The sequence below is a fragment of the Arachis hypogaea genome, chromosome 6, assembly GCF_003086295.3.
Source record: "Arachis hypogaea cultivar Tifrunner chromosome 6, arahy.Tifrunner.gnm2.J5K5, whole genome shotgun sequence".
Classification (NCBI taxonomy): Eukaryota; Viridiplantae; Streptophyta; class Magnoliopsida; order Fabales; family Fabaceae; genus Arachis; species Arachis hypogaea.
This window is the reverse complement of record NC_092041.1, coordinates 19,009,458-19,070,405: the sequence shown is the minus strand read 5'-3', so window position 1 is coordinate 19,070,405 and position 60,948 is coordinate 19,009,458. Positions and strand designations below refer to the sequence as shown.

Sequence of the window (60,948 nt, the reverse complement as noted above, 5' to 3'; positions counted from 1 at the left end):
GAACCAAAACGATGCATGTACGGCTAAGTACTAAGGCCTATATATCATGCTAATATCCAATATAAAATTTCCGGTAAAATAAACTCCTCTAGAGTCTAGAGTATATTCTTTGTTAATTTAATTTAAAAGTTAGTAGAGGTAGAAATGTAGAATAATTTTCGTATACCTGGTCCAAATTGATAAACATCAGACTCAATAAAAATAAAAAATTCAATTTAAACAGGAGACCTCTGACTTATACCTGATATTTTTGAAGAAGTCCGAGACTGCAAAAAAAAAAAAAAAAAAATCAGCTCTAAACAAGTAATTATTTTTGCAAATTTTTCCTATTATTTTTATCTTTTTTAAAAGATGGATTTCAACAAATTTTTAAAATAAAGGAAAAAATTATCTATCAATAAAGATGACAATACTCTAACAAAAGTAATTATCAACTCTGTTATAAATATATTGACACTCCTTAAATATAATTTATGTTCTAATCTACTAAAAATCTGTGTAAAGTTATTGCTAACTTAAGTATCAGAGTCTCTTACAGATACCACTCCACATTTTCTCACGAGAAATACAGACACGACACCTTAACACGACAACAAGTCAGATGTTATCTCATAAAAAATCTAAACCTCACATTTAACTCTAAATCAACACTTTAGATAATTCTTAGAACAATTATCTTTAAATTCAACTAGTTAAAAATGTAGATAAGATTAAACTGCATCATTATACATTAAATCTATATTTTTAATTAATTCAACTTAAAATTGCAGGTGAACAACTTTTAATTGTCTAATAATATATCTCTTCATTAATTTTTATTAAAACTACCCATCAAAAACTGCAAAATAGCAAGATTTAAAACCTCAACTAGTCAACGACAAAAAACAGATTTTTCTGTTTCTAACGGGCTTTCTATTTTACTAAGAGTCAATTTTAGGGTTACAGTAAGAAGTATGTTGTACATAAGATCGATTATCTTATGTGTATATTAAAATAAGTTATTAAAATTAGCTATTAGTATAAAATATATGTTAAAATTTAAATATATATTATAAATAAATTAAATTACATATATATATTTATACATAAATAAATTAATAATTAATTTTAATAATTGATTTTAGTATATAAATAATATTTTTGATATAAGGTGATCACCTTTAGTTGGTTGTCTAGCTCTCTTAAGAGTTTCGCTAGAGAGTCAACGGAGTCAAGTCTCAATATGAGTTAAAAATGAAAATTATCTACGAAATAAAAAATTTAAAAACTCTTATTCAATTATTTAAAAATTATTTCAAATTCTCTAATTTCAAATTTCAAATTTTTAAAAAATTCAGTTAGTTATTTAAAAAAAAAACCATATGAGATCCTCTAATATTCTCTTCTTTTTCAACCAGCGGCCACCCCACCTTCGTCAATAATCATTCCATTTCACCGTGACTACTTGATTTGCCACACGCCACTCACCCTTAATAAAAATAACCATCCGTATACCTAATGAATTGAACATCTAACATATTTTAATTATATATAACTAAACTCAATCCAATCAAAATAATCATCTACATAAAAATAAAATAACCATCCGCATACCTACTAAAATGACCATCATAAATTGACAATTAAAATAGAAGAAGAAGAATAAACAGAAGAAACTATTATTGTGGTGAAACATAATTTTGAAGGACTAGTCATGACAAAAGCGGCATTGTTGTGAAGCATAGGGCTCAAATCATGAAAGAAGCTAACCATACTTGGATCCGAAGAAGAAGAAGAAGAGCATGGTGGTATCATCGGTGAGAAGAGACTTGAAAGAATGGAAGAAAGCGAAGGCGCATCGGAGGAGGTGAGGACGGTGTCGGGGAAGAAGGCACACCCTGGCTGCGACGGAGGCGCTGAACGTCCGGGTTGCTGCGTTGCCGTTAGTTCAACCCACACAATATGCGCGTCTTCCTTTGGCGGTGGCCTGTGCGACAACGGCGTCAGTCGGAATAGTGTCGGCGCGATTTTCAATGGCGGCTGGTGACCGTGGCGTTAGTATACCGACAAGACTCTATGAGAAAGACATAGAACGTTGACAAACCGTATTGAGAGAGAGAAGTGAGAGAGGGAGGTAGTTTATTTGTTTCCAAAACCGACGGTAATCCTAATATTTGATTTAAATTTTAAATTGAAAACTATTTAAAATTAAGAGTAAAGTATTGATTTTATCTCCAATATTTGGGGTAAGTCCTATTTGTGTCCCTAACGTTTAAATCGTCCTATTTGTATCTCTAACGTTTATAAAAGTGATTTAATGTTATCCTACTATCAATTATACTAACAAATCAGATTATATTTTTCAACTATTCTCACTTGGATGTATTCATTCTCAATTAGGTCTTACTTAGATGTATTCGATTTTAATATTATACCCACTATTTGTGTTTAGATTCAATTATATCCATAAAAAAGTGAATTATGTAAATGATGTAGGAATTAGTTTCAACTTTTGATGAGCTATTTTTCGGAGTGGATCATCGATTCTATCCCAAACATTTGTATTCTAACTTCAAGAAGAGATTTTTAAAACTAAAACTAAAGCGTTCATGATGTGTAATTGACCGCAGGATAACATTGAATCGTGTTTACAAACGTTAGGGATACAAATAGAACGATTTAAACGTTAGGGACACAAATAATATTTACCCCAAATATTAGGAACAAAAACGATAGTTTATTCTAAAATTAATTAGTTGCCTATAATTTAATTTTAATTTTAAATTAATTCTATTATACACATAGTATAAAACATACATTGTCTCCTCTTACTTTTCCAATTCATTATTATTATTATTATTATTATTATTATTATTGGGCATAAACTAGTCGAAAGAAAAGAGGAAAGGATTGGGTGCTTTAAAATAAGTTATGGAAAGGGTAGAGTCGTACAGAGAGTGGTATCATTCTTCACTTTCATCTTTATTGCAAAAAGGGGACTCAGCTAGAAGAATAATGCTATGGCACACTACTTAAAGCAAAGCTACTTCTTCTTGTAATAACAACCGTACATTCTTAGAAACGCTAAAATATATATCATCACTTGCTACTTCATCCAGGGGAAGGGGGAAAAAATAAATAGAAAAAATTCATATAGTATTTAATTTCTTCAAGATATACCGCGTATTAAAATCCTGATAAAATTGAACCTTTTTTTCATTTGGAAAAAAATGCATATAATTTTAAAATAATTTATGAAATAATGTTCAAACTCTACAGTCGAAGCATGAAAATAATAAAAGAAAGAAAATTATTTTTAAGTTTTGTTAGGGAAACTCACATGTGAGAGAAAAACAAGGACGAAAGAATTAAAAGGGAAAGTACAGCTTGTGAAATAATGTTTTGAGAACCAAAGCGAATTATCCGGTTCGACCTAGTTAATTGAAAATTGGTTCTTATTGAAGGTAAAATCCTTTTGTAATAAATCGATCAACACATTTATAAGTTGGTTGAATCAATGTGATTTTTTAGTAGTTAACAGATTTAAAATAATAAAATAAAAAAATTATTTTTATTTTAAAAATTGTATATTTTATACATAAATATATTATTTTATTATATATCCAATTCAATTCCAATTATATTTTGGTTGAATTTTTAAACTTTTAATTTTATCGATTCAATTTTCAAAATTTTGATATAGACAAAAAAAAATAAAAAAGAAAATAAAATGTTTAGTATTCATTTTACTTTTTATTTTATTTTTTATTTTTGTTCAAACAACTAAATCTCAATATGAATTAGGCTCTTTATTTATCTTTTAATACTATACATATGGCTCTACTTAAGGTTTCAAGTATTTGAAGACATATCTAACTCTTACATTACTTTCTAAATTAAGAGTTAACTATTTTGTTATGTTTTGAGATCAAATGATATTACATATAATTTATTTAATTTTAATTTGTTAAAAAATAGAATACATCTTCTTCTAGAGTTGAGATGATCTAAAATTATATAAATATATATTGGCGGAATCTTCTACCACATTTTTGAGAATCTCTGGTGTTGGTTGCTGCTGCCATTCCGTCAATTCAAGGTGTTGCGAGCATTTGCTCCCCCTTCACGGAAGTGTCGTCTTCGGTGTCGTTACCTGTTGTCAAATCTGTCGCTACTTCGTCTTCGATTGAATTTGTTTTCCACCATGGACGACCACCGACATCCAAAAGTTGCGTTCCGGCATACAGGTAAGCTGGTCCCTGAATCAGGAATTATGATTGCAGAAATGAAATTTGGTTTGCTTGTGTGTTCAAATTGGTTGAACTTGTTCCTGGAAGAAGATATCTCTGATGCAATTTTATTTGGATGTGGAATTGAAAATCTGGATCTAAAATTGTTGATACATTCTGCAAATTTGTTGTGGAATTATTTGTTGATTTCTTCTTCTTATGCATCTATGATTTTTGAAGTTTGACATGAATTTTGTTGTTGTTGTTAAAATTGTGGCACCGCATATTTGTAACTATAACTTGACAATATAGATTGATGAATTGTTGTTTAAACTGCCATTTTTGTTGATTTTGCTTGTTACTGCTGTAGTTAGACTAGGAAACAGAAATCTAATTCTTCTTCTGCGTCTTTTTCATCTTTTTCTTCTTTTGTGTGAACTGTAATTTCTGTTTATATATATTGTATAATCTGAATTTGTTGTGAGATTTTAAGATGCAGGTGTAGGAGAAGGAAGGATTTGTTTTTATTTTTTAATATTATTTTTATTATTTATATTAGTTATTGTTGGGCCAACCGTGGGGAGCTCTCGACAATTGGGGAGATTTCGGGAAAGAATCAAGTGAGAGAACATAAGATGAGAAGACACCACATTCAACTCAAAACCTTAAGGTGTCAAGTTAATGGGTCTCTCATCTTTTAAACTCCTCACTCTTCCATGCTTTCTTAGATGTGGGACTAACTTCAACACTCCTCACACTTGCAACACTAACAGTTATTAAGGTTAATTTAGTAAAAAAGATAAAATTAAAATAGAAAATGACAATTTTATAACGATTTGTAACACTGAGAATAATTTTAATAACAAAAAAAGTCGAGAACAATTTTAATTTTAGTCCCAGATTTTAAGAACGAAAAAAAGTACTTAATCCAAAATTATACATAGATATATTTGCTTAAGAAATATAACACTATTCTCCCTATAGATAAAATATTTATCTCTCCTCCCAAAGAAGATCCATAAATATAAGTATGATAAACAAAAAGGTTGTATATATAATATGTTCTTACCTTAGAGGAGGTGAATAAAATGTACCGATAAAATAAAAGAAAGAAATAAATAGTAGTAAATTGGAGAAGAGGGACCTAGTTGTCGAAAGGAAGGGCAGCAAGGGCTATAAGAGCCAAACAGTTGAAGCTCCCTACATGGTCTTGAGAATTGCACTACCCCCCAAAACAACCCTATACATTTGTCCTTTGTCCCCACAACCCCACATGACTCTCCTTATCTCTCTCTCTCTTCTTAAATAACTCTATCTCACCACCCTTCACCACCAATAATAAATACCCCCCCTCTTCCATTTAACATTCTAAGTAACAATATATGCATACCCTCTTCATTTCACACTTTTTTGCCACTTTCTCTATTCAATTCTCCTTCACATCTCATATTAATAATAATAATGGCTTTGAGAAAATCTACTAGGCTTCATCAAGCACCACTTCTCAAGCAAATTCTCAAGAGATGCTCAAGTTTAGGGAAGAAGCAAGGCTTTGATAATGATGTTCCAAAGGGTCACTTTGTTGTGTATGTTGGAGGGAATAGAAGCAGGTACATTGTCCCAATTTCAATTCTAAGGTGCCCTAGCTTCCAAACCTTGCTCCATCAAGCTGAAGAAGAGTTTGGTTTTGATCATGAAGGAGGTCTCACTATCCCTTGTCATGAGGATGTTTTTGAGTCTCTTGTTACATCATCCATTTAGCTCATAGATTCTTGCTTTTCTTCTTATTTTGGAAAAAAAAAACAACAAAGCATGTTAGAGATCCATTCACTACTTATTTTATATTTTCTCGTCTACCATAAAAATATTTGTCATTTTAAAAATTTAATATTTTTATAACTCAACATATCTGGATATATTTTATATCGATATATTGAGTTGTTCGTATAATTAACATGACAGATATTTTGTAATATATAGAAGAGAAAAATAAAATTTTCTCTCCTTTTATTTCTTATATTTATATATGTATTAATATATATAGGAGAAGAGATCCTTATTTTAGAGTGACTCTAACCTCAAGATGGGAAAAGTTAGGCCCTCAAGGAGTTCTTGTGGGTTTAGATTGTATATGTACTTAGAAAGGCAACATTTTTTTCAGCAGGGGTGATGAAAAGTTTGTCAAAATGTACCCTGTTGGATAACTAATTTTAAAGAGTTATTGATTGTGGTCTTTCCCCTAATATATATAAATAATATATCTATTCTTGCAAATTGCAACTCTTCTTTCTCACTTTGCACTTTTGGGTCAATTTTTTTTTATTTTACATGGCAAAATACTTATTTTAAAAATTTAAATATAAATAATTATATTTCTAACACATTTTTCATTCAAGAGCTATTTTTAAATTTTTTGTGAATTTTTTATAGTATTTTTATTTGCTTTAATTTATTGAAATTCCTTTTTTTTGTTAATAATAATTGAAAAATATTTAGTTATAAAAATTTTGATATCATATCACAAAATAATTTGTGCCAAAAATTTAAATGATAAATAGAAACACATAAATAAATAAATATGGTCTAGATCATGCTTATAGTTAGAGATAACGACATGTTTATTATTGATCTCTCCTGTAGTTATGCAGTTATGTTCTAATTTTTTGTTCAAAGTCTAAATTAAATGTTATTATACTCAATAATTTTATGCCACTATTATTAGATATATGGTTATTTATGTTATTTTATTTAATAATTAGAGAAACAAAAATATACTTATGCATTATTTATATTTTTAATTCAAAAAACTAACTTTCGGGAAAAAAAAGTGTATGTGTTAAAATATATCACTATTTATTTTTTTTTAGAATATTTTTTTTTATAACAGGTATGATATTAATAAGCAATATCATCTAAATATGACGAGTTAACTTATGTGGAATATATAATATCATATAAAACTACATAGGTGATGAGTATATAATTTATTCAATAACATTAGTAACAGATCTAGCTGGACATGCAATAAAAGAAAAAACTTAAAATTTTTTGGGAAATCAAATAAAAACTATCGTGTCATGATGTGATTTAAGAACATACACAAAAAATAATTTACTTGTGTTAATGTATTATTATATAATTTCTTTATCTTAATAATTTCCTTGTATTATATGATTTCTAAGGTGTTCCGTATCTTGTAACTGAACTGAACTAGTTTTGTAGATACATGTGAGGGACAAGTTTCTAAGATTATCTTTATCCATTGAGAAGGTGCCACGTACTCCAAAAATCGAAATAGCCCCTTATTGCGCTTGTTTTCAGAGTTTTGTCTGCCTTCGAATATTGTGTACCAAGATTGCCCCTTGATTTATGTAACCCTGTTGCAGCGGTTGAAAAAAACTGTTAAGAGAAATCCACAGAAACGGACATAGAATGTTTGGTCACGGGTGAAGATAATCTATACATTATTCTAAACAAGATACTTATTCAATTACTCATCAAAAAAATAATGCATGAAATGTATAACTTTACCGAATTTTGATTTTGATGAGTTATTTATATTCACATCCACATACACGCATCAACAGTCTAAAAAATTTATTTACATTTCATAGGTTACAAAAAAAATTATTCAATACTTTACCCAATTTATTTTCACTTGAAAGTATTACCCGAAGATCAATATATTAATCAAGAAATTTAGGTTAAACAATATTAGATTTCTCTGGGGTGATAAACAAATTGGTCTTTTCCTTTCATTCATCTTAAATTCGAATCTTGAAAAAGAAAATTGTACTGAAAGTTTAGTTCTTCAAGTCATTTTAGGTGAATACGGCTAAGGAAGACATTACATTTTCGGACACATTAATATCCCATTGGTAATATGGAATATTAGTATTCTAAGTTAGTTTGTAATTTTAATTTTTAACCTAATGAGTATGAATACATTAATTCATTTATTTTGGAGAATAAAAAATTATAATAATCAACAAAGAAATCATATTTTTAACAACTCGACATTATAACTGATATAAAAGCCTCTAACTTTTCAATGTTTTCTGTTAATGTGCATATATATTGTTAGAATATAATTAGGATCAATTAGCATTATTTAGTATATCTAAATATTTATTATAAGATATTACATTTTTATTATTTCGATTCTCTTAACATCTATAAATACTCTTTAATATTGCATCATTCTAGACAACTTGAATACACTCAATAATACACAAATCTTTTTTCCAGTTTAGTCTCTTGTTTCTAACATGGTATCAGAGCAATGGTATCCTCCTTCTTTACGGGATGCAACTTCAGCCTCTCCAAGTCATCCCTCAAACTCTTGAGCTCATTGTTGGCAGCCTCGAGCTTTTCCTCGGCGAGGGCTTTTTGGTGGTTGAGCTTGTCCATGAAGTCGAGTTCGAGTTCTTCAACCACATCATCATGGCCCTTAATGTAGTTAAGATAGGAATTGATGATGTACTTGTGGACAAACCTGGCCTAGACTAGGAACAAGACGGTATTAGAGGTGGATTTGGAGGGGTCAAAGGAGGCGATCTGAACGAGCCAGTGAATGAGTGCGAGGAAGGAAGACCACTGGTGAGGGACAGTAGAGGATTTGAGCATGGATTTGTTGAACACGAACGGGTACTTGAGGCTCTTTAGGAGAGGGGGAAGATCGGCTTCGAGCTTCGACACACGGTACCCGATCTCTCCCAGAAGGAACGTTAGGGTTTTGAGGATGTCCTATGTGAAATGTGTGGAGCCGCTAGATTTGAAGGTGATGGGAGATTTCCGCGACAAAAGGAACGAGTTTATGCGGGAAATCACCCATTGCTGCCAGTGGTGCTCCTTGTAGTCATCGAACCTCGTAGGCCTTGTGCCGCCGCCAGCGGAAGAAGAGCGGATGCTTGCGAAATTGGCGACGGAGTCCATGTCTGCTATTGACGGTGGTTGAAATCGGAGAACACTCCAATTTTGAATACACTCAATAATACACAAATTCTTTCTCCAGTTTAGTCTCTTGTTTCTAACATGGTATCAGAGTCATTGTATCCTCTTTGAGGAGGAAAGGTTATTTTTCTTCGGTTGAAATTACCGTATTTTTCATATTTTTTCTCGTTCCATTTTTTTCATCTCTTTTGTCAAATTCTTTGATACTTTTTCACCTCACCGACTAGCCTGATCTCTCTGTTTTGTATTTTTTTGAGTCTAATGAATCAAACACCATTATCATCTTCTGCTTACTTATTTCTATGGAAAAATCATATACTTTTTTGTCACGTACCTTCCGACAGTTTCATCTGCACTTCCTTCAGACAAGCGGCAGTTCCGTCTGTGCTTCCTTCAGACAAGTGGCAGTTCCATTTGCGCTTCTTTTTGGCAGTTCCATCTGCACCCGTTCTATCAGTTTATGCATTTTTTCTCTTTATTTCGTTGTTTTAAATAAATTTCAAACTCAAGATCACTTGAGTTTGAGGGGTGATGTTAGAATATAATTATGATCAATTAGGATCAATTAGCATTATTTAGCATATCTGAACATTTATTATAAGATATTACGTCTTTATTATTTTGATTCTCTTAGCATCTATAAATACCCTTCTATATTGTATCATTCTAGACAGCTTGAATACACTCAATAATACACAAATCATTTTTTCAGTTTAGTCTCTTGTTTCTAACATGGTATCAGAGCAATGATATCCTCCTTCTTTACAGGATGCAACCTCAGCCTCTCCAAGTCATCCCTTAAACTCTTGAGCTCATTGTTGGCAGCCTCGAGTCTCTCCTAGGTGAGGGACTTCTGGTGGTTGAGCTTGTCCATGAAGTCGAGTTCGAGTTCTTCAACCACATCATCATGTCCCTTAATGTAGTTAAGATAGGAATTGAGGATGTACTGCTGGGCAGACCTGGCCTGGATGAGGGACAAGACGGTATTGGAGGTAGATTTGAAGGGGTCAAAGGAGGCGATCAGAATGAGCCAGTGAATGAGTGCGAGGAAGGAAGGCCACTGGTGAGGGACAGCGGGGGATTTGAGCATGAATTTGTTGAACACGAACAGGTACTTGAGGCTCTTTAGGAGAGGGGCAAGGTCGTCATCGAGCTTTGACACACGGTACCCGATCTCTCCCAGAAGGAGCGTCGGGGTTTTGAGGATGTCCTCCATGAAAGGTGTGGAGCCGCTGGATTCAAAAGTGATGGGAGATTTCTGCGACAAGAGGAACGAGTTTATGCGAAAAATCACCCATTTCTGCCAGTGGTGCTCCTTGAAGTCATCGAACCTCGTGGGCCCCGCGCCGCCGCCAGCGGAAGAAGGGCGGATGCTTGCAAAATTGGCGACGGAGCCCATGTCTGCTGTTGACGGTGGTTGGAATCAGAGAACACTCCAATTTTGAATACACTCAATAATACACAAATCCTTTTTCCAGTTTAGTCTCTTGTTTCTAACATGGTATCAGAGCAATGGTATCCTCTTTCTTTACGGGATGCAACCTCAGCCTCTCCAAGTCATCACTCAAACTCTTGAGCTCATTGTTGGCAGCCTCGAGCTTTTCCTCGGCGAGGGACTTCTGGTGGTTGAGCTTGTCCGTGAAGTCGAGTTCGAGTTCTTCAACCACATCATAATGGCCCTTAATGTAGTTAAGATAGGAATTGAGGATGTACTGGTGGACAAGCCTGGCCTGGACGAGGGTCAAGACGGTATTGGAGGTAGATTTGAAGGGGTCAAAGGAGGCGATCAGAACGAGCCAGTGAATGAGTGCGAGGAAGGAAGGCCACTGGTGAGGGACAGCGGGGGATTTGAGCATGAATTTTTTGAACACGAACAGGTACTTGAGGCTCTTTAGGAGAGGGGCAAGGTCGTCATCAAGCTTTGACACACGGTACCCGATCTCTCCCAGAAGGAACGTTAGGGTTTTGAGGATGTCCTCCGTGAAAGGTGTGGAGCCGCTGGATTTAAAGGTGATGGGAGATTTCCGCGACAAGAGGAACGAGTTTATGCGAAAAATCACCCATTGTTGCTAGTGGTGCTCCTTGTAGTCATCAAACCTCGTGTTTCCCGCGCCGCCGCCGGCGGAAGAAGGGCGGATGCTTGCGAAATTGGCGGCGGAATCCATGTCTGCTGTTGACGGTGGTTGGAATCGGAGAACACTCCAATTTTGAATACACTCAATACTACACAAATTCTTTCTCCAGTTTAATATCTTGTTTCTAACATGGTATCAGAGCCATGGTATCCTGCTTGAAGAGGATAGGTTATTTTTCTTCGGTTGAAATCACCGTATTTTTCATATATTTTTCCTTTGCCATTTTCTTTCCTTCTCTTTTGTCAAAATTTTTGATACTTTTTCACCTCACTGACTAGCCTGTTATCTCTGTTTTGCATTTTTTCGAGTCTAATGAATCAAACACCATTATCATCTGCTGCTTACCTATTTCTATGGAAAAATCATATATTTTTTGTCACCTTCCGGCAGTTCCGTCTGCACCCGTTCTATCAGTTTATGCATTTTTTCTCTCTATTTCGTTGTTTTAAATAAGTTTCAAACTCAAGTTATCACTTGAGTTTGAGGGGGGGATGTTAGAATATATCTAGGATCAATTAGAATCAATTAGCATTATTTAGCATATCTGAATATTTATTATAAGATATTACGTCTTTATTATTTCGATTCTCTTAGCAATCATAAATACCCTTCTATATTGTATCATTCTTGACAACTTGAATACACTCAATAATACACAAATCATTTTTCCAATTTAGTCTCTTGTTTCTAACATGGTATCAGAGCAATGGTATCCTCCTTCTTTACGGGATGCAACCTCAGCCTCTCCAAGTCATCCCTCAAACTCTTGAGCTCATTATTGGCAGCCTCGAGCTTCTCCTTGGCGAGGGCCTTCTAGTGGTTTAGCTTGTCCATGAAGTCGAGTTCGAGTTCTTCAACCACATCATCATGTCCCTTAATGTAGTTAAGATAGGAATTGAGGATGTACTAGTGGACAGGCCTGGCCTGGACGAGGGACAAGACGTTTTGGAGGTAGATTTGGAGGGGTCAAAGGAGGCGATCTGAACGAGCCAGTGAATGTGTGCAAGGAAGGAAGGCCACTGGTGAGGGACAGCGTGGGATTTGAGCATGGATTTGTTGAACACAAACAGGTACTTGAGGCTCTTCAGGAGAAGGGGAAGATCGTCTTCGAACTTCCACACACAGTACCCGATCTCTCCCAGAAGGAACGTTAGGGTTTCGAGGATGTCCTCCGTGAAAGGTGTGGATCCACTGGATTCGAAGGTGATGGGAGATTTCCGCAACAAGAGAAACGAGTTTATGCAGAAAATCACCCATTGCTGTCAGTGGTGCTCCTTGTAGTCATCGAACCTCGTGGTCCCGCATCGCCGCCGGCGGAAGAAGGGCGGATGCTTATGAAATTGGCGACGGAGTCCATGTCTGCTGTTGACGGTGGTTGGAATCGGAGAACATTCCAATTTTGAATAAACTAAATAATACACAAATCCTTTCTCCAATTTAGTCTCTTGTTTCTAACATAGCATCAGAGTCATGGTATCCTCCTTGAGGAAGATAGGTTATTTTATTCGGTTGAAATCACCGTATTTTTCATACTTTTTTCTCGTGCCATTTTTTTCTTTCTTTTTTGTCAAATTCTTTAATACTTTTTCACCTCAACAACTAGTATGTTCTCTCTATTTTGTATTTTTTCGAGTCTAATGAATCAAACACCATTATCATCTTCTACTTACCTATTTCTATGAAAAAATCATATATTTTTTTGTCACCTTCTGGAAATTCCATCTACGCTTCCTTCAAACAGCGACAATTTCGTCTGCGGTTCCTTCCGGCAGTTCCGTCTGCACCTGTTCTATCAGTTTATGCATTTTTCTCTTTATTATAAGATATTACGTATTTATTATTTCGATTCTCTTAGCATCTATACATATCCTTTTATATTGTATCATTTTAAACAACTTGAATACACTCAATAATACACAAATTCTTTTTCCAGTTTAGTTTTTTGTTTCTAACCTATATAATTTTTCCATCTTAAAGGCATGTTTAATATTTGAAAAAACAATCATATTTATTATATTTTAATTTATACTAAATACATCACTATAAATAAAAATTCTATGAAAATAACTATTCACTTTATTTGTTGACAAAATTAAAGTCATGGATATTTACTTATAGATAAAGTACTATTTTTATATCAATGTTTGAAGTAATTTCTACTTTAATTTTAACGTTTTTAATGTCCTATTTCAATCTTAAAATATTTTAAATAGATTTAATATTGTCTTGCCTTTGTATTTGATACGAGTAATTAATATATTGAAAATTCAACAACATTCAAATTTTTTATGTAAATAAAATCAACTCACCAATAATCACTAATTTAAAATTTTTTTCTATTCTGGACAGTTGATGATTGATTACTAAAATTTAGAATTTTGTACAGAAAGGAGAAGTATTATGAACAAATTTTGATTATATTTTTCTAACACATGAAAATAAGAAAATATGACTTAACTAATAATGTTGTTAATGTATGTCCGTGTTGTTTATTTCGTTAACTATTCATATCAAATTAATGATAAAATAATATTAGATACGTTTAAAATTTTTTAAAACAAAAATAAAATATTAAAGATTAAATTAAAATTATAAAATAATATTTTACCCTTTATTTATTATTGATTTTAGAAAACTAGGAAGAAAGAACGCCTTGTAGAAAATTAATTTATTATTATACATTCCATTATGTTATTGTAGGATTATTAATTGTGGAACATTGGATACAAATTAAAGGACTTAGGAGGGGTACATTTTCGTCAATTCACGTGTCTCTTTATTTTCACACCTACAATATAGTTAGATTTAAGCACGGATTTAGTGGACCCTGGATTTCTACTTCAAAACACACACACAAAAAATAAAATATCCATAAAAATAATACAAGCATGAAGAACTTAATTAATGTAGGTTTAATATATATTGCAACCTAGTATATGTTATCTTTGAGGTATACATGTTTACCACAACTTAACTATGTTATTTCTTAACCAAAATTGCTCGGAAGAATATATATATATCTGTTACACTTATGAGTTATGTTTGTTTTGTGTTAAATAAATTCTCATCGTCCTCCAAGATCGATGTGACGTGTGGATGTGGTTCTTGTTCAGGGAGACACATGGGTGTGTTTCAATAATTGGTGAAAATGCACATTTTGAAATATAAATATGTGTTTCAATAATAAATAATCAAGTTGGACTAATTGAACTGTTCAATCGGTGGGGTTTTTTGGTTGGGGGGGATACATTCGTACATATATGATATTGCATAGTTTAACAAATCAAACTATCCAAATATATAAAGGAATTGATTAAAAAAAGTACCAACTAATCATAATTATTTGCTTCAAACTTGTAATTTTATTTTTCTATTTTCAAATTTTCATATGAAATTTCAAAATATGTTGTTTTGATTCAGTCATTTTGGGCTTCAATATTCTTTGATCCTTCAGCCCAAGCCCAAATTAAGTTGTGACTATTTATAGAAGTTCAGACTTCTCTCTACACGTTAGAAATGACTTACCTACACTACACTGTAAGGCTTCCTCTAGTGATAACTATATATTGGTGAACAAAAATATTTTTGGTATATTAAAATCAGTTATTAATGTATTTATATATAAATATATATAATTTTATTTATTTTTAATATATATTTATATTTTAATATATATTTTATATATTAGTAATTAATTTTAACGACTATTTTTAATATATACGTACCATAGTCGATCTGAAAATATATCGAATTTGAATTAACAGTCGTCTTGATTGCCGTAGCCCTCTTCTTTCTTCTCTCTTATAATCTCTTTCTCTTCTCCGTTCTTTTCTTTTTTCTTTTTTTACTATCTATTATTTTTTTTTATAGTTTGGTCTTATTCTTCGCCAGTTACATTTTTTATCACAATCACTCTCCTGCTGTTTATACCCTTTCACAGTTCTACCCTCCTTTTTCTTTTTTTACTCGTTTTTTTTCTCTCTTCCTTTTCTCTTTTCTCAAGTTGATGTTCTTATTTTTTCTGTTCTTTTTAGATATTTAGATGTGAATAACTTATTTATTTGTAATTGTTCTTTTTTATTTGTAGTTTATTGATAATTGATCCTCTGTTATGGGTGTTTTTTATATATTATTACAGATTTGAAATAAAGATACAATAAAAAAATTTATTCATGAAAATATTTTTAAATTTAAAAAACTTTTAAATTTATTCGAAAAAGAAAAGAAGGTATTTTTTTATATTGCAATATTTTCTGTATAGATTTAGAAATTAAAGAGACTATTTTTTGTCTCTTTCTGTCTTGTAAAATTTTCTATATATAATCGAATATTGTGCCTCATTTTAAACTATAATTCAACATAAAAATTATCTATTTTATTTTTTAGTTTTAGATCTAACATTTTTTTCCATTTATAATTGTTGTTAGGATATTTCCTTAAATGAAAGCCTTTATTTTTTCTAGATATATGTATAAAAGGAGTACGTGAATGTGTTGATATAACAAAACAAAAATGACTTACCTCATCTTGTTGCTTTAAAAAAAATTACGTTTTTAAAATATAATGCACATTATTAAAATAATCTCATTACACATACTAAGTAAATATTAGTATTTTTAACAATCAATATATATTTTTTATTTTATTAATTAAAAATAATTTAAATATATAATTAATTAATAATAATTATATTTTTATATAAGTGTCAGAAATATTTGATGTACGAATATTGTTATTCTTATTCAATTAAAATTATTACATCTATGCAAAGTAATAACCTCTCACTGCCTTATTGCAACTTGCAAGTAGTATTTCATGGATTTTTTTTTTCTTTGTTCCATTTTCACACATATAATTCTTATCAAGATCTTCATATATACTAAACATATAAATATATAGCACGTCTCTTAGCAATAATATGTGTAACTGTGTAATATATTGTCCTTAATGAATACAAGGTGGCGATTACTTTGCTGTTTGTAGCCTCCAAAGGGTGACTTTGTGAGGTGATTGCCAAAACTTGTATTTAAATTTAATATCAAAAATAAATTGAAACGAGTTATTTGTTTTTTTTTTTTAAATAATTTCAAATACCATATAACTCGGATAGAATTGAATTTGAATTTGATGGAGTGATCATATACGCAATGATTCCTATCAATTATTAAGCAATATTGTTGATCAAGGGTATGACTTTAGATTCAAGTTGTTGGTTTTATTATTTGACTAAATTTGTAGGCTTAATAGTTTTTCATTATTTATAACGAGTATAATCTGTATTTGCTATAATTCTAAATAAACTTTTAAAAAAATAAAGTTGCATGATTATCACTTTTGGCTTTTTGATAAATATCAAAGTAATCTAATAATTAAGTGTTCAAATCTTTTATTTGAATTTAATTAATTAAGGGGATATATATTGTTGGTTTTAATTAGCTTTAATTTGATGTTGTTCTGAAAAAACTTAAATAGAATTAAGATTACATGTTTACTATCAACCAGATAACTTTTAGTGTAATAGCCAAGTAGCTTCAACTATTGGTAATAGTAGAATTGTAAATTAAACATCTATCTATAATTTTACATAATTACTTGATATATTTATATAAACATCAATGACACTCTTCACTCCCTATCTTAGAATATATAATATTATATACTACATAAAAATATACTTCATTATATATGATCATTCTAATACATTGAATCAGCTAAACCAATGACTAAGATGGCCTAATCAAAATTAATTAAAGGTTAATCCTAGGAAATCTATATAATGACAAACAATATCATGAAATTAAATAGCATTCTTTTTAATTTATTTATTTTTATTGTGTACCTTAGAGACATGATTTTCAGGGTTTGTGTTAGATGTTTCCCCAACCCATTCCCATTCAAGAGTAAGACAACCCACAAGAAAAGTAAAATAAAAACTATGTAGGAATGCACTTTTCCTTGTCTTTGTCTTCTCTTAAGAAAATTTAATAGTTTAATTTAGCTTGACACAAATAACAAAAATTAATTAATTGAATATTGAAAAATAAAACATAGGCTGACAAGTGTTAGGGGCCACTCTCACCCTGGTTGACATATGTAGAGGCAACCTCACATGCATGAACAATACATCATAACTACTTTAATAACATCATTCTATTATATTTCTTGATTAGATTAACTAAATAAATAATGATTAACTTATAGGTTCTTCTTCTTTCTCCTTTAAATTGTTGTGGTTTGTGTTAGACTAATTCTCTAATTTAGTGTCCTTGTCTTTCACAAGTTTTAATTAAAAGATCATATAGCATGATGCCAAGTACTCTATTGCTTTTATTTACTGTATATAGTGCTTTTAGCTTTAACAAATAGTACACGTGTCAAGAATATATAATCTCTTTCTCACAAATTTAACTATTTGATTTAAAAATATTATGTATATAGTAAAAATTAACTATATTTATGTATAAATATATATAATTTAATTTATTTTTTTATTTAATATATAATCTATACTATTGGCTAATTTTGGCATAAGAACTAAAAAGCATATATAACCCCACTTCACATTATGATGAAATTTAGCATTATTTATATAAAATTTAATTTCAAGCAACAAATATTGGACTCCAGATCACTTTGTCAAGGTGATCATTGGAAATCGTTGAACTAATTTTTAGGTTGATTTAGTCTCACTAAATTTAAATGCGGTATTGAATTAAGTTTTGTGTTTATTAGTTGTATTATAGGTAATATTGTGAAATTCAGACCCCACTAGTTTTTATTTATATATACAACTATACTCTTTTACTATTTTTTTAACAGTGATTATGAAACTGAAAGAAGAAACCTATTTAACTATTTAAAATATTTCATAAAAAAGGTTAAATCTAGTTAATAAAAATATTATCCAATTTCAAAGACCACACATATAAGTGATTCCATTAGAACATAGCATCAAATCAGGTTGCTACAATGTCACACTATGCTTATACAAATTATTGTGCTTTATTAATTGCTCCAGTCTTTATCAAGATGTCTAATGATGATTTAGATTTCTTTAGAATTTGGCCTTTCATTTTTTAATGAAAATAAAATAATATTCCTTACCAAGTATGTGTTTATTTTTTTTAATCTATAATCTCGTTTTAAGAAAAAGATTTAATTCGAAATGAGTTTAATTTTGATATAGTAAAAATATAAAACATTTTATATATTTGTCCTATTATATCCGTTATTTTAGATGATCCTTCAGGTGATCACCAACAAAAAGTTATTTTTACTGATGCATGATTGAATGTACGATATTTCATACTGTTACCAAATATATCTTAAAAGTTAAGCAATGTTACAAAAAATGCATGCTTGATTTTTCTTCAACAGGAATGCTGCAACCGATCACTACCTTTTGTATTGTAATTGCTATGCATATGTACAAGTCTTCTTGATACTGCTAACTGATAATGATTGTGATATTAAATGTGAAAAAATGCTAGGGGATTAAACAATATGGAGAAATAAAGAGATACAAGTTTAGAGCATTATTCTCAAACAAATAGTATAGTGGTTGTCTTATGAGTTGGAGTTTAGGCTATAAATCTTAGAACAAGTGTTTTATAACACTAATGTGACTAAAGCTTTCCATGGGAATAAAATGACTCATTTATCACTTAAAAAGAATTAAGGTATGCATAAATCTGTGAAATATTCAACATATTAAACATCATATCCTGTAATATTCAGAGACTATGTCAATGTTTTGCTAATTCAATTACATAACAGAAAAAAAAAAAAAAAAAAAAAAGGGGGAAATGAACAATGAAAAGAAGAAAAACATATGGTTACCATGTACAACACCACCATTACATACAAGAATCACCCTCACATTCATGACCATCCTCCTCCTCCTCCTCCTCCTCCTTCTTTGTAACTACACAAATCACCAAAAAGACTGCTAAATCATGAAGGAGCAATGCCACACCATGTTTTCCTTCATATATTCTCCCTCGGTCCATCGTTAACCGTCGCTGACGGTTATTAGGGACGGAGATAGTATATGATGAAACATCACAAGTACTGCAGAATCTTCAAGAGCCTCAATGACCATTTTTTCCTTTTGATGAGAAGAATCTACTAAAACCCCTTGCATGTTTCTCTGGTGTAGTAGTTGAGGAGGCTGAAGAAGAAGATGCTGATTTTGTAGGCCTGTGGTTTGATTGCATAGATTGGAAGTTTGACTCATTATCTGAGGGGCTATATAAAGTATTGGTGTAATGCAAAGGGGACTCAGCACCTTGTCTTTGCACAAAACCAGAATTAGCAGTGTCCATTTCAGAATGATCTTGAAGATTTGGGCTATGAGGAGCATGACCATTATGCTCTGTGTAGCCTTCAACCTTTTGACTTCTCTCATTGTATGGAGACACCATTGGTGGCTCCATTTGAGGGTGCAAAGACTTCAATTGTTTGCCAAGAAGAAATATGGTTTCTTGACACTCAGCTAGCTTTTCAGCAGCAGCAGCCAACTCTCTCTCCTGGGATAACACAGAATTCAATTGAAGATCAACATATTGAAAGGAAACCGGATTTCAGTTAACTGTGTTGAAGATTACCCTTCTATTAACGAGTGATTTTGTCAATAAAACAGATTAGGTTAATTTGAAGGAGAAGCTAACATGTCTTTTTTGCACTATTTGACAACATCAAAGTGTCAAATTACACATTTTGAAAGTTTCAGGCGTATAGGCGCATGAAACAAAAGTTTCTAACTTCTTTGATTAATACTAAAAGTTTCCCAAATTTATGCATTTTTCATAGAATAGGCAAGAAGATGCTAAATAAAGCATGGAAACTTCTTTTGATTGGAATTATAGCCATACCTGCTTGTTCTTAAGTTCATTATCAGCGGCTGCGCTTTCACTCCTAACAAAGAGAGTAACACAGGAATTAGAAATTAGAAACAACTTGAGAGATTCAATGACAACGAATTCTTGAAAAATATGTGTAGTAATTTAGTGTTGCCAAGCAAAACAATACACCATGTTACTTAGACCAGCTTAAACACTAATGCAATAAGCAGGATATGCACATGTTCATGATATACTATATGAAAAGGGATGAGTGTCTAACCTTTGTAATTGCTCCTCTAGCTCCTTGGACTTGGCCAAAGCTGCTTCATGACCCTTCTTTTCCTCTCTCAGTTCATTTTCCAGAGTTTCCATCTTTGCACGCAGATGATTTAGTTCGGTTTCAAATTCCTGGGCGCGTGCTTCAAGTGACCTGTAAGACTCTGCCATACATTTCAGTTGTGTCTCCGCCAAGCTGTTTGATCTTTGAGCAGAAGTCAGTTGTGACTTAACTTCAGCTAGAAGTTGCTCTGTCTCTTGCAATTGAGATTTTGTGGTTTCAAGACTTTCAACACATTTTGACAGATCTGCTACAACCTTCTCTTTCTCGGACTTCAGTTCTTCAAATTCCTCAATCGTGATCTTTTGTGCTGCAACATTCGATTCATAACCTGAAATCGGATTTCCGTCATCAGGGACCTCAGGATCAGAACAGGGATTAAGAATATCGGAATGACCATTCTGATATCTCTCTCCTTTCGAATCATTCTGAACTAACTTATTTTCCGGCAAAGCAATCTTATCTATACAATCAGGACTGTTAGTTTCAGCTTCTGTACCCTTGTAACCAAGGATATTGATTCTGAATTCACTTGCTTTAGCTAAAACATAAGACAGATCAAGAACAAACTGTGGCAAGGTTGCTTTATTGCTTGTAACTTTATTAAAGGTGGCGGAGAACTCCTCCAGCTTTCTGCTTATTCCATCTTCATCGGAAGATATCTCATGAACCGTCGTAGCTTCTCTGCCTAGAAGCAAGACAAAATCATGAATCTGAGAGAAGGCAGCCTCTAAATCTGAGCTTATCTGCTCATACTCTGTAGGTTGCTCAGACGAAATGAGTTCTTTTTGGGTACTTGAGCCAGCATCTTCATGATTATGCTGCTTCTCACATGGAGTCTCAGAAGGCTTAACATCCTCAGAGATAACAGCTTCAGGGTCCCGGACTGACGTGTTGGGTGCAACTTCAAGAACACGTTTAACTTCTTCCAGGATCTTCGCTATATCAGCATCATTTGATATGGACTCAAAAATAGATAATATTTTTGATTGGACCTCTGCGAACAACAAACCATCAACATTAGACTTTGGATCAGGTTCTGGCAACACTGCATCAGAAGATACTTCATTTGGTGATGGAGTTGAGCCACTCTTATTTTCCGAGGTATCATCTTTACCGGTACTGACTTCTGACACATCATTAGTCATAACTTCGGTCGTCTTATCAATTGAAGGAACTGAAACTGTGGCATCTACGTTAGAGTCATTTGATAACCGAGCCAGCTTCTCCACCTCCAAAAAGTCATCCATTAGCTCCAATTTCTTACAGGCTTCAGATTTGCTAAACTCATCAGTGCTCTTCTCTTTTGGGAATTGGGATAGCTCGGATATTACCGCTGTAGACCAAGATTCAGCACAACTTGCAGCATCATCGATTCCATCTTCAGACATGGAGATCAAACTCGGTGCATAGCTTGCATTGTGCCCGTAAATGTTTTCAGGGGTTATATGGACGGTAGATTTTGGAGATCCTTTTTGTTGATTACTTTGCGCTTCCAATAATTGAAGTTTGCTTAGTGTTTTAGCACACATACTCCTTGAGGCCTGCAATTCACTGTTACGTTTTGCCAAAGCTTCTTTGAGCATCTTTGTCTCTTCTTCCATCGTCAATAAGCGCTCTGTAAGGAATTCGTTATCCTTCTGGAATTTCTGTACATTCTCAAGGGAGAATTCGGGCACAGGAGGCATGTGAAGACTAGCAGGTTTGACGGGAGACTTCCTTAATCGACTTTCTCCATAATCTCTACCAAGATTCTCAACCTCTAGTTTCATTTGTGCAAGAGCAGCTGGTCCAGGTAACTTCTTCCGCACAAGACCACGTAGTCTTTGGCATTCTGCCTCCAATTTAGTAATTTTCTTAACACCCTCCAGGTGCTGCTTATTAGCAACTTCTGCTGATCTCATACTCATGTTCTTTTCTTCATTGCGAATCTCGAGCTCTTTGGAAATGACATGGATTTCATACTTAAGACAACTGATTTCTCTTTCGCATGATTCTATGTTGCCCTTAAGATGCTCAATTTCAGCCTCAGCATTAGCTTTTTCTTCGCTCAATTGGATTATCATGTTAGAACGCTCCTGCAGGGTTCTTGACAAAGCCGCATTTTCAGCAGCGGACCTCAGGAGCTCTTGTTCAAAGCTGGCTATCTTTGCCTCAAGCTCACCCTTAATCTTGTCAAGTTGCTTGGTTTTTGTGAGAGCGACTTCCTGTATTTTCTGTTCATGTTCTTCCTTCAGGTTTCTTATCTGCCGCATGCACTCCTTAAGAGCACCATCCAATTGTGATGCATGGTCCTCAGCAGTGAGTTTTGAGAGAGTGACGGTTTCCAGATGGTTCTTCAATGCCAAAGCTTCGGCTTCAGCCTTTTCCCAGCCTGCAAAAATTCAATATGGCTTCAATTGCAAGATCCAAAAACTACTTCATATTATGGCATACTTTTTTGAGTTTATCATTATTCTATGTAATAGAATCATCAAAGGCTCGAAGCCGTATACCTGAAACAGCTTCTTCGGCTACTTTAGCATGCTGTTTTACCAAGCTCTCCTTGGTATTTATCTCCGAGTTCGCCGCCGACAGCTTTTCATTCAAGTCTTTGATCTCATCCTCCAATGTCTGAATTTTTTCTTCACATGTCTTCACTTGATCTTCTAAACCAGTCAGATGCGTGTACGACTCTACGGAGATTTGGACATAGTTTGGCTTCTTGTAGCTCTCCTATTAGCACAAGCGAAGGCAACAAAACCAAATGAATGACTTTAATGGCCACAAAAACCAATTTATCAAAGTAAAGGTCCTAGAGAAACACATACGGGATGCTAAGGGATAGAGAAAAATTACAATGATATGAATGAATGCTGAGAATCCAATTACCAAAAACTAAGCAGCCAAATCAACTAAACTCAAAAAAATTCCTCAAGGACAAAATAAACATTCCATTTTTCTGAAGTGCCAATGAATATTATATATACCTGATTAGCCTCAGATGATGCACTAGCAGAATCCAATGCTGCTGCTGCTTTCTCAAGCACAGCCTTGTCAGATGATTTCTTCTTCCATGGCCACCGCCGGTCCATTGAAAACTACAGACACCCTTTTAGAAACTGAAACACAAAATTCAATTAGAATCAAAATGAGGCCATTCTGTTTTCACCTTCACTGCATTACACTACCAAATTCAAATAAAACATGCTATTCACACAAAATTCATCAGTTAGAACAAAAAACAAAGCCATCTTTTTACCTTCACCACATTTCACTGCCAATTTCTCATTAAAAGATACTAATCACACAAACAACAACAACAAAACCAACAACCCCACCATTTGACAAAATGGTAATCACTCACTCTCACAAAGAACATCCAGGTTCCGTTTTCCAACACACAAGTATACAGTGAAATTGTTTTGCACAGTGTTGGATAGTGTCGGTAGTGAAGGCTCACACATACACACACACACACGAAATTGATTAGGGAAAAAAGTGTCAACATAGCACATCAAAATGAAGCCTTTTCTTTTTTTTTTTTTTTAAAATGGGCCCCTGATTGACACAATTTTACTATTTTTGAGAAGATTTGGCATTTCAGAAAAACAGTAAATAGTAAGAAACATAAGCCAAACAACAATTTAAGTAGAGTATCTATCAAACCACGATCTCCAAGATCTAACCGCTGCAACTTCCTCCATTGATAAAAATTTCATAACATCATCAATAGAAGAATTGAATTAATAGAAAAAAATAATTATTTATTTATTTACATATCACAAGTGATTGGTTGCAATGGAAGTGGACTGTTATTCAGCTTAACTTTACCAATTTAAGAAAGAGTTTAATTTTAATTAATCTTACTGTGAGAGCAATGTTGAATTAAAATAATTAATGAAAGTAATGATTTTGCTTCTGTAGTGGCTCAAATTAGATCGAAATTAATATAATTGAAGGAAAAAATTGTCCCTTTTGTTTTTTCAAAAAAGTTGGAGGCTGCATGGAACAAATCCGAGGAAGTTTGCTGGGGAAGTGAATGGTGGTGAAATTGAACAAAATACGATGTCGTTTTGAGTAATTAAGCATAAAAAAAGCAACATTGGAAGCACTGGTTGAACACGGAGTCACCGACACAGAGAAATTAAGTTAGAAACCAAAAAAATGACGGTGAATGGAAACGAATAAGTTAGGGAAGTGGGAACAGAAATGAACACCACAAAAAGTGAGTGACTTTGCAAATGAAACGAAATAAATTAGAAAACTTGAATGAATAATCAGTTAATAAGGGAGAAAAAACTGAAGTGGAGTGAGAGTTAAGAAGAGCATTAATGGAAGAAGAAGAAGAAGAAGAAGAAGAAGAAGAAGAAGGGTGTTGGAGTGAGAATGCAGGTAATTACCAGAGGAGAATGGAGGTGGTTATGTTGTGAAACAGAGAAGAGTGACAATGGGGTTTGTTATTGCTGTTATTGTAGAGAGAGAGACAAAGAGAGAAGGAAGAAGAAGAAGAAGGAGAGAGAGAGAGAGGTGGGTAGGCTAAGATATTGGGAATTAGGTGGCCATCTTAGAAAGCTAAAATGGCCTTTTAACCCAAACACCATATCATAATTTTTTTTTGGTACTACATTACCAACTGTAAAAGATTTTTCTTTGTAGAATCTTTGTTTTTTTATTATTTTGTCAATACCAGATTACTTGAGTAGTTTCATACTTGAAAATAAAAAATATAGAAATGAAGATAATATTTTAGTTAAATATTGATATACACGCATCTTGTGTTGACTCTTCACCTGCAAAATCCAACCATATATAATTATATCAAATAATTTTATTTTCAACAAAAATATCAATATTTTTTTCATATAAAAAAAAGCTCCAAATATGTTCTAAATTTTTTAGAGAATCCTATCCAAAAATCAAATAGTATATAAATAGTATAGTGTAAAATATTATGAAGTTTGTACTCTAATTCTCTAAGATGACTAATGAAACTCACTACACACTCATTTTATTGATATTTTTTACAAACTTTTATGCAAAGTATGTCGAAGACATAAAAATTGTGCTGTAATCACATGTTAGTAGAATTGTTTGATTTTCTAATAATATTTTCTGAAAGACATATATTAATTGATATAGTAACATAAAAAAAAAAGATATTGTGGATTGAGAAATGGTGGGCAAAGAAAGAAAGAAAGAAAGGAAGCTTGAGTTAGAAGGAGGGCATATCGCGTTTTAGTGAGCTGTATCCGATAATGGAGAAGCAAAGAATAAAAGCCATTATTTTAGTCACTCTTTGCTTTAATTTACTTTACACCAATCATAACAACATAAATTATTATTCATTATATATAATGGTTTCTTTATCTTATAATATAATATAATGGGAAGATTAACCTATGTAAAGTCCTAATTCAGTTAACAATATTATTGATTTTAATATATAATAATGTGTGTGCATGAGAAATGAGATATTAATTAAGGTGATTGTTACCTTATTTTATAAAATTAGAGAATATCAATAACTTTTTATAGTGTTTGTGGTTAAAAATATATATTATATGTCTTATTAATTAAAATTATTTATAATTTAAGAATAAATTTTAACTGTTATTGAGTAAATTAAAAATATGATATTTGTTATAAATAATACAAATTGATTAATTAATTAGGAGGGAGCAGTGACTAGTGTATACAGCTAAATAGAATTTGGTATATTGCTCAAATGAGTTGGCTGCTTCCTAAAGTGCATTACTACTGTTACCACTTAATTGATATGACATCAACGTCATAATAATATTACCCTTTTTAATATCTTTCACCCTCCTTTTTGACTTTTTCTTTGTTAAAAATATTATGCAAATTTTAGATAATTTTTGCCAATTTCAATTAAGTTTCATTATTTGTTATATATATATATATATATATATTTTATTTAAATGAACAAGCTAATAAGTTTCAAAATAATTAGACAATTAGACTAATAATTTAATTTCACAGGTTGTTAATGAGATTCAAGAATATACGACAAATGTGATTACTATTCCTATCTTATTGATCATCCATTGGTTTGTTTGCAAAGTAATTATGATATATAGTTGAAAAGTGAGGAAATTGTTTTGTTAGAAAAGGTGCCTAAATTAATCACATATATAGTGCGATTTAGTTAGAAAATGAGTTCCAACTTCCATGTAAAACAGTGTAACACTTATTGACAATATCTTGTAATTAAAGTTAAGTTTATGCACAAAGAATTTAATTAATCTTGCAGTCAAGTACAATTACCAAAATACCTAGTAGTACACATAATAAATATGAAACACATCAATTAAAAAAAATATTTATTACTCTCATAAATGATTTGACCATGTCACCTACCATACTAGTACTAAGTAAATGATCAGTGCATTATTGTTACTTATTCAACTCTTTCATTCAAAATAACTTTTTATTTTTACTGAAAATATTTATTGTATATTGTGATGAAATACAATTAGGGTCACTACGCTTCACTACTAGCTTAGCATCTGTTTTAATTGTAAAATATATATATGCTTATTAGTTTAAAATTTTGTATTAATAATAATAATAATCTTATTTTGTACCTTTAAAGCACATGCTAGCTAACTTTATTAGTAATAATTGGAAAACCCTAAATATATATGTATATATGTGTAGTATTAAATCCCTCGTGCTATCCATGTGGGCTTGCATTTTTTCCACTCATTACAACTAGTTTGTATTATTTTGAAAGAAATGTTTTATTTTCACAATTTAAATTAATAATTATGTATAATATTATGCTATTAAAATTACTTATTTTAAAATTTAAAATAGTATATAAATAATTATATATGTTACAAATTCATTACACAACTCATTGTATAACTTCATGTATGATTTTATAATAGTGTGAGAATGCCAAAGTCTTCGGTCAAATGTCCGATATTCGTACTCAATTATTGTAGACTAAAATTAGCTCTAGAAATTAATTACTAAAGTATAATATATATTAAAATATAAAATATATAATTATTAATGAACTAACTGAGTCCATCTTATTAGTAATTATAATAAATTGACCTTAATCTTATGATAACGTATATAAGAACAACTGGGTCACAAGTACAAAGTTCAATTAAGCTTCCAGCTATTTTAATTAACTTGGTGTTAGGTAGTATGAACCGATATAATTAATGAATAATGTTATATATACAAAAGTTTTATCTTTGTATCTTTCCTCCGTCCAATTTTTTCTACCCTTTTCCTTGTCTATGTTGTAATATTGAAAATGAGATTATACCAAAATATACAACTTTTTTGATCCACTGAAATAATGTTGTAACGGTTTTATGTGTGACAACAAATTTACAAATATTTGCGGCATTTCAAAATAAATAACTTAATAATCCGTTGTCCAATATATATGATTACAAATATAATTTTCCTTTATTGAACTATAGTCTTGTATTATTCATATAGTCTAGCCAAAACCAAATAATTAGAAAGATTTTGTACCATATTTTTTATTTAAAAAAAACAATGTTAAGATTTCAAAATATTGTAATATGAATTTAATTTTAATATACTAATAATGTAAAAAAAAAAACTTACAATTATGTCATCAAATTTATGTATTTGGATTAAGACACATAAATCTAATTCGCTCCAATTTATACAAGAATATTAATAGGTGTATCATGCACAAATTTATTTTTAGTTGATGTTAAAATTATTTTTATTTAAATGAATCAGAATACCGATCACTCTTTAAATATTTTGGTCATAGATGCTATAATAACCTTTTTAGAATGACACATCACAAGATCCAATTTGCTAATTTTAAAGAAAAAAAAACATCCAATTTTAAATAATGCACATTAACGGTGTTTTTGTGCTTTATCTTTAGGTAAGGTTTGAATGAATTATGATACTTCTTTGAAACATATTACGTCCAAACACTTCTTTTCAATAAAAAAAACAAGTAATAAAAAAATGCGGACTTAGTGTTTGAGATTAAATCTAATACCATGTTATGACATGATAATGTTTTTTAACTTTCCTAATTAAGAGATGGATAGTAGTGATTACACAGAGGTTTAGGTTTAGGATTAGGTATAAGAAATAAAAACCATACATATAGAAACATATAGATAGGAAGACAGAAAATGATGAGTTGTGTATATATAAAATTTATTGTCCCATGCCATTTGTTTTCTACTTAAGCAACATCTTGACTATTATTATTCATCCAATTCAAAATTCCAATCAATATAAAAATTATTATTTTCTTATTAGAATAAAAACTAATATCGCTTTCTTGAATAAACTATTCGACAAGACCACATAAGAATGATTTTATAAATAGATCATAGATGGCCCCATATATGGTGAATAGGTTGGAGCAAGAGTAGCTACATGAATGAATGTGAAAGCGATTTGGATGTTTGTGTACACATTTTTTCAGTAAAATCTCATACGCATGCTTTATTGCTTCTGCTTTGCTTTCCAATAAAATGCTATTCCCCGTACAAAATCTGCCTCTATATTATTATTATTACACTTATAATACATATTTCATTTTATCTTGGTAAAATATATAATTGCATGCTCCTATTAATTTTATAATAACCATGTAGTTTGTTTATATTTTTTTTTAGGTTTATATCTTGTGTCCTAAAAATACATGTTAAAATTACAAATTAAAAAAATTTAAAAATATAAAATTTAATTATATTTATTAGCTATACCTATTTTTTTAAACTTAAATTCTACTACTAGTTAAGGTGCATGGTAATGGTACGAGAGTTTCCATGAATAGGCAGACAATTCACACAGAAAAACTTGCTCTCTTTCTTTGGATTCTAAGTTTGTATGACTTTTTGAATTTTGGACACACAACTTTTGTGACCGTATATTGGGAACTGAAAAGTACGTAACTACGTATAAATTAAAGACGACCTCAAAATATTAATTGCATATAACAAAAAGTATTATTTAGTTTCGGTTGTTTCATTTTATTAAAGAATTCATTTCTAATAAATAATCATCTCAATTTGGGCTCATATGTAATTTCGATATTTTAAGATTATGAAGCAATGCACTGTTTTTTTGGGGCAAAATTTTCTTTTAAATTATTACGTTTTACTTATAAATCATGCTTCATTTTGATATAATTTACAAATATAAAATATTGTGTACTTACTAAATATTTACTTATAATAATGATGTTCATACCAAGTATTAAACATATTATCAAAGCTAATAAGTGATACTTAGCTTGGGTGTTGATTATTATTTTCCAAATTTAATGGCTCCTAATTACTAGGACTAAGCGTGGAAAATTTTCTCAAATAATAAGTGCCCATTTTTTATATTTTATATTAATTTGTTTTACAAATTAAATTATTAACGTCATATTATATTTTTCAGATATACTCTTACATCAATAGATGATAAGAAAGAAATTAATAAAATAGTTAAAGCAAACCATCATTATTATTGTTAGATATATATCCATATTTTTTGTATTAATTTATACTTTTTGAAAAAATAATTTTATGACAAGATATGTTTGTGTCTCAAAAATTTAGAATTCGATTTTTGGTAAATTTTAAAAGAGAAAAAATATAAAATAAGACAAATAAAAAAAAAATTATACAAAAAAAATAAACAAACCCCAAAAAAATTCTTGTTTGAAAAAACGTGCTAGAAATATAATATGTTATCTTTTTTATCAACTTAAATTTTTGGGAGGAATAATTTTACAATGATTATAAAAAAGAAAAATATTAGATGATTATTAGAATTTATTATTTTTTGTCATTAATTAGTCATCAATGTTTAAAAATATAGATTAGATAAAATATGTTATTGAATTAATAAATTAAAAAAATTAAATTAATGGCTAAAAATAATAGTAAAAAATAATAAATTTTAATTATTCTCTAGTATTTTTCATAAAAAAAATTATAATTCTAACACAATTTTATTATTTTCTTAATCCAATTTAAAAAAAAATGGACACTTATATATAAAAGGTGAGGGAGTAATATAAATAGAGACGTGTGAATTTCAAAAGTGGAAAGAATAGTTTCAAAAGATTCTTCTGCTGCTTGCGATGGCAATGGCTCTGCAAGTCAGCTTCCATAAATGAATTCTTACTTATATTACATGCATTTACTGCAAAAAAATGCACATGCATGCTACTATAATTTTAAAATCTTAATATTAATTTAGTAGGGAAAAGAAAAAGGAAGAAACAAATACACATAAATATTAATTGTAACTTAAAAACTTAAGTGTGTTCAAAAGTTTCATGAAAATCATCAATATTCAATACAGGTCGTTTAATTAGTTGAAGTAATAACAATTTATCTTAATTAATGGATTTGCGTACAAGCAAGTTTAATTTTATGTATAGAAAAACTGATATTTAATTTGGAGAATTGATTATATATCCTAAGTCCTGTAATAAATTTTGTTTATTTTCTGCTTTTAATTAGTATTTTATGCATTCACATAGAACATATTTTTTTCACTATACCATCATCTGAATTTTGTTGTACTTAAATTGATATTTATTTAGATTTCGTTTGGTGGAGGATATTTAATATTTATTTAGGTTTATTTACATTAAAGTGATTATAGCTTTATTAATCATATAAAGTTAATTTCAGAGGAAAACACACTTTTTCATAATAAACAACTAAAGTCAACATACACCTAAGCTCTATTTTTTTTTCCCATGTTTTCTGTTGCGTTTCTTGGGGTCAATTCATCTGAGCTTTCGGATATGACATTTAACAAATAAAAGAAATAAAAAGATAAAAAAATTATGAATTAAATAAATTGGTTTAAACATGAAACCCGACCCACCACCCTCCTTTTTTCTGGCCGTTGATTGCCCTAATAACTCTCATTTAACTGTTTCCTCATCCCTCCAGAATTTTGTCACAACATTTTCCATTTTATTTATTTAATTTTAGATTACAATATTATATATAATTATATATGATATAAAAATCACACGTATATAGCCGCTTGCATGTATGATATATGTTTGTCGGGGTAAATTTAAACGGTAACGTTAGAAAAACTAAAAAACAGTCGAAATTTATTTTATTTAATATTTATTAATTATTATAATATTTAATAAATATTAAATAAGATAAATTTTAATTATTTTTTATTAATATTTTTTGTTATCAAATATTTTAAATATTTAAATGAAGAGATTGAAACTCGTTATATATGATTTAGTTCGGCTGTAAATTAGGTGTGCATAGAGTTAAATTATTAATGAAAAAAGTTATTTATACAACAAAATTTATTAATTAGTTCGACGAGGAGTAGGACGAAGCGAAGCTGCGGCCTGAGCAACGAGGAGAAAGGCGATACCAAGGACGAGCGAGGCAGATGACGGCGTTGCAGAGAAACGGCGGAAAAACAACGCTGGAGATGACGCGACGGCATCGAGGAGGACGGCGGCGCGTACAAATAATGATACGGATAAATTAAAATCTTCAATTTTACTGAATTTATATTTTTTGAAGTGTATTTAAATGATAATCGATTAATAATTAAAAATAATATAACTGAAACAGAAATTTTAAATTTTAAATTTATTTTTATTTAGTTTGTATTTTAGATGTGTATTCAATTTTAAAAAAGATACTAAATCTATTTAAATGTGTTTATTTTACATTTTTTAAATTATTGTAATATAAAGCTGAATATTGTATAATTTTTAAAAGATACCTAGTTGAACTGTAAATTAAGGAGGTTTTTATTTAATTTTAAATTTAATTTTTAAATCTTAATTTTAAATTTTAAATTCTAATTTTAATTTTAAAATATTAAAAAGAGAATATAAAAATCGTTTTACAATAAAAGTTGGCTAATTAATATTAGTTAATTGAAAATTAATTTCCTATACTTATTCGTTTCAAAAACATAAAAAATTAAATATTATATCCATAATAAAGTAAATAAAGTAAGAATGCTTCCAAAAATAATAATAAATTTATTAAAATAAGAAACCAAATTTGAAAGATATTCACAATAGTATATATTTTAAAGTTAGTGTAGAATTCATTTCTAATTATTTGAACATTTTCTTTTAAAAAAAATTACGTGGTACCGGTTGTAAAAAAAAAAAAAAGAAGAGACTCAACAATTTAATTAAATAAACTTCAATTCAATTTTCTCATATGTATCATGAAGAAAAAGGATTTGGGAAATTGTGATAAGAGTGACCAAATTAAATACAGTCACCACTAAATTAATCAATTTATTATTATTTTTCTATTAATTCTACTCTTAGTATTGAAGGAAGTAACTTTTTTCAGAATTATTTAAATGTAATTTCTTATTCCGTTTTTAATAAATAAATAAATAAATTTAAAACCTAGAGCTGAACCTTGGGGTTAGAACATGATTAGAATGGATCTTAAACAATATAACAACATTAAATTGAAAAATTCACTAATTACATAAGAAAAGATACAGAAAAATAATGAAAATATTAAATAATATAAATAATTAATATGTTAGAGATATTTAATTTAATAGGTATCTAAATAATTATATTAATTATTCTTAATTTGATGATTATTTTTTATTCGATTTACTCATGCATAATTAATAATAGTTAGATATTCAATTTACTAAATATATGAATAATTATCTTAATATTAAGGTTTAAGACATAATTTAAAAGTGAAATATTTTTTACATAAAATTCATTATTCACATTATTTAAAAAAAATTATTATCTATCTAACAAAACCGCATACATAATTACATATCATCACTAACTATACTTTCGGTTAATATAAATATAAGACCCATATCCTATATCTCATCAACAATAAGGAGGCTTGTCACTGATGAATAAATAATAAAGCCAAAAACATACCAAAATTGCTGAAAAGTTGGTTGCTACTCCTTATTTAATTTTATCTAATGCATGTGAATATGTTACGACTACTATATATTAACAAAATAATAATATTTCACTATAAATCAATAATATAAAAATAATTGGTGGTTTAAATAATAAGAGGGAATGAACGACCAAGATTTGTAGTTATTTGCCGTAGTCATAACTATATGCAGCATTATAAATATATAAGAGACAATGGGTCGATATTTTCGGTTGGTTTGTGACCCAAAATGTGGCATATGAGTCACTTTATGGGACCCCTACCCTACAAAAATTTCATGAAATCCGTAACATAGATAGGTCAAATTTGCACTGCTCCTTAGAATCGGTAATTTCCTATTGAAGCAACACTTAATAGACTTTGTGATGTTACTTGCTACAAAAATAAAAGGGTAAATTTGATGTGATGATCAATTATGAGGCACGGGTGACGCAACGCTTGCAACTTTATGTATACAATAATCAATTTCAAAACCTTAATTACAATTTCGGTTTTTTTTTTTTTTTTTTAAAGTTGAGTTTGATTGTTTTAACATTGATATAGTATATTATATTATCATCCCATAATGTTTGTCCTTATGAGACTTTTAAGATAATAGAAGATTAAATTAAATGTTTTTTTCCCTCATAATATAATAATGTATATGATCTGTTATTTAAAGATTGGCTTATACCAACAGTCTCAGAATCAGAATCAGCAGGATACGATAATTTTTTTGTAGATCTCTCCACGTTCAAACCACTAAATTCCCAAATCACAGACCACCAACAAAGACCCTATCAAATCCAATAACAGAAATACGAATAACGGCCTAAGAGTAATTCAATATATACGAGTAACTTATTCAATCACAGGTACGCAATTATTCCATCTCTACTCTAAATACTCTCACACTCTTACTCGCTAGAGCATTAGAATCCTTTTGCAGGTGCCCAACACCGCCTCCTCCACAAGAAGACGACGTTCCACCTCCTTACACCAAGGAAAGCTAGTTCAAGCATCGACAGAACGAGCTATACCTCGGAGATCACTTTTACACAGGAACATTTGGCGCTCACCGTAGGACCGATTTCTTCTAACCCCATAATTCTTTTATTCTCTGCACCCTCTAATCTTTTTTGCAGGTCACTACACATGGCGGACGAACACAGCCACGCTCTCTCAAACACTAACCCGGCCGAGCTTTTGGCCATCAACGAGGCTCTCCGGGCTGAAAATAAGAGAATGGCCAAACTTTTACGCCGAAGGCAACACAACCATAACAAAGGAGGGGAGCACAAAATTGCTAAAGATAAAGATAACAATGAACACACATCGGAGGCCAATACACATCAGGCGAGTTCCCATCACTTAAAGAAACACAGAACTTTAAAACACAGAACAAAGAACAAAAATCACAAATCACTACGAATATGTTGAGATACGCCTGTAGATATTGTGAGATACCAACATCACCAACGTCATGTATGAACCTCATGTCAGAGGGACTTTGAGCATGCTCATCAGCAACAGCAGAAAAGGGAAAGTGCTCACTCCATAATGAAGTCAGGTCTTCATCACCCTTGTACCCATGAAGAATTTTCTGGTTGTTCGTAAAACTCTTCACTTGCTCCAAATTTACTTCTTTCCCAGCAACCTTATCCTCGGACACATCCATCACCTTCTCCTTTTTACCTTTCCCTCTTTTTCGTTTGTAACTCACTCTCTTAGTCGGTGACAGTTGATCCACCTCCACACCCTTTTCAGCCACAGTATGACTACTTGACCCTTGTCTCTCCACATTCTTGGTATGAAAAAACACCCGCAGACCACTTGAGTCACCTTCAGAGCTTTTTTCACTTCAAAAAATGTAATCAATGTTAAAACATCATAAAAAGCCAAAAAAATCCTACACATATAACCATTACCTATATATTCAGTCAACCCATCTTTATCCGATTCAAGTTCAAGAAGATCCATAACAGATAACAACGAAGACGAAGATATATTATTAACCAGGAACTCAACAATAATCTCATTTCTATACTCCATCCTATCCATACCTAATATCTGCCTAGGCCTCAGAACCCAAAAGAGAGGAAACTTCTCCAGCAAACACTCATTAACATACCATGAAAACTTGCCCTCGGCAACACCAACCTTCAGAAACATCGACTTAAAACCTTTATAAGATGACTTATACAAACTAAAAATGGCTAAGCTTGGGGCACTCACCAGATTCAACCAACCCCCTCTTTTCACACCCTTACGCTGGAAAAGAGCAAAAAATACCTCCAACAACAGTTCACACTCAAGATATTCCATCAGCACCTCAAAGCCCTAACAAAAGCCCACGAATTAGGATACAATTGAGAAGGCACAGACTTAAGCTGCACCAATACCCCTCGCTCAAACTCAGTAAAAGGAAACTTAACCCCAAGGTCCACAAAAATGCAACTATAAAAAAAAGATTCGAATCCTTCACCACGATGGAACACGCGATCATTGGCATTACAGGGCAAATATTTCAGAATAACATCGCAACCCTCCCTAACCCATGAAGATGGCAAACCTAACTGACAAACACTTCGATCATCATAAAACACAGAAGCATGCTCTTTCACCGACTCAGCCACCCACGCAAAAGGATCATTAGCATTCCAAACCCAAGCTTCCTCAACAATTTTATCATTCTCATCATCAAGCCCCCCTTACCCCGACCCCTAACATTTTTTCTTTTCTCTATCGCGATACTTTTTCCTTTCTCCATCACAAAAGACACAATACAAAACAGAAGGACGAAAAGAAGATAAGTAGGAGTGACTATTCTTTCTTGCTCATCTTCAGAAAATCAATTGAAAACTTGAGTAAAACCAAAGTCCAAATTTTTTCAAAGTCCACTATATACACAACCCTCTAAAACCCCAACAAAATCAGATCCGTTTATCAAATAAGCAACCAAAAATTAGTGGACAGCAAGAAAACAACCGTTTCAGTTCCCAACACACATTAACTGCAAGAGTCTTATCAGATGTATTTTTCTCATTTTTCAAAACATTTAATTCAAAACAAATCATATATCACTTTCAAATCAACCGCCAAAACACAAAGCTTTCCAAAATTTTCATAAAATCATGCCGAGCTACAAGGCCTACAATTTCAACTCCGAGGAATAACTTAACCAAACTTAATTCATCTATACCTCAGACACCTGACATACAAGGTCACCCCATTTCGAAGCCTCTAATAAATAAGTTGAGTTTGGGGGCTCCCATTGAATCTGATTCTGAGCTATAATACGAATAAACTCAACCTGTTTATAAAATCAAACTCTCAAACAGGTCGAGTTTGGGGGTTATGATTCGTTATCCAAAGATCGGCTTATACTAACAACCTCGGAATCAGAATCAGTAGGATACGATAACTTTCCCGCAGATCTCTCCACACTCAAACTACTAAATCCTCAAATCACGGACCACCAATAAAAGATTACGTCAAATCCAGTAACAAAAATACGAATAACGGTCTAAAAGTAATTCAATATATACGAGTAACTTATTCGATCATAGGTACACAATTATTCCATCTCTACTCAGAATACTCTCACACTCTTACTCACTTGAACGTTAGAGTCCTTTTACAGGTGTCCAACGCGGTTTCCCCCACGAGAAGACGACGTTCCACCTCCTTACTCCAAGAAAAGCTAGTTCAAACATGGACAAAACGAGCTATACTTTGAAGATCACTTTTACACAAGGACAATATAAAAACTAAATAATATAATTTAGATAAGCAGAATAATACTGTTCAAATTAAACAATAATGTGGTGAATTATAAAAAATTAAGAAACATTGGTGGTGAGAAAGGACTTTTGTTAGTCGCATAACAAGAAACAAAAATGGTGTGATAGTTACTCAATTCTCTAATGAATAAATAAAACATACTACTCTTTTAGTCTTTTCAATTCACACAATAATATTTTAGTTTAATCTATTTCAATTATGCACAAAATAAACTAATAAAGAAGAATATCTTGATAACCCAAAAACATTATTCATCAATGAGTCATGAGAATTCTTCTCAGACCATTAAGAAGCATGAAGTATACACACAAAAAATATAAAGAAGAAAGTGAAGAAAGAGTGGGGGAAAAATAATGAAAGAGGATCCAATGAGAATAAGAAGGACACACACACATTCAGTGGTATTGGATAGCGCTCTTCTATTTTTGGGACCATTCACTCAGATATTATGGGACACGTGTCCTTAGAAAGCGACGTCGTTTCCTTCTAACCCGTGCTTAATTTATGCCTTAAAACTCAAAATCACACTTCTACTCCCATTTCGTCGGCAGAGAGATAATGATTATTAAATAATCTTTTTTTCCGGTTATGTATAATTGCTGTAAAAAAGTGCTCAATATATATATTAAATTTTAAAAATATTATTTATAAATTGGTAAAATATAAAATGGATGTGTTGTTGGTTGTAGTGTAGCCAAAACGAAAGTGACGTTGTGTCTGGCAAATGTGTATGTTATACTGAATCTGGCATGCAAAGAGGGTAATAACGACATACACCAAAGTTTTCACCACTCTTCCTAACTTACAAAACAATCCGTGATACCATCACCATACCAACTACAATAATATATGTATTTTTATTTATTAATTTTATTTTTTTAAATAAATAATTTTATGACATGATATTAAGATTTTAAAATTAAAATGTCTAGAGTTTAATTATTATTATTTCTTTAAAAAAAGAATTTTATTTTAAAATTAAAAAAATATGTAAAAATCCAAACAAAAGAATAAATAATTTAACCAATCATGTGTATATATTATTTATTAGTTTAAATTTTTAGAATAAATAATTTTAAAATAATAAATTTTAAATTTTAAATCTTATTAAATAATATTTTTCAGGAGAATATGCCTTCCAATGATGAACCACAATGCATGTTTTAAGAAAGTTGAAGTAGTAGTCTACATCAAGCTTTTTTTTTTAATGGACCGAAAACTATTCTGGACATCTTTATATATTATAAAAATTGAGATATTATTAATTCATCAAGATTCCTCAAATTTGTTTTCTATATCTTGTTAAAAGGATTTAATTTTAATATTTTACTGATGATAGATTATAATGTTATCTACTTAAATTCTTATTAACAGTATTTTATTGAAGCTTTCAGGAAATGGCACATAGATTAAACTATTTTCATAATGACACGTGTGTTGAAAAGGAATAATAAAATAAAGGTGAAAAAATGAAGTCAAAATAAAAATGGGTTGTCTCATTATCAGACAAATCAATTCACTTTATTTAAAATAAATAAAGTAGCAATAGGAGTTTGTATTATCGATGATATCCAAATTGTAATTACTAAATGCAGCTGCAAGAATAATCAATCTTCTAATAATGAATTTGAAGTAGGTATCTAAGAGTTGTTTCCTTGTTGCTTCTTCAAAATGACATGTGTATATTTTGTTGGTAGATCAAGTATTAATACATGGTCCCTAAGGATACGAAATAGATATGAATACAATTTGTCCACTTCTAAAGTAGTAGTTCTTATAAAAACATATATTATATAATTAAATCTACATATATTATTCAAAACTATGACTCATCACTGTGGGTTTTATCTCATAGTAACTATTTTTATTTTATTTAATTAATCTAGTTATCATTTTTAACACGTCTAAAAAATGTGTCTATATAGTAAATATAATTTCTCTTTGTGATATTACTGGACAACAATTTAATTTATTAATCAATTCATTATAACAATTTACTAAATATAAATGGAAAACTTTATGATCTTTACACATCTAAATATAATATTTATTATATCCAACTTAATTTAAAGATGAAAAGTTAAAGGTATCAAATACAAACTCGGTGCATTTATAATTAAATGTTAATTATCTTTATTTGGACTTGCTAGCTCAGCCTTAATATATATAGTGTTTCGCCTTGTAACTATAACTTAATTAGAGTGATTGTGCAAGACAAAGTATTAGTTAATTAGGTCTAACATACTCATAGTTTATTAGTGCTAGAAATTACTTAAAACTTGTAAAATTGTGGTCTAATTAGTTTAAGGTCCTTTTTTCATAATTTGAGAAAAAGTTGTTTGTTTCTTGTTAATTGTTCTTATCATCATTACTTTAATGAATTGATCAAGTCTAAAAACACTAAAGGTTAAGCTAAGGCTTGAAATATCACCACCAACATTATATAAAATATGACTTGTGAAGTAAACATGCTAACAACCGGATTAGGATTAGTGTATTATTATATCCACTAACCAAAGACAAATCCCAATCAAGGACCCTATTATTGTCGCATTCAATAATATTATTGTTAGAAAAATAAACATTCATGTGTATATATCAATGTTTAGGAATAAGTGATTTTATGATTTAATATCAAGGTTTTTAAAACAAAAAACAAATTAAATTAAAATCTCTAAAAAATTTCAATGTATATACATAAAAAGTCAAAACCTAGATTAGATTGGTGATAAATTCTCCCACTCACCCACTAAACTAAAAACAAGACATTATAATTCTTTTCTAACGTTATCACAAATTAATTTTAACATTTAAAATATTATTTACCAACAAATTAAACTTCTCTTTAAGAAATTAAAATAAGAAAATGGTTAATTTATTTTAATAAAAATTTGATTATAGTTTGATTACACATATGTTTAAAATTGGATAATTTATTTTAATAAATCAAATTGAACTATTTAGATTTACTGTGATTAAAACTCTAAATTTCCGAGAATAAAACACTAATTTTTTTTACATTACTAAATCGAATTAATTTAATTAATTTTACATAAATTCAAACTTTTGAATATAAATTTAATTTTTGTGTATATATAAAAATTAAGTTTAACTAATTCGATTTATATAAATTCAAATAAGATGGGCGTCTAATCGAACTCTAATGAGAATATCTTTGTAATTTTAAATTTCAATCATTTTATTAAAATAAATGATCCCAATAATAAATTTATGTATAGAAAAGGGAAAGATGAATCTGATCATGCCCGTAGATTTGTGTTTAGTTTGAAATCAGAGAGCCACCGCATTTTTTGTCAAAAAAAATTCCCATTATTTAATTTGCCACATAATGTTACTTTAGGCACGTACCAAATGTCCCTATTTGTCCTTTACCATCATTAATACCCCTATTAATATTATTGACATGCAAACTTAATACATGGCACTAGCTAGGACTATAGGCCAGGGTTTACATAATTCCAAGACATCACCATCATGTCAACCACATTACCACGTCCTAATGATAATATAATTAGCATAATTAATCATTAGAATTTTCAATTTGGATGATGCCAAAGATTGTGACACTCACAAAAGCTAAGTCACAATTAGTAAGAAGCTATTAATTCCAATTATATATTTTTCATTTACAGCATATAACATATGTAGATCATTCTTGTAACAAGTGTTGGCTTCTTGCTTGCTTTTTGTAATTTTTATTAATTACATTTTATTTTCTTGTAATTGTTTCTTTTTGGAAATTAATACCGAAATCGAGTGGAAATTATATATATTGCGTCAGTACTAAGTACTAACGATGATTGTCGTCCTTTCGTTGTGGTTGGGTATAATAATTCTTTTGATAATTAAATTCTCTGTTTCTCATGTGTTTTCACTATCTTCTTTCAATTTTTTCTTAAATTCTTTTATATAATAGGTAGTGTTAGTAATTGTATGAAATTATTTGTTCTAAATGTTTAAATTGATAGGATAATATATATAAATAATTATATCTTTAATATGGTTTTTCGTACACTTTTTTTTTTGAATTTACGTTCATTTTTTACATAAATTTTCTTTCTCTTCTTATTATTGCCACATGACCAAAAAATGCGAGAGAATAAGTATTTTTGCTCATGGCGAAAATAGCCTTTCAAAACACGAAAGTTTTCTTCTTATATAGAGTTTCTCTTGGCTTTCTAAGTGTTAATTTTAACATTTTTAATACATTATTAAATACATTAAAAGATTTTTTTAAAATATTCTTAAAATTAAAACACATTAATAAAGGTTATTATTGGCAGGAACAAATCCAAAAATATTATTATAAAGAGCTAATAATATATATAATATTAAAAAATTATACAAAAAAGTATATAATGTAAGATGTATTATAAAAATATATCGATAGAAAATATATTTTAAAATACAACAAATATGTGTGTACTTCTTACTAATAAAGTGGTCACTTCTTCATATCATAAAATTTATCGATAATATAATCTGTGTCAAATTTTTTAGCAATTTTTAAATATAATTAAAAGACAATTAATAAAAAATTCATCTTTCATTTTATTTCTGAGTAATTCTTTACAATATTCATAGCTGAAAAAAGATCTTTCAATTATAACAGTTAAAACAGAAAAAATTAATAACAAATGAATCAAAAAAGACGGTTAAAAAAAAAAATCTACTTTATAAGATTTGAAAATTTTTATTCAATTAAAAAATATTAATAATAATATCTTTTTCAGATTTTTTAATATTATTATTTACTTTTTATATATTAAAAATTATTAATATTTAAATTAAATTAAATTTTTATTTATGTTAGATTAAATATTAAATTTTTTTTAATAAATTAAATCATAGTTAATAATTAATAATTTATTACTATTAATTTTTTTTAAAAAAACGTTGAGATAGAGTCATCCACTCGCTTTTTTATATCTGTCCTTGGTCACTGGTGAACAAAATGAAGAGATTAAACTGGCTATGGTGCAAAAGCTTTGAGAATCATTTTAATCTATTCCCCCTCTCCCCTTCCAACCAAACAAAAAAAAAACATAGATAATTAATTTACATATAATACAGTATTAGGTTAAATATATAATAATAATTTTGATTAAAAATAGCATTATATAGGAGTGAAGTAGAGATGGAAGGAATAATAAGATGCTTCCTCATCATGGCGGCTGTTTGTCTATTAGTCTAAGCCTAAAATATGATGCATTGACAAAAAGAAATATACTAAAAAACACAAGGTAAGATATATATATAAACGTAACCAATCAAGTAAAACAAAAGAAATAAATGTGTGTAAAATTTTGAAGGAAACAATAGTGTGAGGACTGAGGGTGTTGTGCTCTCATGCATTCAATTACTATTTGGCTTTGTTTGCTTTGTTGTGTGGTGTGGCCACCACCATTCTCTGTCGCTTCCACCAAATTACTCTTCTTCAAATATTAGCCTTTTGTGGACAATGAAATATCCTCTCTACTATACCTTTCTCTTTTTTCCTTTCTTCAAAACGTTTTTTTGTCACACTATAAAAGTGTTACAAATTTAAAAGAAAGATAGACAATATATAGTTTATTTTTACTTGAAAAATTCTAATATCTTTATTCTTTAAGTTCTTAACCTTGAAATAAATTGATAGAGTGAAATAAATTTACCTCAATTTAAGTAGGATTCTTTTTTATTGTATTCATCATGATGCATACTTTGAATCTTTCAATCGAATCGGAGAAATATTAATTTATGTATGATGATCCGTAATATTTAATATAAAGTTAGGTGGATAGTTTAAGTGCTATCAACTGTTTATATATATATAATGCCATGAAACTACTTTTTTTTTCTTCCGCAATAATTTTTTTTTGGGTTTACATAAATTTTTGTTTAAACTTTCTTTCTTTTTTTATTTGGAATAAATTATAATTTCTATCCATAAATATTTAGAATATTAATAAATTTATACACAAAAAAATAAAAATAATTTTATACTACTATTCATAAAAGATGTATCTCAGTTGATAAAGTTATCCAAAAATACCTCCATACTTTTAAAGCATAAAAGCCTTGACACTAGATTATGAAATCATTTTTTTAAAAAAATTCAGACTAATAGAATAAGACATATAAATAAATATATTTTTAAAATAATATAACAGTATAATTTTTATTTTTTTATTCACACATAACAATGTAAAATAATTTAAAATTTAATTTTAATACATTAATAATATTTTTTATTATTAACTAATCAAATTCTTCTATTTACATCATCATTTAAATAATATTTGAAAAAGTTGATCTATAATAATTAATAAATACGATATTACATAATTATAATAAAAAAAATTAATTTTTAATTTTTATTAAATGAAATAATTCAATTCCTAAGCTTTTGATCTTATATCCTTGTTTCATATAAAGTTGATGACAATACTAATTCTATCTATGGGTATTCAATTTGAATCAATCTAATTCATAATAGGTCTAATTTGAAAGCAAAAATAGTAGAGTTTGGTGTGAATTTAAATCTAATTCTATCCGACTAACTCATACCTCTAATATATTAGAGTATGTAGTTAAAAATTATATATATATATATATATATATATATATATATATATATATATATATATATATATATAAAATAAAGTTGATGAAGATCAAACTTACACCTTTTACTTTTTGTAATTTTAACATTAATTTTATTATAATTATAATTTTAATATGAACTTAATTTTTATATTTTTTATTTTATTAATATATTTATAAATTATAAAATAATTAATATTATATTTAATTAAAATAATTTGTTGTGAATTGAATAAAATTGAATGTAAAACTTTACCGTGTGAATATGATTATGGTTGAGAATTTTTAACCTATAAATAAAATATAGAAAAGGTTTAGAAGGCAGTATTTTTATTAAAATTTGATCAATACTTAACTAATAAAAAAAGTGAGTAATTATATATTATTAGATGAAATCTCACACTATTAAAAATACTAATAATGACTAATTAATGATTATAAATCACAAAATTTATTGACTCCCTTACACTCCTCTAAAATATAATTAAATTTTAAAAATAATTCACATAAAAAAATAAAATTAGGATGAAGTCTAAATCGTATCTCATCCTATATTCATTGCCAGCGTTAGTCCCATGTTATTAGTTATGAACCTTATATTTGTTTCCAACGAACACTAGGCATGAAATTAAATGTGAAAAGGTGTGTATGTTATAAACTTGGCAAGACACTCATATAAGTCATCACTGGCTTAATTTTGGGGCATCTACTCTTAGTTGCACGCACATGCACGCATACAACTACTTTGCAAAAATGAAATCTCCCATTGACAAACTATGGTTTATGTGATTTTCATGTGAAAAGGTGTGACACACTTTTCACAATGCTAACATTAATATATAATTGTATCCAGGTGAACGTTCTCCACCCACTTCGGTAAAATCAAACGGATATGTTCACCTTGGTTTAGAGAGGAACGGTGATGAGTGATTAGATTTTAAATAAATTATTATGCCAAATCAAAATAATAAAAATTTAAATTGATAAGATAAAGTACAAATAATTAATTTTATATATCTATTTAAGTTTTTTTATATAACTTTTTTTTTATTAGGGTTTACTCTAACCGCATCCTATTTATGTGAGTATCTATGTTATATAACTTTGTTACTACTTGTAAGTTACCATATATAGGTCTCTATAGTCTATAGTCTATGTATAATGATATATGTGACCTGTCTTTGAGTGAGTGCATGTTGAAATATAGCTTCGTGAAGTAAGTGGGAGTGGGATACAATGATGACAAAACAAAGTGTTAGTTATCATTAATAATTTAATTTGTAGAATGCCATAAGTTTTTTCATCTTTTCGTGAGGGAATTTTCAACCTTTGCTTTGTTGGTACGAAAGAATTTATAACAATGCTATCGCTGAATGTGGTAATGGGTATTATGCCATCATGCTATATACACATAAAATAGACACACAATAAAAACTCCTTTATTATATTACTTAATATATATCATAATTGATGCACTTTAATTTCTTTCTGTATCATGCCAAGTTATGGTTATTTTCTTTTCTTTATTCTTTTATTATCATTATTTTTTTTAGCCTTTTTCCTACCCTTCTTTCTTCGGATTCGATTTGCCTTTGGTACTTGTAGAAGCAATCTCTTTATTGCAAAAATATAAAGAAAACAAAAGCTAGTAGGTACCCATCACTATGAACTTTCTGTTTGAGATGTAGTAAAATTACTTCTTGTAGCCGTAGTACATAAATTTATAAGATCGAAATACGAGACTATAACAAGTAAATATAAGGAGATTATGCCATTTAAATTATAACTCGTTAGTGACGATATCTTTAGGTTAACATCTCCAATAGTTAATATTTTTATGGGATATAACATAAGTATCCAAACATTCAAGTTAAAAGAGTTTTTCGGGTAAAATAATAGTAATACAAAAAATTTAAATATTATAATTCAATTTTTATTCCTAATACTAAAAATTAATTCTAGTTTTATTCTATAACTGCGCTGCCATCAAACCTGTTAAATTATTAATTAATAATTTAATAAAATTAGTGTATTTTGTCAAATTAAATTAATTTTTATTATAATTAAAATATTATTTCTTATTTTAATTTATCAAGATTTAAACTTTTGAAAAGTCAAGATGATAGTTTACTCATATTATATACAACTCTTTAATATGCATGCTGCATAATATTGTATTGTTTAGACATATCTTTAAGAGTAATGTTAGGTAATTATTAATTTTTTCAAACTAAAAATAGTTCATCTTTTTAAAATTATTTTATTTATCTTAAAATTTAAATTTTAAGTTATACATTTTTAATTTTAAATTATAATTTTAAATATTAAATTTGATTAATATTGATTAACTAAAACCTGATTCTCTATAAATACTTTCTCTATCTGTACTTATAATGATAGATTTACCGTTTAATTTCCGATTTAGGATCTGAATATGTGTTTTTCTTTTCACTTTTGTTATGACAAAATTATATATAAACATAATAAGGCTTTTTGCTTCGTACAAGGACCACACGGCTAGCTAGAAAATGACCTGTGCATAAGAACCTTTATATAATTGATGCTTTTTCTTGATTTTTTTCAACGGGGTTATAAATTCATGATAAATTATAATATAAAGGGTAAACTATATATACACTGATATCTTTTGGTATTTTTTCATTTATAAAAGTATGCATTAATATTTTTTAAAATTTAATAATATAATCATCTAATTTCAATTGAATACAATTAATCTGACAATACATTACAAAACTTAATCCCAACAAACACATTCCTACAAAACTAGTCAGGTTTTTGTGCAGATCCGTACTACACTACTAGCTTCAATTTATGAACCTCTTAATTTAGTTAACTGGTACTCCACATGATCAGAGCTTAAAGATAAAGTTAGTGGTATTCATTAATTACTGCAATAATATATAACATCAATTAAAACAAAAAACCAATTATCAAAGTAATATATTCTCACTCATAAATTTAATAACCCTCATTATATGATGTTCCTTAGTTACCTTATTTCTTAATATTTATTTTTTCCTTGTTTGATGATGAAAAAAAAAAACTCATAATTAAGGGCTATTTGAGAATAATATGTAATAGAAAAGTGACATTAGTAATCATCAATTAGAGAGTAATCCCAAATATGATGTCCAATTCCTTCAAAATTCACTCTATAGGTGTTTCAACTTTCAAGGCCTCTTTTATTGTTGTGAATGCAAAATTGTTAGTATTTATAATGATGAAAAATCTTCATCATGACGAAAATTAGAGGAGCTTTTTCTTTACACTCATAGCAAAGCCAAAGAAACGACAAAGGATAAGTGAAGAGTGTATCTAAGATCAATTAACAAACGCACAAGAGAACAAGCATAATTATTGCATATGATCTTTAATGCTTTATTATTACTATTTGAGTTTCGGTTAGGTGTATGCTATTCAATATGATCCCTTAGGCATAACTAGTGCTCTTCATTCATATCTTGATATAAAGTAATTTGAAACTTAACCCTTTTAGTTAGATGATACAACATGCAATATTTGTAATCCATTTTGTAAAAGATTATAAACTCACTCTCCCCATTTATGTGACGTGCGATCTTACATAATTTCAAGAATAATGATTAATGTTATTTATCCTGAATTTTTATGTGTATAACTAAGGAAAAGTATAGGGTACCAACATATTATCTGTCAACTTCTGCCAACTTTTATTTATATTTGTGTTTCATGGAAGTGTGTTCGTGGATGTGTCTAGTAATTAATATATTTTAAATACATATATAAAGAGACACATCCAGAAAATATATCTATAAAAACACTTCTATTAAACATAGTTATAAAAAAAACATTTTTATTAGACACATCCACGAACACACTTTCATGAAACACAATTATAAATAAGAGTTGGCAGAAGTTGGCAGATATGTTGTTGGTAACGTAGCAGAACCGTATAACTAATTATGAAATGTCTTTTCAAGCGGTTAGAAATATATCTAAATTATTTTTAGGCTTTGTAATGGCCTCTTATTTACCCGTTTGTTTTTTGGACCGTGTGTTTAGTTCATTCACAATAATACAATATAGTACAATTAGGATCACCCAATCTTGACGAATCTTGGCCCAATAGGACTCTACAAATCTAATGGTCCAATAATTAAGCACTAGTAGGGTGGTCCAATTCCCTTTTTTTGTTTTCTTAAATAATTAACTTCATAACGAGGTCGGGTTAGTCTAGTGGTTAACTTACTAATTTGTTTAAGCAAGTGTTAGAAATTCAAATCTTGTCTTGTACATGTCAGTGACAAACCCTTAAAATAGAGCTCCGATCCGGTTGACTTGGATACCTCATAATTAATGCTTGCTTTGGACCTATAAAAAGAAAAAAGAAAAAAAATTTACTACATCCAACAAAAGTTATTTTAATTAGTAGCAAGTAATGTAATAGCAGCATTGCATGGCAACAGTGGTGGTCCATGAACATGAGTGGCTAGTAGCTTTTAGGTTTGTAGTTGAGTAAACGTGGAAAAGAAGAGCCACAAAAAGGTGGCATGTAAAAAAGTGTTGCTAATGGTTGGGCTTCCACTGTGGCTTTAGGGTAAAAAAAAGTACAAAAAATGAGCAGTTTTGTGTTCAGTTAAGTGGCTGGTCCTGCGGCTGCAAAATCTTGGACATGACACTGCAAGCGCACGTTTTCAAGCTTCACATGTTATGTTAGTGTTACACTGTTACTCATTCACTCTCTCTCCAAAATATACATCAGAATGTCTTTCTCACATGCGTTATCTACCTCTTGTCCTTGTCTTCTTTGCCGAGTATTTGTATCTTGTTTTTTCTTATTTAATTACATTTTCACAACTATAGTTTTTACTAGTATTTTTTTGGATAAAACACATAATTAAATCAAATGGAGCTCAAAATTGTACAATTCATCCAAATAAAAAAATGTTACATCGAGTGAGTCTCATTCGATTTGCCAACTCTCACACCAATTTGAATCAGAGTAACTCAAATTACTAAGAAAAAAATGCAAATCGAAACTAGCTAACTTGATTTATGCATACATGAAATTTAGCCTAGTATATCGAATCATATTGATTCGAATTATGCATGCATGCACGTGATACCTACTAATTCGAATCACACCAATTCAAATTACCCATAATTTTGTGCACCTAGTCATTCGAAACAACCTGTTTCGATTTATCCATAGTTCTACTAATTTGAATTGCTTTTAGGGCAATTTACATATTTAAATAAAATTAGAGAAACCTTTGCCCAAATACACAAATCAAAAAGTTGTTACGTGTTTGTGCAAAATGCATTATTATGTAAACCGTGGGAGCCAACCACGGTTTCTGATTTGTACATAAACCGTGGCTGACAGGGACGGATTACATGTTGAAACAAAATGACCATAAACCGTGGTAGGCTACCACGGTTTATGAATGCAAGAAAATCTTCATAAAACCTTGCTGCCAGCAACGGTTTATGAAGGAATGGTAATTGGCATAAACCCTTGTAGCCTCCAACGGTTTATGAGGAGGGAATATCTATATATATATGTGGGTGAGATTCAACCTGCATGAGAGATACATTTTTACATATATTTTTAAGATATAATATAGATACATTTTTAATTATATTAATATAGATACATTTTTTTGAACGCCAACTTGATTCTGCATCCCAAAAACTCGTTAATTAGAAGCAAAAAATTACAGCTTCTGCATTTACTCAACCCACGTTTAGGTTGTTGCTTGTTATTATTGATTTTTCCATAATTTTTTCTAAATAAATGCTAAGAATATTAAAATAATTATTCTAATTTTTATGCACTGTTTACTATTTTAATTTTTTATAATATGTATTATTGCTCCTATTAAAAATGATAAATTAAATAAAAAATTAATTATAAATAATAACAAAAATCTAACTTATAAAAAATTAGAACCTAAAATAATAATAAAAATAAAATTATTAAGAGTACTTAAAAAGAATACTAAAATATGTTATGTTATATATTATTTTTAATTTAATAAATAAATATTACTTTTTACTATAAAAAAATACTTAAAAAGTTGTCCATTTTTATATGTTATTTTTAATTTTATCAGTAAATATTAATTTTTATTATAATAATAAAAAATTATAATATATTAAAATAGAGTACTATAAAAAAAATATTATATAAAAGATACTAAAAATATAAAAAAATTAAATATATTTAAAAAAATAATATTATAATTTAATATTATATTTTTTTAGTAATTAATTAATTATTTATCTAAAAGTGATTTTAGCTAATATTATCTAAACAATATTTATTTTATCAAAATCAATTTTAGTAAAATTTGCCAAACATAAATCATGTTGGCACAAACTCACTTCTACCCAAAATCAATTCTACAAAATCACTTCCATCTAAACTCCAGTTTCCCCAATGTGAATCCAAACACACACTTAAAAATTACTGTTGATCGAAAAATATTTTTGATGAAAGTAAATTGATTCGGAGTAAGTCAGAAACAAATTTTAATGCATTTTGAAAATATTTTTAATGCAATTTTTAATGTATTAAAAATTGTTTCTGACTTACTCCGAATCAATTTACTTTCATCAAAAATATTTTTGGATCAACAGTAATTTTTAAGTGTGTGTTTGGATTCACGTTGGAAAAACTGGAGTTTGAATGAAAGTGATTTTGTAGAATTGATTTTGGGTAGAAGTGAGTTTGTGCCAACATGATTTATGTTTGACAAATTTTACTAAAATTGATTTTACGTGCAAAATTCCTCATAAACCGTGGTAGCCACCCATGGTTTATGCCTAACACTTTTCCTTCCTAATCCGTGGTTAGTGGCCACGGTTTACAGCCAAACTTTTCCTTCCATAAAACCTTTCTGCCAGCCACGGTTTATGTACAAATCAAAAACCGTGGTTGGCTCCCACGGTTTACATAATAATACATTTTGCACAAGCACATAACAACTTTCTGATTTGTGTATTTGGGTAAAGGTTTCTCTGATTTTATTTAAATATGTAAATTGCCCTTGCTTTTATTCGAATGACTACCAAAGAGCGTCCATGGTGATTTGACTTTGACTCATTCGAATTACTAATGGTTCCCTATAAATAGAATTTGAATTGAGCTCATTCAAACTACAATTCAAAAATTCCGCCCCACCAAATTCTAGAAAAACCTCTTCCCTAAAACTCCAACAAAGACTTCAACATTCGGATATTCTGCTGACGGGGATAACCCGAATCGTTTTTATTGTTTGGACGGGGTTGCCCATATAGATGGTGTCATCAATTAAGAGGTTAGTGCACATAATTTTTTATGCAAATAGGATTTAATGTGTTACTTTTTTTTGTCTCTTATAACGTTAGTTATTATTTACAATTGTTAAATTAGATAGAGTGTTATATTAGTGATTTATTAGTTTTTAGAGATTTGAAGGAGCAAGTTCTAATTTGGATAGTGATTACAAATAAGTAGAAGAGTATGAGTAGTGAAGATAATAGGGGGTGAAATTCAGTTAGAGTAAGAGTAGTGATTGTAGTCTATGTTGTGATTTAGGTTGTTATTAAAAAGATGTATGGATAATAACTTGATGTTTTATTCAAAATTTATGTGACGTCTACACTAAGTCAATTATTTTATTAATATTAAACTAGCTTTTATTAGGCCCAATTTGATGAATATATGATATTGCTTCGTATTTGAACGCGTAACATTATTTGGTTGTAAACAAGTTGTATTCTTTGGGTTAAGTGATGCATTAGTTGATATTGTTATATAAATATGTTTTGATGTGGTCCTAAGAGATAATCTGTTACGTTGTTTATGCATCCCCACCGATGTATCACCAGCATGAGACAGCAGCAAGGTATGCGCCTGGACGAGAAGATCATTCCATACTGGGAGATGGCCAGTTTATACCATCTTGCGAGACTGAACGAGACTTAGTTTAGGTTGGATGAGCCGTTAGCTATTGCATTCGTGGAGCGATGGCGTCTGGAGACACACATGTTTCATATGCCGTTCGAGGAGTGCACGATCACACTGCAGGATGTGGATGCCTGACGGAGTTTGAGCGATACATTGAGGGTGGTCGCCCAGCTTGGATGTGGTTCGAGGAGCTGCTGAGTGTTTTGCCTCCTGTGAATTGCATCGACAAATTCACTATGAGATGCAGTTGGTTGCAGAACACATTCGGAGAGCTTCCTGATGGCGCCAACGACGTCACTGTTAGGAGGTCTGTCCAGGCCTATATCATGATGCTTTTGGAGATGCAGCTATTTGACGACAAGTCCGGTACTCGCCTTCACATTTGGCGGCTACCATACGTAGCCAGGCTTGAGGACATGGGTGGGTACTGCTGACCAACCTGAAACTCCAGTACCCTGTGTATTTCTGGCACCAAATCCAACAGGTTCGCCAGGAATCCCTGCTATCTCATGGCATTCAAGTCTAAATTTGAAAAGTGCGGGGGTTGCTGTTGAGTCCCTGAGCTAAACGCTCCGCCACCCACAGCTGGATTACTCCCTACTATGTCATCACCACTATCATCAGCAATGATGTCCGACTCCACATCATCATTGTCATCATCATCTCGTAGTACATCGTCTATACCATCAGGTGTTCCACCTTGTAATAAAGCCGGCGCCGTATTAGTAATACCTACTTCTTCGTCACAACTGTAGTTTAGATTAGCTGCAAAGGACGGGGAGGCAACCACCATTGTCTTAGGTGCAATCACAGGCACAGATGAAGAGGCACAAATAGGCCTCGAACTAGAATAGGCTGCCATTACTAGAGCTTGGAGATTCCGGTTCGAACCTCTTGAGCTGGAGACTACATTTACAAGCTTGGCCAACAGCTCAGGGATCCTGACCTCAGAAAACTGCCGACGACAATGGAACAGAACTTCCAAATCCTTGTTACTCCCTATGACAAATGAATCATATTTCACATCATCTCGCAAAACTGAAATCGAAATTCGATAGAATAACTTCTCAACCCGTTTCACGCCTTACAACCCCAATTTTTGGATTATAGAGTTCAGGAACTCAGTGAAGCTCGTTGTATGTTTCAGAAAAACACTAAAGGGATCCTTATAAGTAAACTTAATTCCAGAGAGTATTTTTTTCTTAATCGACCCTCTATAGTGCATCAACACTAAAAAACTATCCTCACTAGCCATTGTGTTTCACTCTCAAAAGGAATTCACGTTCATATCATATTTATATACGTTGGCCTCACAGTAAATTGAATTTTTCTAGTTCGATTTATTACTTCATGGTAATTTGAATTAGTCCCATTCAAATTATATAAGGACAACACAAGGGGTAAATCAAAGCAGGTTGTTTCGAATTACTGAGGACGTGAATTGCATGCATAATTCAAATCAATGTGATTCGATTTACTAGGCTAGATTTCATGCATTCATAAATCGAGTTAGCTAGCTGCGATTTGTATTTTTTCATGATAATTCGAGTTACCCTGATTCAAATTAGTATGAGAGTTAGCAAATCGAATAAGACTCATTCGATTTATATATATAGAAACGTACGAATTGGAGATCCATGTAACATTTTTTTATTTGGGTGAATTGTGTAATATTGACTTGGGTTTGATTTAATTATACATTTTACCCTTTTTTTGTAATAATATTACTAAAATATAAATTTTTAAAAATTACGTCGGTTTTATCTTGATGTTATAGATTATAACATAAAAAATTTATAGAATCAAACTACTTTTTTAAAAATATCATGAGAGACAAAAGTCGTTATCGGCTAATTAATAAGACTAGGATTTTCATATATAAAATAAATAAATAATAAGCATTTTAGTTATTTTTTATGTAAGTTTAGTTTTTTACTAATAATTAATTTTAACATTCATTATCTAAAACTTGAAAGAATTTAATGTGTATACTTTTACATTTGATTAGGTGTTAAGTCTGTTGCACAAATAAAAATTATTAATTTTTATGCTTGTTATTTAAAAATAATATTATATATATAAATATAATTAGATATTCGTATAAAAAATTATATTAATAGTTATAAAATTAATTCAAAATAAATTATTTTTTAAACAATTGAATCTTGATTCGAACTATTAATCATAATATTAGTATTCTCTCCAAATTATATGAAATAAATATTTGAAAGAAGAAAAGTACTGAAAATATATATTTGAAAGATAAGCAATAAAAATTTAAAATAAAATAAAATATAAATTTTGTATATAATAATATTTTTTAGTTATAAATTTAATGAATTTTATTATTTTTATAATTTATTTGAATTATATTATTTTATTAATTTTTTTGTAGAATAAAAAAGTAGAGAGCTAGAGAATGAGAGAGAAAGATAAAGAAAAAGAATGAGAGAGGGAGTGTGTTAAGTTTGGAGAAAAATATTTTATTTTAATTGTAATAAAAAATATCTTGTGACATATTTTGGTTTGTTAAATTGGTATTATAAATTAATTATAAGTTATATATAGAGTGAGAATGGTAGAGAGAAATAGAAAAGAAGAGAGAGATAGATAAGATGATAGAGGAAGGGAGTTTTATTAATTTTGAAGAAAAATATTTTATCTTAATTTTAAATAGAGAGTATCATGTGATACATTTTAGTTGTTAAATTAGTAATATAATATAATTATATTTCAATTTTAATTGTAATTAGAGAGTATTATGTTATATATTTTGATTGTTAAATTTATAATTAGTTATTAATAATGATATATAAAAAAATAGAATATATAAAAAAACAAGAGAGATAAAAAAATAATAAAAAGATCTCTTTAATTTAAAAAAAAAATTAATTTTAATTATAATAAAAAATACCTCATAATATATTTTTACTGTAAAATTAACATTATATAATAGAGAATAGATTACACCTTAATTAAGTCATGCAATAGTTAGAGTTTCATGTATTTGAGATTTTAAAATTTTCTTATCATAAAATAAGGTCTTTCTATTATATGAATTTTGTAAAGTATCTCGTCAATCGTCATATGAAGTAGTAGGTGTAATATATGTAGAAAGAAAAGGACGATTTGTATTGGAATTTTCGTACGTTAATTTAGGGTTGGCTCTGGTTGAATAAAACGTCCCCGCTTCTATAAATTCTTTTGTTTCTACCTATATATCTATATGTCTTCCTCCATTATTTATTATTACAATATCATTTTTTTAGTTAAATTCTAAAATAATCTCTAAAATTAGCTGCACGTATTATAATAAGTTTTGAGATTCTAATTATATTAATTAGATAATTAAAATTGATAAAAATATATCATTTAATTTTTAAAATTAGAATAAGTTACTTAATAGATAAGAATTATATCACTAATATAGTATATTTTATCAATTTCAAAACATAATGATTGCGTTTAAGATTTCAACAATTATTTTATTATAGGTAATCAATTTTAAATACTATTTTTTTAAAAAATAGATGTATTTTATTTATTTATTGAAGCAAAATATAATAGGGTCCATGTTAGGACATATAGTAAAAGAAAGAGAAAATTTTTAAAGTTCACTAAAATGTGAATACAGCATCAAAATATGAATAAAAAAGAGAAAATAAATTAGAAAAAAGAAAGTGAATGCAGAACTAGAGATTAGAAACAACTCATTCACAAGTTTTAAGCATGATTCCACCGTTGTTTTTGGAGGGATCAATTCTTATTCAAAGATCATGTTCCTAGATTTCCAAATTCTCCAGCGCAACGTTGCTAAGAACATCAACTGCGACGACTAACCATGTCGAGCTCTGAAATGCTCATATCTTTCTGACCAGACCGACCAAAAAAATGTGAGTTGTTGTTGACAAAATTTATGGTGATGAGACTTTTATTCCATACCTCTTTTGCTTTCTCATATAAGAGTAGACAATGATTGATCGGTTCTGCATCTTGTTGGGAGCGGCGATATAATGGAAAAATGGAAGGGAGGTACTGGTTGAGCAAATTAAGGATAGGGAGCTTCTCGTGCATGTTTCTGCAGAGAAAAATTTTCAATTTCGGAGGAAGAGAGAACCTCCACAATTGACACTAGATTTCTTTACGTTGGAGAGTTTTTGGACAAAATTCTATTGGAGAGTGCTTGAAATGATATGCCACTTGGTAGCCAGAGCTTGCCTCATATTTCCTGCTTTAAATTACATTTCATTAAAGTCTGTCTTCACCTTCTGAGATTGTGATTGACAGAATTTGCTGACTAATTTCAGGTAAGAAGAGTTGATTAATTAGATTCTGGTTCCAACTTCTATTGGATAGCATTAAATCTTTTATTCACATAATGTTATGTCTCTAAATTTCTGTGATAGCTGAAGGAGGAATTAGGAATCGATGATTGGGAGGGAGCCAAGGGTCAGTGAGAATTTAGATATTGTTGTCATTGCCAACCCACCAAATAAGTTTCTTTTCCAGAACTGAGCGACCTTCTAAAATACTCCGTCATCCCCAAGAAGGTGAGTTACCCGTCTCTGCCTTCATGATGGAACTGTATCTATAGTATTTTTTTGTAGACCCTGCCTATAAGAGAATTTGGTTGGGTAGCTAGTTTCCAGCATTGTTTAGCAAGCAATGCCAGATTTTGGGCTCGTAGGTCTTTAAATTCGAGACCACCTTCTTTTTTAGGCCTTAACATAAGATTCCAACTCACCCTAGCCATTTTCCTTTCTGAACCTTTTTAACTCCACCAAAATTTAGATAAAATACCATGAAATTTTTTTATTAGTGAGTCAGGAAGTTTAAAGCAAGACAAAGAGTAAATAGGAATCACTTCTCCCATTGTTTTTATCAAAACGTGTCTGCCAGCTGAAGAAAGGAGTCTCCTTTTTCATCCTTGAACCCTCTTCCTTACTTTCTCTTTAATGGAACTGAAGGTTGTGATGAATGAATTTTTGATGGTATAGAATTTCACAAATGAAATCTCGTTGTAAGTATAGTTTCTAAACCAATAAATAATCCTCTCATGCAAAAATTTGGTTGTCACAAGTAACAAACCCCTAAAAATAATAACCGAAGTATTCAAATATCGAGTCGTCTCTCAAAGGAATTGCAGAGAAGTATTCTTGTTATTGGTCATGAGATGTATATTTTGGGGTTTTTGATAAGGGACAAGAAAAGTAAGTTGCAAGAAGTAAACTAATAGCTAAGAAAGATCTTGGCAAGGAATGAGAATTGGAAGTCCTATCCTCATTATCATCATCAATTGTGACAAGAATTGTCCATTGCTCCCACTTAGCCAACCTCTAACTATGAAGGAAAGTCAAGTGGAAATAATCAATTTGATTCCTCAAGTCCTAGTCAACTCCTAAGGAAAGACTAACTTTAGTGGAATTCAATTCAACTAGCAACTTTCAATTATCTCTTCAACAAAAGAGTTTGATAACTCAATAGTCTCTAATTACTCAACCAAGGCCAAGAGGAGAAAAATCTACTCTAACATCCTTCCAAGCATTTAATCAAACACTTAGAAGGCATAAAAGAAAAATAAATCAAATTGCAAGATAAGTAGATCTACACTACTAATTGCAAGGAATTAACAACAATAAGGCAAATCAACAATAAAAGAAATCAAACTCAAATTGCATTAAAGAAAAATAAGAGGAACAAGAGTGCATCAATAACAAAGTAAACAAGTACAAGGAGTAAAGTACAAAACTAGAGAGAGGAAAGGTAGAAGAACAAGAAATTGTAAAGGAAAAGTAAATCAAAGTATGAACTAAACCTAGATCTAAGAAATCCTAATATAGATCTAACCTAATTCTAGAGAGAAGAGTGAGCTTCTCTCTCTAGAAACTATCCTAAAGCATTCCCTCCAAAATTCAATTATGACTTCTCCCCCTTGACTCCTCTTGATTTCTGCATATAATAGGCTCTGAATTGAGCTGGATTTGGGCCTGGGAAGCCCAGAATTCGCCCCCATCGTTTTCACTTTAATGAAGTCACGTGTGAGTACCGACGTGTACGCGTCGCTTGACATTTAGCTATCCACGCGTACGCGTCATGTATGCGTACACGTCGCCATGCGACTTCAATTTCACACGTGCGCGTCTGCTACGCATGCGTGTCGATGAATGCATCCCAAATCCTTGATTTTCCATGATTTCTCCACTTTGCATACTTTTCTCTTTATTCCTTTGATCCATTCCTAGCCTTTTCAACCTGAAATCACTAACAAACACATCAAGGCATCTAGTGGAATCAAAGGTGAATTAAAATTAACCAATTAAAGGCCTAAAAAGCATATTTTCGCACTTAAGCACAAATTAGGAGAAAATTATAAAACCATGCTATTTCATTGAATAAATATGAGAAGAGTGGATAAAATCCACATAAATTGAGCACAAAATGTACCACGAAATAGTGGTGCATCAAATCTCCCCGCACTTAAACCAAGCATGTCCTTATGCTTAACCAAGAAGGAAACAAAGGGTATTATCATTTATTCTATGTAAACTAACTAGATGCAACCTACCTACATGCAACTATCTAAATGGATGCAATTGCTTGGTCAAAATAAATCAATTCCCAAGAAAACCAATATAAGCATAAGGGCTAAGGGTATTAACAATCAAGTCAAACCACAATTGAATTGTGTTATTGAAGATTAAACAAACTTGCAAGAAAAGTGTTGGTTCTAGGTGAAAACATGTAATTGAGTAATCGAACCCTCACCGGAAGTGTTTGCACTCTAGTCGCTCAAGTGTTTAGGGTTGATTCACTCAATTCTCCTTTAATCATGTTTTCCAAGATTTGTTTTTCATCTAACAATTGTAACACCCTACTACACAGTGTTTTATGCTTAAGTCATAGAACAGAGGTAGTGTGGTATTACAGACCTTTAATAGTAAGGATATACATATAATACTGAAAGAAATAATATACTAGGAGCCTTGAAACAGAGCGGGTAAACAAAAATCGCAAAATAAAAAGCGCAACGCTCAAGGAATAGGATTACTTGCGTGCTAAGAAACCTAATAGGAACATGATAAAACAATAAACGAAGGGATAAAGAAAAGCCAAGGAATAGCATAACTAGCCTCTGACTCAGCCTGCGAAGCTAAGGCTGGCCGGAGGATACATATATACATATAAACATACATAAGTGTCCCCAAAATATACCAAAATACCAAAGTAAACTCCTATCTCTCCCTCAACCTCTAAGAGGAGCAGCATACATAAGTTACTTGGAGAGTAAGCTACACATATACATACATATATACAAATAGAAACCAAAATATACCCAAGGACTACTTCGCTTTCCAGAATCCAGACGCCTAGCGAGGAGCCTCTCGACCTGCATCTGAAAAACAACAATACAATATGGAATGAGAACCGGAGGTTCTCAGCATGGTAAAAGTGCCACGCGTATAAGAAATACGGTCCTGAGAATGCCATAGGCAATCCTAGAACTCCGTTATTCAATTATCCAACTTAAGTACTAAACAGAAGCCATAAACAGGGGTAGGTATTCTAAATCTGCCTAACTTACTCAAGTTCAAGCTTAACCTAACATCAAACCATTTCCTCCGTTTTCTCCATCCTTTCATCATTCAGAATGTAACAGAAACAAGCAACCAAACAAGTTCACGCACAAGTAATGATCAAATAGTACAAATAGCAAGTATAACAAATAGCAGGTAATATATATCAATTAGGCATACCCAAAAAATGCATAGCAATCAATACAAACAAATGCATATGATGCATGCCTGTCCTATGGCTGATGGGGCCCATCAGCCATAGGACAGGCATGCATCATATGCATTTGTTTGTATTGATTGCTATGCATTTTTTGGGTATGCCTAATTGATATATATTACCTGCTATTTGTTATACTTGCTATTTGTACTATTTGATCATTACTTGTGCGTGAACTTGTTTGGTTGCTTGTTTCTGTTACATTCTGAATGATGAAAGGATGGAGAAAACGGAGGAAATGGTTTGATGTTAGGTTAAGCTTGAACTTGAGTAAGTTAGGCAGATTTAGAATACCTACCCCTGTTTATGGCTTCTGTTTAGTACTTAAGTTGGATAATTGAATAACGGAGTTCTAGGATTGCCTATGGCATTCTCAGGACCGTATTTCTTATACGCGTGGCACTTTTACCATGCTGAGAACCTCCGGTTCTCATTCCATATTGTATTGTTGTTTTTCAGATGCAGGTCGAGAGGCTCCTCGCTAGGCGTCTGGATTCTGGAAAGCGAAGTAGTCCTTGGGTATATTTTGGTTTCTATTTGTATATATGTATGTATATGTGTAGCTTACTCTCCAAGTAACTTATGTATGCTGCTCCTCTTAGAGGTTGAGGGAGAGATAGGAGTTTACTTTGGTATTTTGGTATATTTTGGGGACACTTATGTATGTTTATATGTATATATGTATCCTCCGGCCAGCCTTAGCTTCGCAGGCTGAGTCAGAGGCTAGTTATGCTATTCCTTGGCTTTTCTTTATCCCTTCGTTTATTGTTTTATCATGTTCCTATTAGGTTTCTTAGCACGCAAGTAATCCTATTCCTTGAGCGTTGCGCTTTTTATTTTGCGATTTTTGTTTACCCGCTCTGTTTCAAGGCTCCTAGTATATTATTTCTTTCAGTATTATATGTATATCCTTACTATTAAAGGTCTGTAATACCACACTACCTCTGTTCTATGACTTAAGCATAAAACACTGTGTAGTAGGGTGTTACATTATGGTATCAGAGCAGTTCGTTCCTATAGAGCCTGAGGACGGACTGATTGTGCTTTTGTGCATTCTCTGTGTATGTGTTTATGTGCTATTAGGATATCTAATTGATGTATGTGGCATAAACGTTCCTGAGCATGCATTTGGGACTTAAAGCACTGAACTTGCGATATTGAGACTGATCAACTTGATATCACCTGTTTGGTGTGTATAGGGACCAGATGTCTACTCGCGGACGCGGACGCGGGCAAGGTAGAGGCCGAATAGGCAATGCCATGCCTGAGGCATCAGGAAACACTCCTAATCCTATAGACTTCATGGCTGCATTAGGCAATATGGCAGCAGCAATGCAAGCAACAGCTGAAGCCCTGGGAAATCAAATTAATAATGGAAATAATGGCAATAATGGTGAGAATGGTCCTAT

At 30.3% G+C, this 60,948-nt stretch overlaps 2 protein-coding genes across 4 annotated transcripts; one reads left to right on the top strand and one right to left on the bottom strand.

Moving 5' to 3' along the window:
- The first annotated feature begins 5,442 nt into the window (after positions 1-5,442).
- On the top strand, positions 5,443-6,482 carry LOC112696369 (protein SMALL AUXIN UP-REGULATED RNA 51-like). The gene has a single exon (XM_025749103.3). The coding sequence runs from the start codon at positions 5,670-5,672 to the stop codon at positions 5,967-5,969; it is 300 nt and encodes a 99-aa protein (XP_025604888.1). The 5' UTR covers positions 5,443-5,669; the 3' UTR covers positions 5,970-6,482.
- A 12,478-nt stretch (positions 6,483-18,960) lies between these two features.
- Positions 18,961-25,032, bottom strand: LOC112696367 (filament-like plant protein 4). 3 transcript variants are annotated; one of them, XM_025749100.3, is made up of 6 exons: positions 24,859-25,032; positions 23,446-23,577; positions 22,972-23,191; positions 20,420-22,850; positions 20,170-20,212; positions 18,961-19,824 (listed from the first exon to the last, which is right to left on the bottom strand). In XM_025749100.3, the coding sequence occupies exons 2-6, from the start codon at positions 23,548-23,550 to the stop codon at positions 19,387-19,389; spliced, it is 3,237 nt and encodes a 1,078-aa protein (XP_025604885.1). In that variant the 5' UTR covers positions 23,551-23,577; positions 24,859-25,032; the 3' UTR covers positions 18,961-19,386. The 3 variants fall into 3 exon arrangements, with proteins under 3 accessions (XP_025604885.1, XP_025604886.1, XP_025604887.1); XM_025749101.3 differs by having other exon boundaries at positions 23,718-24,933; XM_025749102.3 differs by lacking the exon at positions 24,859-25,032 and adding an exon at positions 23,823-23,941.
- Between the last annotated feature and the right edge of the window lie 35,916 nt (positions 25,033-60,948).

Bases quoted from the DNA above. Each gene is read 5' to 3' on its own strand.
- LOC112696369 (XM_025749103.3), top strand. From the start codon at position 5,670: ATGGCTTTGAGAAAATCTACTAGGCTTCATCAAGCACCACTTCTCAAG.
- LOC112696367 (XM_025749100.3), bottom strand. From the start codon at position 23,550: ATGGACCGGCGGTGGCCATGGAAGAAGAAATCATCTGACAAGGCTGTG. The intron at 22,851-22,971 runs GTATACGGCTTC...GAATTTTTGCAG, and splicing joins AGCCGAAGAAGCTGTTTCAG to GCTGGGAAAAGGCTGAAGCC. The intron at 20,213-20,419 runs GTTAGACACTCA...TCTCTTTGTTAG, and splicing joins CTAGAGGAGCAATTACAAAG to GAGTGAAAGCGCAGCCGCTG.